The 72,089-nt window shown below is 41.1% G+C and overlaps 1 protein-coding gene and 2 long non-coding RNA genes across 4 annotated transcripts; 1 reads left to right on the top strand and 2 right to left on the bottom strand.

Annotated features, from left to right (window-relative positions):
* The first annotated feature begins 15,107 nt into the window (after positions 1-15,107).
* On the top strand, positions 15,108-36,400 carry LOC103691306 (uncharacterized). The gene is made up of 3 exons (XR_005499594.2): positions 15,108-15,332; positions 32,549-32,681; positions 36,269-36,400. It is a non-coding gene; the product is annotated as an uncharacterized LOC103691306 (long non-coding RNA).
* LOC102551544 (uncharacterized) lies at positions 35,806-41,745 on the bottom strand. The gene is made up of 2 exons (XR_590611.3): positions 38,893-41,745; positions 35,806-37,375 (listed from the first exon to the last, which is right to left on the bottom strand). It is a non-coding gene; the product is annotated as an uncharacterized LOC102551544 (long non-coding RNA).
* An 11,286-nt stretch (positions 41,746-53,031) lies between these two features.
* On the bottom strand, positions 53,032-68,915 carry Zfand5 (zinc finger AN1-type containing 5). 2 transcript variants are annotated; one of them, XM_039108958.2, is made up of 7 exons: positions 67,535-68,915; positions 66,760-67,241; positions 63,114-63,273; positions 62,619-62,730; positions 61,936-62,039; positions 59,742-59,867; positions 57,577-59,174 (listed from the first exon to the last, which is right to left on the bottom strand). In XM_039108958.2, the coding sequence occupies exons 3-7, from the start codon at positions 63,262-63,264 to the stop codon at positions 59,026-59,028; spliced, it is 642 nt and encodes a 213-aa protein (XP_038964886.1). In that variant the 5' UTR covers positions 63,265-63,273; positions 66,760-67,241; positions 67,535-68,915; the 3' UTR covers positions 57,577-59,025. The 2 variants fall into 2 exon arrangements, with proteins under 2 accessions (NP_001388327.1, XP_038964886.1); NM_001401398.2 differs by lacking the exon at positions 67,535-68,915 and having other exon boundaries at positions 53,032-59,174; positions 66,760-67,214.
* Between the last annotated feature and the right edge of the window lie 3,174 nt (positions 68,916-72,089).

The raw sequence follows: 72,089 nt of genomic DNA, 5'->3' as shown, positions 1-72,089 counted from the left end.
CTAAGCATATTGACCTTTGAATCTATTGGTTAGCAAGCATATAATGTGTATTCAAACTCTATCTGGGACAAGAAAGTCCCTGAGAACCGTGGGTGGAGAATGGAACTTGGCCTAGCTTTGACCTGAGGCAGGAAGTTGGTACTTGGCCTAATCTTGACCTGAGGCAGTGGGTGTAAGGCTGGTGAAAGCCCCTAGAGTCCTTCACCCCCTCCTTTTTCCTTGTACAAGCTCCAATCTTGGAGCTACACTCAGAGTCTCTGGTGATTAACTCATATTCTTTAGGTCCTGTCCTCAGGGTCTCATATTGTTGGTGCAGGACCACCAGCTGTACTTCACCTATTCTCTCTTTTATGAAGCCTATAAGCTTGTTCAATATGCAGGGTTCAACGGTCAACAATAGCAGAACAATTAGGGGTCTTAACAAGGTAGATATGACAGTGGTTAGCCAAGGGGACAAGTTAAACCAAGCTTCGAACCAGCCCTGACTGTTCTCTCTCTTCTGTTTGGCTAGACCTTCTCTCACCTTGGCCATCATACTACAACTTGTACAACCCAAGTCCACAAGACTTTTTCTTTATCCATCTCATTGGTTCTTTGCCTCTCGGAGTGAATCTGATTATTATTGTGTTATAGGTGGCGTTTGCACAGAAGGTATCCCAATATACTGCCTCGGTCTCCCTGATAGCGATTTTTATTTTTTTACTGTGATCAAGTTCCGAGAGGAGGACGGGTTCCAGTAGGTGTCTACTGTAGTCTCACATCCCCAGGAGGCACAAAAAAACTGGTCTGGACCCCACATCAGTGCACTTCTGCCTGGTTTCTTCCATTGAGGATAAACATAAGTGGGGATCTCCTGCAGGTGATACCTCTACGCAGGGAATGCACATCCTATCACCCCTTCCTCCCCCAGCCCAGAGCTCTCTTTTTCCCATATGGGCAGTTTACTACTGCCAGGATGCCCATCATGGGTGGGGATGTCCCATAAGTCAAGTCCTGCTGCCACCTAGCATAGGTCAAAAGTGAGGTTGGGTCACCAGGTGTTGAGGGGTTTGGAGGCTGTCGGGGAGGTGACCTCATCTCCAGTTCCAGTGGAAATCACAGTCCAGGTTTGACAGATTGGTACATGGGGGCATCAGGAGTCCCTGGGGACTGGGGCGTCTTGCAGGTTTCACATGAGACACATGCACCAGGGCTGCAATACTGTCCACCTTAAGGACTTTACGAGTGGTTAACAGTACCAGGAAGGGTCCCTTCCACCAGGGTTCCAGTGACTGTGCCTGATGACTCTGGATGTAAACCCAGTTACCAGTCTGGGAATGTTGAGGGGTCTCGGGCATTCCTGAAGCATATAAGGCAGACAGTTTGGGCCAAATCTCATGTTGGATTGACTGAAAGGCATGGAGCCTAAAGATGAGGAAGATGAGGTTCCTATCAATGAGCTAAGATACCTCCAGGGAGGGTCCAGTAGATACCAAGGGAGTTGGGCTGCCAAAAAGGATCTCAAAAGGGGTCAGGTTAAAATGGTAGGAGTATTCTGGGCTCAGAATAGGGCCAATAGGAGCACTACCCAGTCAGCACCAGTCTCCAAGGTCAATTTAATTAACATCTAGTTTAGGTTTCTGTTTATTCTCTCTACCTGCCCTGAGTTCTGAGGACAGTACGCACAATGGAGCTTCCAATTAGTCCCTAATATCTCTGGCAACAAGGTGACCTGATTGAACCCAACCAGTGGAGAATCTAGTCCATGTCAGCTGACTGGTGGTTCCATCCTCTGGGTCTTCCCATTCAAAGGGGAAGTACTCTTGACTTTGGGGTGCAAAGGTCAGGCCAAAGAAAGCATCTTTCAAGTTTAAAACCATGTAACAGGTTCTGGAAGGTGATGAAGAACTCAGAGTGCCGAGGTTAGGCACAGTAGGGTAGATGTCAGTCACTCTACCATGGTTTATTTCTCCTAAGTCATGGACTGGGCAATAATCATTAGTGTGGGGCTTCTTAAATGGCAAAAGTGGTGTGTTCCATGCCAAACAGTACTAAGCAACACCCAAAGCTGGAGGAGTTGGGAGATGTGTGGCTTAATTCCTTCTCACGGCTTCCCTGACATTGGGTACTGGCATGCCAAGGCAGGATCAGCCTGGGTCTTAAGTTCCACATACACAGCCTGCAGATACACATGACCCAGCCCAGCCATTTTAGCCCAAGGAAGAGGAAACCTTTCCAGCCACCAAGCAATATCCTCTGTCTTTTGGATATTGGTCTCAAACAATTTGTATTTGTCCTCCAGTCTAATAGTAAGGACCTGGACAGATTCTTTAGCAGTCCCCTTTTTGAGGGCCCTCAGGAAGTAAGTGGATTTGAACACCCATTTTGGAGAGCAAATCTCTCCTGAACAAGGGATAGGGCCGGTCAGAGATTGCCATGAACGAGTGGGATACCCTGCCCACGCCCTGGTCTACAATTCTTCGTGTAGTCCATGAATATTGTTTAGTCCCAGTGGCCTCTTGGACCCACTTTTTTTTTTTTTGCTAGAGACTCAGCTTGCAGGAGGACTAAGTGTTAGCCCCCAGTATTTATCAAGAATTGGATGGGTTTCCCTTCCACTTTCAAGGTTACCCTGGGCTTGGGGAGGGGGTCTGAACCCTGTCCTCCCTAGTCTCTATCTTCCCTCAGGGCTAACACCTTCATCATTTGGGGTGCTTTTCCCAAGGCCTGGGATTTTCTGCTCCTGGCTTCCATTGTTGGGAAAACTCTCTGGCCCAGTGGTACTTGGCCTGAGGTGGTAGGTGAAAGGCTGGCGAAAGCCCTTAGGATCCTTCATAGTGATAACTGAAGCAACATGGTTATCAATATCTAAATCATAAATGAGTAAAACGATAGACATATGATATGTGCAGGTACAGATTTATTAAATTGACATACTAAGAGTAAAAGTGCATAGCTCAAAGCAGTAAGGGAGGGCCTTCTGTCTCTATTCTTTTGGAAAAATAAATACCCTCTTTCACTGTAGAGTGCTAAAGACCCTTTTATGGACTTAGAGACATTAGAGCAGTGGTTCTCCACCATCCTAATGCTGTCACCCTTTAATAAAGTTCCTCATGCTGTGATGACCCCAAGCCATAAAATTATCTCATTGCTACTTCATAACTGTAATAATTCATAAATTTGCTGTTCTTATGAATCATAATATAAATGTTGGCTATGTATAATATCTGGTATATTACCCCTATGAGATTGAAGGGTCATTCAATCTTGAGTGGCATCATTGCTCAAGATTAACAATATATGGCACAGACAATTTCAAAGGGAGCTTTGAGATTAGAAAGCCTTGCATGCAAATGTTGAAAAAAAAAGTAGAATGTCAAAATGCACAGCTGGAGATTATAAACACAGCCCATAATATGGTGTTGTGCGCACTACAAAAGAGTGCTGGTGGAGATGTGACATGAAATAAATACAGGCAAGAGATCAGAAGGTTGGAAGAAAAATTCCACAATAAACAAAGGGCTTCATGGAAAAGACAATGAGCAGAACCTAAACATGATAAAAAAAAATGCTTAACTTTCTTATTAAATTTCTGTGTTTATAGTTAATGGGAATTTCCTTGTTTGTTAGCTTGGTAAATTGGTTCCTGAAGGACACTCTAGAAAGTGAGACATAGCTTATTTAAAGTCAAGTCTCTCAAAGGATGTGTTACGACCCTGATGTAGGGTCACATAACTCTATGTGTAGATCATGAAAATGTTTGGCAACAGCAAAAGGTCTCTAAAAATTAGTTCAAAATCCAACAGGCAGAGGAAGTGCTTGCCCACATAGGATTATGGGATCGACTACTACAGCCTCACATCTGCACATGCAAACTGGGCACTGTGTACTGCACATGCAGTTCTGTCAAGCTATTGCAGGATATTTGACCACATTGTGAACCACAAGATTGTGAACTGGATAAATCTGATTCATGTTGGGGTGTGAATTAACCCAGCACACACCTTTAATCCAATAGCTTTCTGTAAACAGGATGAAATAAAGTCAACGGTAGGTCAGGAGGCAGAGTAAGCAACCAGTTGACAGGGAGTGGACATAAGGAAGTGGAAGGAGAAACACTGAGTTGAAGGATATTTATGACGGCACGAAGGACAAGAGGGCTTTTGCTCTATGGGATGTCAATGGAGTAGGAAGCTCAGCTGGGTGCTTCACTCCAACACCTGGCTCCTGAGTCTTCATTGGTAAAACTGAACATATGGGGTTTTGTTTTTTAAGAACAACACCATGCAAAGCCAAAGATGCTTCTAGAAACAGCAGTTCATACTCGGCACTGTCATATGCTATGAATTACAGTGCTTTTTCTGCACACACCAAGAGTTCTATCCCATAGAAGTACAATAGGTTAATTACAGGAAACAAAACTAATATTTTCCTAGCATCATTACTCAGCAGGTAGTATTAAATGAGTATAACTTTGGTTTGTATTATGTTTGAATGCCTGGCTTAAAAAATTGTGGTTTTTTTTTTTTGAGTAGCTGACTTGAGTTACACACACACACACACACACACACACACACACACACACACACACACACTTATCAAATAAATTTAGACTTTGGCTTAGTACAAAATTCCCAATAATATCTGAGATTGTCCTAAACACATTCCTGCCATTTCCTCATATATAAAGTGGAATTCTCAGCTATAAAATCAAAATAGCCAACACTGTGGAAAAACATTAAAATGTTCTACATCCTGCAGAATTAAATATCCTGTTTAATTCTTTGTGTAATGATAAACAAGTAAACCATCTTGTCAGTGTAAAAATTTGAGTTTACCTTTAATAAGTACTGAAGATATGTGTATACCAAAGAATTGTCTGAAAATAAAAATCTTTATGATTTATTGGCAGCAAATCTTTGATTTGTATATCTAGCACATTTTTCTCAGATGAAAAGTAGTCTCCAATGGAAAAGTTTAAGGATCACTAACATTGAGGACCTCAAGAGTGAGCCTCTGGGTGTTTTGTTCAAGATATCTCTAATGTCTAGGCAAGGTGGCACTGGAGAAACTGAGGCAGAAGATTACAAGTTCCAGTTCAGGTTGGCTGTTCACTCATAAAGACACTATCTCAAAAAAAAGTTGAAGGGGTTGGGGATTTAGTTCAGTGGTAGAGCGCTTGCCTAGGAAGCGCAAGGCCCTGGGTTCAGTCCCCAGCTCCGAAAAAAAGAACCAAAAAAAAAAAAAAGTTGAAAGAGAATATTTCTAATATCTTCAAAGAAAAATACTGAAAGTATTTAAGAAGATGAGAATAAACTTGTCTCGGGTCTTCTGGGTACCATTTGGCAATGATGAAATGTCATCCAGAATTCTTTTAATACATAAGGGTAAATCCATGGCACCAAACAACTATGACTTCACTAAACAACCTAGATAAGCCACAGCCTCGAATCAGACAATAGTGATTTGGAATGACTGATAACTTTATCATACACTTTTCTTGCAATGAAACATAATTACAATAAGTTAATATTTATGAATCTCATAGAGGCTCTCAGATGAAGTGGAGTGATAAGCAACTAAATAAATATTACATAAATAAGTAATTACCCAAGCAATTAAGGCTTCTCAGAGTGTGGATTGTAAATTCAAAATCACTAATTGCTTCACAGGACTTAGAGCCCCAGATGACATAGGATGTGATGCTGTTTAAAATGAAATCTACTCCCCTCTGATCTGACTCTGAAAATAAGTAGAGGGGCAAGGCATAATGAGAATATGATGAAAATACATTGTAGGCATATATGAAATCTTCAAAGAACTTAAATATATTTTCCAAAGAATAGAATAGAAAGAAGAAAATAAGACCCCAATTTACCCCTCTTTAAAACAAAAATGTGTGTGTATGTGTGTGCACATGTGTGCGCGTGCGCGCGCGCGCACACACACACACACACACACACACACATACACACACCACTGGACACTGATATCATTACACAATAACAGATCAATGTAGTAATATAAAATCAGGGAAAATTAAATAAATTTTTCTATTATGAGTTCATAGGCAGCTAGTATATGAAAAGCCTCTAAAACAGATTTAAAATACCTGATGGCCACTTTAGGTAGAAAAAAACCCACAGGGAATTCCTTGGACCACAGTTGCCTAAGATTCAGGTGTTCTTTACTGCAACTATACAAAGGTAGTCATAAAATCTTGATTTTTAAAACAATTTTCTTAGTTACATATCTTAATTTATATAAATAGAAGGAAAACAAGGAGAAATGGTGAATGAGAAATCACATTACTAATGAAGTCTTTCCCTTTTTCCTTTACAATTATAAAATCTCAAGATTCCACACCTATTGGATCAGTGGCACCCATCCATCTATTATCTCAGGGGTAGGGGTGGGATTGTCACAGACTTGATGCTACTTGGTCTACATAGTGAGATTCTGTTTCAACACACACACACACACACACACACACACACACACACACACACACACACACTTTTCTGTTGCTATAATAAAACATTCTTACCAAAAACAATTTAAAAGAAGAAAAGTTTATTTTGATTTATGGTTCTCCAGGGCTAAAGTCTGTCACAGTGAGAACAGCATGGCATGGAGGCAGAACAAAGGGGCTGATCTCCTTTCATCATACATAGAAAGCAGAGCGCAAACAGGGAGTGGGGCTATAAACCTTCAAAGCCTACCCACCCCTTACGGTAACAAGTAACAATCATCTTCCAGTAAGGTTGCACCTTCCTAAAGTCTCCACACCCTCTCTAAGCAGCTGCACCAACTAGGAGTAAGCATCCAAATACATAAACCTATAAGGAACAATTTTTATTGAAGCCACCCCAGTAGGAGTCCTACTGGCCATGTAATGTAGAGTATTTATTAATGCCACAGGCTTTGCTGTTCATTAGAGAGCATTTATGTCTCCCTACCTTGACTTCATTAGAATGACTTATGGTAGAGTATCTTTATGCTGCTCCAGAATCGGGACTTTCTTTCTAATTCCTCACAGAGTAGTCGTACCAGAGCTGTTCCAACACAGATGAGTTTTGAACTTGAGCTCAGATCAAGCACTAAGAATTGTGACCATATTTCTATTGGCTTCTTCAACTCTTTTATTTTCTAAACTCTCACTTTGGGGATTAGAGAAAAATACAAACCTTAGATAAAGAAATTTCTCTGACCCCAAACTGCTTGGGGCCAACAGAGATGAAGGGTTAACTAGAGACCACCACACAAGTGCTTATCAAAGTCCCACGCTGAATCTATGCTTGGTTTGAAGTTCTTCTTCATGCACAACACTGTGGACCTTGAAGCGAGTCTTGTTACCTCACTCTCTTCACTGAGATCCACTGGAGGATGAGTGTACCGACAAGCTTTTCTTTGGCATGGGTGTTTACTGTATAAATGATTCAGCAGTTAAGAAGCAATGTGAAGCCAGCTTTAAATAAATCTGTGTTGGCTCTGTACAATGTTAAACCATCTGAGACTTGTGCTTGGGGTGGGGTGGCTGTGAGGCCTATCTAAACAAGCAAAGATGGACTCTTGACTGAAACATATCATTTTAGGGAATGGAAAGAAGAGACACCTACTCAGAAGAACTCAGAGAGATGATCCCAACATAAAGCAAGAAGCTCTAGATTTATAATTAGCTCTCATATCCAGGAGCCCAATGGACCTGGGCCATTTACCTAACCACTCTGAGCCTCTGTTAACATTTGGAGTGTGGTAATGACAGTTGTGGTGCCCACTGGGAAAATGACACAGGACATCTTGCATCTGTAATCAATCTTTACAGAAACCTCTACTGCCTTTTCCAATGGACAGAACAGTGATAATAAAAGGGAGAGGAGTTTATATATTTGCAAAAGTATTTACTCCACAGTAGACTGTGTAGTACACCCCATGTTCTCCAGCCTTCCTGCTAAGAATAGCACTAAGAATTAGAGTGTTCATCCAGATGCTTAAATGATAACAGATATTTAATTGGCATGCTCAGAGTTAGCAAGTGGTGTGTCCTTGTGTAAATGGTAGTGAGCCTGTATGTGTGTTTCAGGCACTTAACCTATTTGTTCTGCTCTAACAGCATATTTATAAAATAGCTACTTATTTTGTAAGACTCTGGAGGTTGGGAAGTTCAAGGTCAAGTGGTCGTCACATTCTGTGTCTGGTGAGGACCTGTGTGTGGATTTATATATGGGCTCTCTTGTTATGCTGTTCATGCTGTGGATACAGACAAGACAACTCTCTGAGGATTCTGAGGGCTTTTTTATTATTATTATTTTAAAGATTTATTATTTATTCAGGGTGTGTGTGTGTGTGCGTGTATGTGTGTGATCTTGGGTGGATAGTTGTCCAAGCAGGCAATCAGGCAATGAAAATGTGTAAGATACCCCTTGAGCTGGACCTTCATGGGTCCTCAGAACTGAGCCTAGGTCCTTTGGAAGAGGAACAATCCTTCTGAACTACTGGGCCATCTCTTCAGCCCCTGCTAGGACTCTTCTGTAAGGGCACTGACCCCATTCACGAGGGCTCCACTATTGTGTGCTCATCACCTCCCAGCACCTAATAGAGTAGTGTATTCTGAGGAGACACACATGCTCAGACCATAGCAGCATGGGCAGTGGTCCAAAGGATAAGGAATTACTTATAATATTAGCAGTCAACAGTTAGTGAAAGTTCACATGGAGTTTGAAATACGGTACAGCTTGCCCTGTGTTCTCAGTACCAGGCCAGGAAACAAGTAGCATTTTTAACCTGAGAGAAGACTGGAATTAGGAGGGGTAACACATCTTGTTTGTTGCTGCCCAAAAAGTGATTGACAGATGGGGCTCTTCAGGGTCCAACAGTCTGATTGCAAGGGTTCTGAGCCAGGATTTTGTGTGGTAAAGGTTAGAGGTGGACAGCAGCTGTAAAGGTCACAGCTGTAACGGCCTTCCTTAGAGCACCTCCCCCACCCTGTTTATACTAGACACTGTAGGTCCTTCCCAAAATAAGCCCCTCAGGATGAGACTAATTACTTGGGTGTGGAAAGTGTAAGCTTCTTCTAAGTTTTTCAGGGCAACCCCTGGAGAGAGAGGGGGTCGAGGGATTGGGGAGGGGAGATGGAGAGGGTGCTCACATAAATTCTTTCACTTTTGGGCAAACATGCAGTTATTCCAGTAATAGCCAGCGCAGGGGACAGTTTTTCAGGGAACCTAGAAAGCGATGCTTTTATAAGCTGTCTGCCTTGTTTTGTTTGTTTTTTTTTTTTTTTTTTTTTTTTTTGTTTTGTTCCCTCTCTCCTCTCACCTGTTTGCCCTGGGAGATGAAATAGTTTTGGTTTGCAAGCTGTCGCCAGGGAATGGAGCAAGACTTTGTGTAATAAACAAGAACACCTGCCAGGGCCCCCAGCGAGTAACCAGACTGCCAAGGAAACCTGGCCTGGTGACAAGGTCCATTCAACATGACAGGGGTCACTGAAGAGTCTGGCTACTTGCTGGGGCCTCTGGCAGAACACCTATCCCAGCTCCATGAGGGACAAATGTGCCCCTCCCTGTGCTGCGCCCTGCAGATCCTCTGACTATCCCCAGCCTGAGTGGTTCAGAACATACGAGAATAAGAATAGTGTGTGTGTGTGTGTGTGTGTGTGTGTGTGTGTGTGTGTGTGTGTGTGTGTTCTCACGTGTGACAATTCAATAGGAAGAAAAAATATCTAGAGCCTCCATCAAATTCCCAAGGATCCAGAACTCCGACAAGAGAACCCCATGCAGAAGCAACATGCCCTGGCCTTCAGAACAGCTGGCTCCTAGCTTTTACTTCTGGAGCAGCAGGGCTAAGGCTGTCGACCTTCCGTCCTCTTATGAAGCCGAGGTATTTATGAGACCACAATATGGGGTTGTAAGGTTTAGCTTTAACCCCCACCCCTTTTCTAATCTAAGCATAATCCTTCTTAAACCTTGTCTGGCCCTGGCTACTAGGAACCAGGCCAACGCCAAGTGAGACGCTGCTTATTCATCTCAGGTCTAAACCCACTGCTCCTGAGCCACAGAAATCAAAGAGAGCTGAAAAGGCCACCTACTGATGAATGGTAAACAACGGGTCGTCAGGACTCACTGGACCCAAGGTTGGACCACAATCCCTCTGTACAATTCCAGCTCAAAGAAGGTCAGGGCTCCTCGGGAGATGGCTAGAGACAGGCGCAGATGCTTCATGCAAGTTGCCGGGAATGTAGACACAGCTGCTCCTAATGGGCCACTTTCCCTGGCTGTCCTTTCAAACCACAATGGGGCCTTGGTGACAGTGCTCCGTTCCAGACAGCCCCTCAGCCAGCTTAGTTTGTTTGAATAGCACTTTCCAGATTATTCCGCGAGAAGCCTCAGATGTGCATGGATGAGGTGGAGCAGAACACATGGTCTGACCCCTATTTTTACAGAGCAGTTGTTATGGTCTGTTTTGTATCCGAGGGATTTATAAGAGACGTTATTTTGGGAAGAGGAGAGAAGAGGAGCAGAATTCTATTCTAAAACCTGCCCTTATATTTAGTGTATTCTGGCCCGAACGAGTTAAAATGGACGAAATCTTGTAGATTATAAGACCCAGCAAGTTGAGTTTTCTTTCTAGCTTTCTCTGCTGCCCCCTTTTGAACTAATGTTTTGTTTAACCCTTGATATGAGTATTTGACAACTCTGTCCTCACAGTGATCTTAACCACGAGGATAACAGGATGAACGCAGTGTCCCCTGTGCCATTGCTGTAGCTTACTTCACTGCCCTACGGGAGCTCATGGAGACCGAGTGGGTGGATGATCCCTCCTTGACTCTCCATAGCAGCAGCTGCCTCAGATTGGACTTTTATAACCTAGTTATTGTCCCAGTGCATAATTTGCCACTAATGTTCAATGATGGAGAGGCATGTGTTTAAAGAAGGTATGAATAATTAATGATTAATAAAAGAGTAAGTCCTGAATCTCAGAGCAAAACAATAGCAATTTATAAAAGAGCTCATCACCACTTTACAACCACTCAATTTCACTCGGTCTATTTTTGTGCATTGTTTTTAGGGTAGGTTTTTTTTTGGTATTTAAAATTAGTTATGATTATCTGGACATATTTAATTTTCATTCTATAACTTCACTTAACAATATGATCTGATGAGTCTTTTTCTATTATTCCAATCTTCTCCTTTGAATTTGTTTATTTTATGTGTGTGTGTGTGTGTGTGTGTGTGTGTGTGTGTGTGTGTTCACAGCTGCTATGGTACATATGTTGAGTCTATAGGACAACTTATGGCCATAAAACAACTTGAAGTCTCCTTCAAGGTCTCCTTTCATCATGTTGGTTCTGAGTATCAAACTCAAGTTGTTAAGTTTATTAGCAGACACATTTACCTCCGTACCATTTTGTTGGCCTTCTTTTTTCATTTTCCCATGATGGGGGCTGGGGGGATGGACCTCTTAAGCTGAAGGCTGTATAAGTCAGAGTCTTAGTGTTCAGTTCGGAGGAGCGTTTGTTGTGCCTCCTGGCAGAAGCACACCCCACTCTAGAATGAAGACTTCTAGGCCGGCAGAGCATAAAGTTATGGAAACAGGAAGGAAAATCTCTTAGAGTGTCACTAAAACTGATGGTGAGTGGTATCACTCCCATTTCTACCCTTTGATTCCTGGACCAGTGACTCCTGGCTACAGAAGAAACACTACCATATATTGTATGGTGATTCAATATCTGTGAAGCCTTCTGGGGAGTCCTGCACAGCCCTGATTACTATCGCCAAGTTTGAACTGTAGCTATCTATTTAAAAGGCCATTTTACAACTCTGCCAAACTAGCTACTTCACGATGGTGGAGAGTAGACCAGTGAATCCCATGAGCATGAACCTATTGCTACAGATCTTTGATTGGGAGGTGAGTTTTCTGTCTAGACATAGTGTTGTATGGAATATGGTGGCAGACATTCTGTAAGAACATGGAGGGTAGTTTTGGCAGAAGCACCTTATGTAAGAAAGGCACATCCACACACAGAACAAAAATCTATCCCAATAAGGATAAAGCATGGCCTTTTCTACAGTGAAGGAGTCCAGTTTAGTCCACCTGCCATCAGGTTGCAGACTGGCCATACCTGATAAAGGTGCCATAGAAGAGACTTAATCTTTGTCTCTGCTGCCATCATATTTAGTACTCAGCAGTAGCCATATCCTGGTTAGTGTGGAGAATGAAAGTCCATATTATTGAGCCAGTGATCTCGGCATTTATGGTACTTTATTCATGGGTCCACTGATCAGTGAAAAAAAAAAATGGCCAAGAATAGAAGTTGACTGCTGGGCTGGAGAGATGGCTCAGTGGTTAAGAGCACTGACTGCTCTTCCAAAGGTCATGAGTTCAATTCCCAGCAACCACATGGTAGCTCACAATTATCTGTAATTGGATCTGATGCCCTCTTCTGGTGTGTCAAGGACAGTGCAGTTATGTACATTAAAAAAAAAGTTGGGGTTGGGGATTTAGCTCAGTGGTAGAGCGCTTGCCTAGCAAGTACAAGGCCCTGGGTTCGGTCCCCCAGCTCCGAAAAAAAAAAAAAAAAAAAAAAAAAGATGCTTTAAAAAAAAAGTTGACTGCTGTATATAGAATGGGTCATAGCATCTACTTAGTTATTAAGTTTTCCTTTGCTGAGGTCACATTTTGATGACCATTTACAAATAAACAAATATCTTTATATCCCTTACCCACTTGGAGATTACTTATTCACATAATTCTTCCTCAAATATCTTTCTCACCAATATTCCAGTCATGCTTCAGAGAAGTCCCTGACCATCCAACCTAACCATTGACTACAGCCCATGAATAAGTATCTACATTAGTTATTTTCCTGTTACCGTGATTAAAAAAACAATAAAAGTGAAATTAAAGAAGGGAGGGTTTATTTTGGCTCACAGTTTGAGGATACAGTCTGTCATGGTGGGAAAGTCAAGTTGACAGGAGCTTGAAGTAGCTGGTCACATTGTAACTTCAGTCAGGAAGAAGGTAGGGATACATTGTTAGGCTCAGATTACCTTCTTCTTTTAATGAAGTTCAGGATTCAAACCCAGGGAACAGTACCACCCACCGTTAGGTATCTATTCCTACTGCAATTTAGTGAATCAAGATAATCACTGATGGGCATGACTGGGATAGCCCAACCTAGATACCTGAGTTGGTATACCCAGAAGCTTGTCTCCTAGGCAATTCTAGAGCCTCTTAAGCTGACAATCAGCTGACCATAACAGTATATAAGTTCTCATCTGACTATTTTCTGTCCAAGCAAAATGCAATCTTGCGTACTATCTGACATTCTTCCTATTAATGTGAATTTTATTTCATCAGATGAAGTAATGAGAAAAGAACCATACCTAAGCTTTACAAATATATGGCTTGGACTAAGCCCAGAGCAGTTCTATCTCTGTACTATCTATCCCTAGACCTAAGCCTGGAAGCTTCTAGTCTCTGTACAATCTAATCTTCTGCAAGTCCAGACCTTGAAATCTTCAGTTTCCAGCCTCTGTATGTTAACCTAGACCTAGAATGTTTTCAACCTTAGTTTCTTCTGAACTTTGGCTGGCTGGTTCAACTCAGCTGTTTTGTCCCAAACTGCTTTCCAAGCTGATTGATTCAAACTGGCTTCTCTCAGCTTCTCACTGAATTGCTCTACCTGGTTTCAAACTAGTTCTGGCAATTTGTTTTAATCTTCTGGCTCCTTCTTATTCTCTAACTACAACTGCCAAACTAACCTGCACTCACAAACTACAAGAACTCACAAACAAACTCAACATTGCATTGCCTGAACTCAACTCTCTTTGTATTGCTGTTAAGTAACCTCTCTATTCTGTCTGTTCTCATGAGTGTTGGGTGTATCCTATCTCTGACCCATTCTGTTAAATCTTTCACTTTGTCTGTCCCTTAATTAGACATCACTTTCAAACATGGTTGCTTCCTTCTACAAACTAATCTTACCTATAATGTTTGGGGTTAAAAGTATATGCTAAGAGCGTGTTTGTATTCCAGCCACAGGGATTAAAGGTCTGTGACATGTCTGCATTCCAGCCTGATCACACAGACCTAGGTCCTTGGATGTGATTCCCTTGCCAGAACAGTCATGTTGCTGGATTACAATTTCTCTACAATTCACTGAGCATAGTGAAAATTTGCCTTCACCACTGCTGAAGCTTCAACTTTGTTCCAAAAGGACATAGATTGCTGGAGCTGTCCACTTCTGTGTAGTGTCTGCACAGTGTGCAGAACCATTTATAAATTGGGTCTCAGTCTTCTCTTCCTGAATCAAGCAATCATACAGCATACCCCATGAGACCAAATCTATATTCTTAGGAACAGAAAGCAGTGTAGAGTATGCATAGGTGCATAGGTGTGGTGGTTTATATAGAAATGGCCCTCATGGGCTCAAATATTTAAATACTTGGTCATTAGGGAATGGCCCTACTTGGCAGGGATTAAGTGTGACCTGAATGAAATAAGTGAAACCTTGTTGGAGAAAGTATGCCAATGGAAGTGGGCTTTGGGTTTCAAATACTCAAGATAGGCCCAGTGTCTTCTCTCTGCCTACTGTCTATAGATCCATATATAGAACCCTTAGTTCCTGGCCAGCACAATGTGTGCCTGCCTGATGCCATGGTTCACACCATGATGACTGTGGACTAAGCCTCTGCACTGTAAGTGAGCCCCAGTTAAACGTTTTCTTTTATAAGAGTTGTTGTGGTGGGTGGGGAGCACCCTCTCAGAAGCAAAGGGCAACATTTGGAATATAAATAAGTAAAATAATTTCATAAAAAAAGAGTTACTGTGGTTGTGGTGTCTCATTGCAAAAGAATAGGATATTGACTAATCCAAAGGACTTAGGTAACTTCTTCACATAACTTACTCATGTTATTAGGACCTCTTTGGGCCCAATCATGTAGTATTTCTACTTGATAACACCTTCCTATATACATTGCCAATGCACCTGCCAATTCATGGTTTGATACGTCAGATAATAGCCAGCTCATAATGGGAACTTCAGGTGGGATGTTTATCTGATACCCATTGTCAAATGTTCAGTTTCTACTAAGACATGATAGCAGATCATGTATCTTACAGGGAAAACAGATGTCTGAAGATGATGGTTGACTCCAAAATTCCAATGGTCTCTACTATTACCTGCCCTGTGGCCTGCCAAAGTCTCCAAACAGCAACTCTATTTGCCACTAATACCTCAAGCACCATGGTGTCTACTGAATGATAGGAACCAAATGCACAGCAGCCGGGACCTGTTGAACAGCTTTCTTCCTTCTGTTTCTGACGCCACTCAAAACTAGCAGCTTTCTAAGGTACTTGGCATATGGGAAATAGTGCCACAAACTAGTGATTACATACTGCTTCCAAAATCCAAATTAGCCATTAGGCCTCCTTCTCCCTCCTCCTCCTCCTCCTCCTCCTCCTCTTCCTCCTCTTCCTCCTCCTCCTCCTCCTCCCTCCTCCTCCTCCTCCTCCTCCTCCTCCCTCCTCCTCCCCCTCCTCCCTCCTCCTCCCCCTCCTCCCTCCTCCTTCCTCCTTCCTTCTCCTCCTCTCTCCTCCTCCTTCCTCTTCCTCTTCTTCTTTTCTTCTTTCTTGGTGGAGAAAGGAATCAGGTACTTAGGACTATCACTTTAGAAGAAATGTTTCTGAGTGTCCTACTTTATTGGGATCCTAGAAAAGCAAGATGGCCCTTGAGATATAGATAGATAGATAGATAGATAGATAGATAGATAGATATCACATAAAGAATGAAAATATTCTTTCTCTTGGTGTATTTTTGACCAAGAGTGAGTAAAAATTGGAATTCTACACTTTCCTTTCTGTCTGTCCCATCTATGACTTTTCTCTCTATCTAACAAAGTGTTTTGCTCTATACTTGTTGAACAGCACAGAAAACATAGTACAGGAAAGGAATGAGGACTTTCTTTTCCTATTCAAATGTTTTTTTTTTACCAGAATTAACAAAGGAAGGATTTACTTTATGAAGTCTACTGTCCTAGTTAGGGTTTCTATTGCTATGATAAAACCACCATGACCAAGGCAACTTGGGTAGGAAAGGGTTTATTTAATTTTACTTAATCTTTGTAGTCTATCGTCAAGAGAAGTTAGGGCAAAAACTCAAAGTAGGCACCTAGAGGCAGGAGTTGATGCCTATTCCATGGAGAGATGCTGCTTACTGGCTTGCCTTTTTATAGTACTTAGGACCACAAGCCCAAAGGTGACACTATTCACAATGGGCTGGGTCCTCTCACATGAGTAGGAATTAATAAAATGCATTACAAATTTGCCCACAGGCCAATCTGATGAAGGCATTTTCTTAATTGATGTTCTCTCTTCCAAAATAACTCAGGCTTGAGGTGAGTAGACATAAAATTAGCCAGTGTACCTACTGACCCACAATAATACTCAAAACCATAAACAGATGTTATTAACCTATACTTGTTGCTTTCACCATTTATGGCAGATTTCTTTTCAATAAGGTTGATTTTCACCTATTGGCTGCTTTGAGCAAATATTAGTCTGTTGATAAAAGGATACATGCCTTCATGCACGTGCATATGAACATGCACTCATGAGTGTGCGCACACACACACACATACACACACACACACACACACACACACTCACACACATGCATATACAGATAATACATTATTTTGGGTCAGAGACATAAAAGAGTAAATGATTTAAGATCAAAGTTATGCTTATATTATAAAAGTTGATTACATGAGAAGTCCAAGTCTTAGTAAGGTTGGTTATGTTGATCTCTTAAAAGCAAGTTAAACAGGCTGAATACACAATAGTGAAACCAATTGAGTCTATAGTTTTAAATGGCTTCCAAGCACTTTATTAACTCAGTTACAAGATCAGGCAATATTTCTGAAGGCAAGAAATATTTTTTTCAGAAAAAGCCACTTTCATGGTTGTTGTTTTTTCCCATTCTATGATGTATGTATGTTCTACTAACAAGTTCAGAGTGGTTGCTCCCTTCAACTCCTTTGGTCCAAACAGCATAATATAATCAATACAACGGACCAGTGTGATACCTTGTGGAAGAGGTAGATGGTCAAGATCCCAGAGAACTAAGTTATGATGCAGGATTGTTGAAGCAATATAACCATGGCATAAAATAGTAAAAATGTACTATTGGTTTGCCAGATGATCTCCAATGGTCTTTTTTGGACAAGTACGAAAACTATGTCTTCAAAGTAAATATCTACATACCAGATACTAGGAAATATGTTAAACTGTCCAACTAAGGAAGCCACATCTAGTACAGTAGCTGCAATTGGGGCCACTTCTTGACTAAGTTTATGATAATCAACTTTTATTATCCATGATCTGTTCATCTTCCAAACAGGCCAAAAAGGAGAAAGGGTTAAAAGGAAATATGATAGAAACCAGCACCTATGCACCTTTCAAGATGGTGGTGGTAATTGCTGTAAGCCCTTTAGGGATGAGATATTGCTTACGATTCACTCCTTTCCCAGTAGAGACAGCCCTAATGGCTTCTATTTGGTCTTTCCATCCATATAGTCCTCATTCTTCAGTTCAAGAAACCAATGTAGGGATTCTGCCAATTTCTAAGTATATCTATATTAAGTGTAAATTCTGGGGAAATAACCATAGGATTAGTCTGGGACCACTCTGGGCCCACTATGAGCTAGACTTTAGATAAATTCCATTTCGACAGGTCTCTTGGAATAAATATCAATTCAAAGACAGTGTTTTGTAGGCCCCCAAAGGTAGAATTATTTTATACCAGTGCATAATTAACCTAACAAAAGGCCATAAATCTCTGGGCTGGGGATTTAGCTCAGTGGTAGAGCGCTTACCTAGGAAGCACAAGGCCCTGGGTTCGGTCCCCAGCTCCGAAAAAAAGAACCAAAAAAAAAAAAAGGCCATAAATCTCATAGCAAAAGATGGGAGAATGATTAATTGTATAACTTTTTTGTATTGCAGTAAGTTCCTTTTTCAACAGAACCTTCTTTCAAGAAGGTCTGGAACTACACACTGCCTCATCTGAAAACTGATTAATGGGTCATGAGTCTCTCTTGCTGACTTAAAGTAGCTTTTTAGTCATTTGCTCTGAAATTTTACTACTTATATAGATCAATCAAGAACAATCAAGAATTCTGTATGTTTCATTCCTGGGACTATCATGATTAAATAGCCAATGGTCTATATGAGTCAGACCATTATAAACATTGCTTTGTCCATGGTACCCAATATAGTAAGCACACTCACCTTGATGTTGGTTTCGCAGTTCTGCCACTTGATTCTTGTTACTCTCTTTTCCTACTAGACCCCCTGCATTTAACTTATCCAGTGGAGCAGTCACATCTCCAATTGTAGTGACTGGCACACAGACCAGGGCAATGACAGGGCTTTTTGAGTATGCTGGTGTTTCCCCTATAAATCCCCTTTTTCCTGATATTAGTCATTGTGGAGGATTAGGTTTACAGGGCCAGTTCATGACAACATTCTAATCTTCCTGCACTTTTGAATTCCTCCAAACATTAAACCAAGGCATCTCAGACATCTCTAGTTCATTAATAGACATCTTTTGTCCCCAACTTCAGGCAACCAATTAAATAAACTATGTATACCTTTTTATTTAAAAAGAAAACTGCACAAGCTTCAACATTAAAGTTGGAATTTCTTCTCAGTGCGTCCACCTTGATAAACTCAGACTTATTTATTTTTATAAGTCTCCCACTATTATCTCTGAATGAGATCTGTACAGAGAAGGGATTCCCTTTTGGACCCATACACCTCTCTTTTACAGAAAGATCCTTTATTAAGTGGGGAAGAAAAGATAATGGTTGCTTTCTGACTCAGGCAGAAGAACAGAATCAATGACCACATAGGCATGCTTTTTAAGAAAAGAAAAGGGGAAGAGCTATGTTAGAATGGGCTAGGATGAGGTGATATCTTTTGATTGGGCATGCTATTTATGTCAAAGGGGGCTTTGGATTGTTGGACTTTAATACTTTGATGCTGAACCTTGGTAGTCACCCTTCAGAGGAGGAAACAGCCAAAAAGGAGACTAGACCTTGGTGGCTAGCTTTAGGAGTTTGATCTAATAGTTTTTAGCAGGATAGAGGGAATGGAAAGAAAGGGTAAGGCTTGCCAGAGCCATGCTTGCTACCCTTCAGCAATATCACCCTCTTAAAATCCATCCCCAAACACCCAACCTGGACTTCTACTTTTATGGACTAGAAAAACTCATTAAATTCTGTAGTGGTTTGAATATGCTTGGCCCAGGGAGTGCTGTTATTAGGAGGTGTAGCCTTCTTGGAGGAAGTGTGTTACTCTTGGGATGGGCTTTGAGAGAGCTTCCTCCTGGCTGCCTGGAAGCAGTCTTCTACTGGATACAGTCGGACCAAGATATAGGCCTCTTAACTCCTCTATCACCATTGCTGCCTGTAAGCTGCCATGCTTCCCACCTTCATGATAATGGACTACTGAACCTGTAAGCCAGCCCCAATTAAATGTTGCCCTTTATAAGAGTTTCTTTGGTCCCTGGAACTTTGAGTTTGAGGGGTCTGGTTCGTTGATATTGTTTTTCCTATGGATTGAAAACCCTTTAAGTTCCTTCAGTTCTTTCTCTGACTGGGGACCACATGCTCCATCCAATGGTTGGCTGTGAGCATCTGCCTCTGTATGTGTCAGACTCTGGCTAAGCCTCTCAGGAGATAGCTATATCAGGCTCCCGTCAGCACAACGAGTATCCATGGAGGGACCTATGGCTCCAGCTGTAATGTAGCAGAGGATACCTTATTGGACATCAATGGGAGGAGAGGCCCTTGGTCCTGGGAAGGCTCAGTGCCCCAGTGTAGGGAAATGCCAGGGCCGGGAGGCAGGAGTGGGTGGGTGGGTGGGTGGGTGGGTGAGGGAGTACACTCATAGAAGCAGGGGGAAGGAGGATGGGATAGGGGGTTTCCAAAGTGGAAACCAGGAAAGGGGAAAACATTTGAAATGTTAATAAATAAAATATCCAATAAAAATTAAATTAAATTAAATAAAAAGAGAGTTGCTTTGGTCATGGTGTCTCTTCACAGCAATGGAAACCCTAACTAAGACAAATTAAAGTAAATTCTTTATGTGTTTAGTGTACTTCCTGCATACCTTATCTCTAGGAGCCTATTGATCCTCTCATCTGATCATAGATACAGTGGCAAAAATCATTGGGCAACGAGTGTCATCTTTTTCAGGGAAGAGCAATAGTAGTTCCACAGATACTATAGGATTAATTCTTCCAGGAAAGGGTAGAGAAGGCAATAGTGCTGAGGTTGGGGATGTGGATGTATCCTCTGCTAATGGTGGAGACCTTGTTTCCTATGTGTTTGTAGGGAGAGGATAAACCTATGAGAATTTAAGGGTTCAATAGCCCCAGTCACCTTTGATACATCTTCATCCCAAGCTACAGAATCCTGCTCCTTTAAAATCCATGCCCTCTCTTTTCTCCATCCCAACTTACAGAATCCCAATTCCTTTCAAATTCTTGCCCTCTCTATAACTACAGATAACTTTTGAAGCCAGGACTCTAACCTTCATTGTAAATCAACCAATTGTATGAGAAGGACTTGGGTTCAGCTTTTTTGGTAAGATTGGCCCTTCAGCTGTGTTGTAGAGCAATTTCCTCCAAAATTAAAACCTTTCGCTTTGGAGGGAAGCTCATTAAGACACAAGATCTTAAAAGGCAAGGTAAACACAACAGCATGTTCTAAGAGGTAAACTTGTTAAGACACCAGATATTTACCCAGGAAATAAACAACTCAGGGAGTTCAGGAAGTCCTTGAAACAGACCAGATTCACTAGGCTCTTTTATCATATATAAGCATATACAAGCAGGAAGGACTCAGACTAGTCAAACTGCTTGGAAAAAGTAGAGATTCTAAATTCCATGAAAGAAGCTCAGACCACTTGAGCTACCTGGAATGAGTGGACAGTCTCTAACCTGTTGGGCTGCCTGTAGGTTGTACAGAGCACTTTCAGGTTTCCAACTTTCATGAGCTTTCCACCATGCTGGGGTGTACTTGGGGTAATGGAGCTGTCTGAGTCATTTACATTTCTGTGAAACCCCTTATGTTATATAAATAACCCTGATAAAACTCATTGGTTCACCAAGTTGGTCATCAACGATATTACTACTTTATCCTCCTTGATTCCTGATCTGTTGTCAGTAAACGTTTAGTCATATCTCCCTTAGAGGCTGGTACAGGGAAGGTTTTTCTCTTCCAGGGCACAGGTAGAGATCCTGAGAATGTTTGTGTGCATCTGGAACTGGGAAATTTCATGTTTGAGTTTATTCTTTCCCTCGCTACTTTCTTTAGAGATGGTAGAAGCAATCAACCGACACCAGCGTATTCTGTTGTTTTCCATATATTCCGTGCTCCTTATAGAGGGTGAATCAAGAGTATTAACTTGGACCCCACATGCTCAGAGGAGAGGAGGAGAGGGGATATACAGGATGATGTCATACATACCTGAAGGCAGGTACACGACAGAACGAGGCCTGTGATTGGACAAGAAGGAAGGATGGGTAGGAAAAAAGTTTGAGGGAAGAGAAGGAAACTGGAATGGAAGAGACAAAGCCACCGAGATTCCACTCTGTACCTTTACACACGTTGTTATGCACGTTATTAAGGGATGGATATGTATAGGGCTTTGTATGTTTAGGTGAGCAATTATATCTTATCAATTGGATCAGAAGTTATTGTGTTGTGTGTTCTTTCTTGTGGCGAATTAAGTTTGAGAGTGTGTAGCAGCTGGGACACTAAGCTGCCACAGAATTGAGATGTAGATTTCTGGCATGGTGGCAACCTGCCTTGGGAACTGGATGAGTAAAGAGATTGTTGCCAGGCTCAAGAGAGGCCATCGGCAGTGTGATATGGGATAGAGCAAAGCGGGTGAGAGGCTTTGCTGACTGAGATTAAGATATCTACCAGATATCTTGGGACACTGCGGTGCCGGATCTAGCCATTTTTTATAATTTTACAGCAACCGGGATGGGGAGAGAAGCATTGTGGGAGGGGGTGACTGGGAGTGGGGCAGTGAGCAGGATGTAAAATGAATGCTGTTAATAATAATAATGATGATGATGATGATGATGATGATGATGTCAAATTGCCCATCCTCCAACATCTTTGCTCCGTTACAGGTAAATGGCCAATACCCAAACAAAAGATACACAAAAAGTAGAGATATCAGAATGTTGATGCTGAAGAAGAGAAGGTTGTAAGGAGCCAGAGAAAAGAAAGCACATGCCCTGGTCATTTGAAGAGCTCCTGACAATTCTTAGGCCTTCAGGAAGCCAAGAGTCTCACTAATTTCCAGGCCTGGGAGCTGTGACCGTATAGTTCTCTCTAGGATGGAGGAATGCTAGTATGCATTTCTACTAGAAGTAACAGCCAACTGCTGCTGTGGACTAAATAATCAGGACTTCCTAGGTTTACCCACAGCTATTACAGTTGTAGAACTATGGGTGTCAGTATGTGGTTACCACAAAGAGCCTAACACCAGAGGTACCACCTGTAGTCATTACTGCCTTGTGCTTCCTGGGGCAAGCACTGAGTCATACAAAAGCAACCTAAGACCAGTGCTTAAAGAGCTTCTCTTTGCTCTGTATAGATCCTGCAAAGGGACCTCACCTGGCTGTTGAGAAATTTGACTCTGATACCAACACCCTTAACTATAGTCATGAGTGAGCTATTTTGTCCCATATCACCATTTGAGACTAGAGAAAATAAACTTAGTCACTAGGTGAGACTTTCAGAGACAACAAGGAAAAAGCTGCAGCCAGCCCCAAGTGACGATAAGCTGGTCTCTAAAGTTGCCTTTTATTTAACAATAAAAGGTCTGTGAGACAAACATACAAGGTGACCTGGAGTGGAACTATATGCCCTCTAAACTTTCTGAGTCTCCTTGGCCCCACCCTATAAAGTGACCTAGAAATGAACTTTGCTTTTTACAATGCTAAATCTCCACTCAGAGACATTTCAAACTGCCTTTAAAAAAAAAACCAAACAGGCCAGTCAGGTGTGGCACACCTTTAATCCCAGCATCTGGAAGTGGGAGGCAGGCACATCTCTGATCTATAGAGCTAATTCCAGGACAGCCAGGGCTACAAGTCTTGAAAAATCAAAACCAAACTCAAACAAACAAACCAAACAAAAACAACAAAACAACAACAAGCAAAAAAAAAAAAAAAGCAACCAACAACAACAATTAAAAACCCCAAAGTCATAACAAAGAAGCAGGAGATGTGCGAAGGGGCACAAGATCAAGTTGCCCACATTCAAGAATGTGCCTGCACCTGCACATGATGATGAGTCTGTCATAGTAAGTGTGAGCTTCTTCAATAAGAAAGCCCCTTGTTTCCCTTGCTTGGGAAATACCTATTTGTAATAATTCTAGGGCTCTTATGTATTTGTTTGTTTGTTTATTTATTTATTTATTTATTTATAACATTTTACTTGATCTAGATCTCTCTCATTGTAGGCCCTAAACCTCTCTTGACTCTTTGATCTCCTGGTATGTCCGAACTCTCAATTGCATTTAGTTACAAAAGGGCACTCACTCAGCCAAGAGGGGAAATAGGTAGTAAAACTGGCAAAATGACAAACTAGAGGTGCAGTGGTTGCACCAGTAGGGCTAGGAAAGTATATAGAGGGCCAGTGAGATGGCTCAGTGGGTGAAGGTGTTTGCCAGCAAACCTAAGAGCCTGACTTCGTGAGACCCACATGATGAAGACAAGAACAAATGTGCAAGTTTCATATATATCTATATCTATGTAGATATAGATATATATGTGATATTTTAAACATGTTTTGCTGATTATTTGGGACTCTAAATATATGTATATGTCTATTTGGATGATGATATATATTACATATATATGTATTATATATACACACATATATAGTACAGTCATCAGACTGTATATATATCAGCTCTATGAAGATAGTATTGTCAGAGCCAAAGTGAAATGTATGATGAGAGCGGGGATGATTAACCTGGCACAGAGACAACATGCTTTTTGTCCACTCTTATTTAAAGGCTCTATCTACGTGGAGTCTTCATACCCAAGAGCTAGACTATAGTATGAGTGCCATATACAGCATTGATATATCACGATATAGTAATAACTAAGGCTGCCACAGTAATGTTGCATAGACTAGTGCCCCAAACAGAGGTTTGCTTACTTACTATTATAGATGTCTGGACATCTGGAATCATGGACTAGTTATTCTGGTAGTCCTTATCCCCGATTTGCAGGTAGCCACCTTTTGTCTGTGCCTTCACACAGTGGTTTTTCTGTATATAACTATGTCTTATGGTTTATAAGGGCAGCAGTCATACTGAATTAGGGCTTGATAAGCTTATTTTGACTTAGGTACCTTAATCAGGACCTCTGTCTATGAAGACAGTGATATTTTTCAGCATAAGATGTTTTGCTGATTATTTGGGAATTTTACATCATGGACTCTGATCACACTAGCTTCCCAGTCCTTCCAAGTCTGTCTCCTCCAACCTTATGACCTCTGCCTGTCAAAAATAGACAAAACAAAAAACAAACAAAAAAAAAAACAAAACAAAACAAAAAATGAAGGAGGAGGAGTAGGAGAAGAAGGTAAAAAAGAAAACAAAAAAGGAAGAAGAAAAGGAAGGAAGAAAGGAGAAGAAGAAGAAGGAAGAGGAGGTGGAGAAGGAGAAGAAGGAGGAGGAGGAAGAGGAAAAGGAGGAAGAGGAGGAGGAGGAAGAGGTGGAGGAGGAGGAGGAGGAGGAGGAGGAGGAAGTCCAATTTGTGCTGCCCATATACTCACTGGAGCATTGTTGAACTCTTGGTGGCCAGTCCCTTAAAGAAAACTGAGACTCCTGTCAGAAGGCATCAATTGTGGAGAGCTATACTTCAGCTATCACAATTTTTAAGAGTTCTCTTCAATGGCTTCTGTCTAGGCTGTTACTTTTGGGGAGATAGGGGGTAGGGGTAGGGGTTGTCACAGAAGCCTTCTATGTCACTTTTTCTCAACGGTGATTCTGCCAGAGACCATGTGGATGTCCATGGTCCATGCTGTCATCAGAAATCATGTGAAAGTCCATGAGCCATGCTCCTGCTGTCTGTAAAGGGCAAGGAAGCTATTTTTGCTATGAGATTGAGGACTCCCCTTGACATTCAAAGTGCTGGATTTGGGGAATTTAACATACAAATTGGGGGGAGCACAATTTAGCCCATATCACAGAAAAAGAAACACTCTCCAGAAGAATAAGACAGTGCTAGAGGAGAGAATTCTCTTTGTATGAGAAAGGACTGTCACAGTATTTTAGTATTACTGTCAGTAGGACGAAGCTTGTAAACAATACACCATGGCTGTCTGGTGGCAGGTGGATTTCTTGTTCCCAGCAGAACCGCCAATACCTGGCATGAGGTGTAAGGCTGAATGGTCTCTTTCTGACTTCTGTCTTTGAGCTTCACTGCAAGCAAAACACTTTTCTCTTTTCGCTCTAGCGTCCCTTTATTTCTGCAATCCATCTCCTAAGGCGGAATGAGAAGAGAGGATATAAATCATAAAGGAGAAGAGCATTTGATCATGTTCTCTCTGGACAGAAGGGTCACAGAAACCTCCATGTGCCCGTCCTTAGTTGCTGATGCAGATGACAATTATTCTCTCTTGAAGCAAAGTGGGAAAAGGATCCAGGACGCTCTTTGTGGGGATGGCACCAAGAAAGATGTTTCTAGACTCTAAGTCACAACTTAGCAAAATATTTCTGCATAAAGCTAGATAGTAAACATTTCAGAGCCCTATGACCAGAACACCTCTGTTGTAAACCTCTTCAGCTCTGACACTACAGCACAAAGCAGCCATGAATGAAAAAATATCGCTATATCCAATAAATTTCTATCCCCTACACAAGCAACAGGTCACCTTCAGGCTATAATTTGCCAACCTTTATAATAATCCAAGGGAGTTAAAAAAGCAGTTACTAGATTGAAGTGTGTGTGTGTGTGTGTGTGTGTGTGTGTGTGTGTGTGTGTGTGTGTGTGGTGAGCCTAGACTTACAATGAACTATAGTTTTTCATTGGCTTATTTAACAAATTACATATGCCTGAATATAAATCATAGTTTAGTTCCTTTGAAATACTTCCATCCACGTCCCACAGAGCGGCTGGGTGGGAGGTCAGATCATCTGTAGTTTAGAAGTCTCCCCTAGCGGTTTTTCCCTGTACTAATATTTGAGAACTCTGCTTCCAGCCTTTCTAATCTCAGCTCCCATCCATCAGGAAGCCATTTTCACCTTTGTGGAATAGTCTCCATGGTGACAACAGCTACCCCAAGCTCCCTTATTAACAGAAGGGAGTGCACAGCTCATTTCTAGTGACTGCCATTTAACCCAAGGAGCAGTTGAGCAGCAAATGGCTCCCTCTTAACCTAACCAATTGAAGCAGTAATTATGAAACCAACAGAAGTTTGCTTCTGATATGTGCAAGGACTAGCTGCTTATCTTATGACTCACATGTTGAAGAAAGGCTTAATTTTCAAACCTGAGCAATTCTTTGTTTTGGGTTCTCCAAAATGACCAAGTAACACAAGTTAAGGAACACTTACTGGTTATGACTCCATCAGAGCTTAAAGAGAGAGATTCAGAAAGGGAAAGCGCAGATGAGCAGAGGTAAAGCCAAGAGCATGGACTGTTACCAAGGGTCCAGTGGGCAAATTGGAGCAGCACAACCCCTTCCAATGGTTTCTGGCAGGCTTCTTCTACATTAGGAATCAGCAAGCTTTCTGTAAATAACTAAGCTTTCCAGCCATATTCAAAGAACTCGGCTATGCTGTATTGGTACGAACATAAACAGTCTTCAAACAGTGTATGTGGCTATGCATTCTTAACTCTCTGTGATGAACCCTAAAATCTGAATTTTATATGATTCATATTTTTGGTTGTGAGCCTAACCTTTAACAAGAAATCTCTCCAACCCTTACATGATCTTTAGAAGTCAAAGTTTTCTTTCAACATTTTTCCTTCAACCATTAAAAACTATACATAACAGTCTTAATGTTGGAATATATACTAGGACAAGTGAACTAGACACCCAGTCTAAAAACAACAACAATTTGACGTATGGACCATGTGCTCTCCCATATTTCTACATTTACTCCTGAAGCTCCTGCTATGGGTGTCTGGTACGACTTCAAGTTCCAAGTGGCTTCTTACCCTCTAAGCCCTTATCTACTTTTCTGATGCCCCTCATTGTTTCAGATTTGTGGCACCAAGTCTAACACACCGCTTTAATAAATGTCTCCTGAGCCAGAGTTTAGATACCAAGACAAAAATATAAACATAGTTAAAAGAGAAGGCATTTAAAATAAGTTATTATTATTATTGTTGTTGTTGTTATTATTATTATTATTATTATTATTATCGATATTCAATGAGATAGGCTTTTTCTGTGTAACAGCCCTGGCTGTCTTGGAACTCACTTGGTAGATAAGATGGCCTTTAATTCACAGAAATTCTCCTGCCTCTGCCTCCCAAGAGCTGGGATTAAAGGCATATACTGCATCTGCCCTGTAAGAAGGCATTTTTAATACCTGTCAAGTAGGTTGAACAGTAGCCTCTAAATTATGCCCATGGGGCCAGAGAGATGGCTTAGTGGGTAAAGGTGCTTTTCTGTCAATGTCAAACCTGATGACCTGAGTTCAGTCTTTGGAACCCACGTCCTGGAAAGAGAGGAGCAACTCCCACCAGTGGTCCTGTGACTGTCACATGTCTGTTGTGACAAATATACAGTAAGCAAATGGACAGAGAGACAAAGAGAATATATCCTTATTCTGATAGCCAGATCTTGTGATGTGGTCTTATTTGAAAGAACAAAACAAAAATATTCTTTCCAGGTGTAATTAAGGACTTTGAGATGACATCACTCAAGATTACCCAGATGCTCCCTAAATACAATGACAATGTCTTTCTACAGTATAGAAGAGGAGACATAGGAAAGGTTAAATGAAAAAAAAAGAGGCAGAGGTTGGAATGCTACAGCCACAATGAATGGGATGGATATTAGAAGCTCACAGGCAAGAAAGAATTCTCCCACAAAGCCTTCAGAGTATGACACTGCCAACATCTTGGCCTACAGAACTGAAGTTAAACTCCTATTGCTTCGAAACACTCAGTTTGTGCTAACTTGTATCAGCAATTCTGGGAAGCCCATGCCCTACCCAACATCCTTCTCCTCCAGTTGAGTTAGTATAGTGGCATCTAAATTTCAGTTAGCATTCATTTTGTACAGGGTTCATACTCTATCCACTAAGCCTTTGTAGCAGTCTTAGGAAATTCATGTGATGACTCCCTGGCTGACAACTGACAGAACTAGCACAGATCCCAAGCCTTCTAACCTGTCTCCTCTTAGTCTTCACATTCCTGCTAGGCTCCTACTCATCTGCCCCCTCATAGGTCACAAACCTGAGGAGATTTTGGCTTCTGAAATCTTTTTTTTCAGAGGGCTGAATTCCCTGAAAGGAATTGGTCCTATTACAGCTTCCCATTCTCAGTTAAACAAGGATAGGAGAGTCTGCTGCTTGGGTTTCAGCCATGGAATCTTGCTTTCAATCCTTCCCTTTTATTGTTGTTACTCAACACTTCCATCCTCCATCCCTCTTTGGTTTTACAAGAGGTGAAAAGCGCATTAGCCTTGAAGGGATGCAAGCTTCCTAAAAGTCCCCAGGCAGCACTGACCACCCATAGCCTTTACTTTCCAGGTAGGAAAACAGTGAGTTGAAACAATGTCAGGCAGCTCAGGAAGATGCTAGCCTTGGAAGTTCCAGCCCACTGCTGGGAATTCATGGAGAACAAAATATCCAGTGGACATTGAGACTCTCCCATAGAAGAAGTTTCTGTGGACCAAGTACTGGCTTCACAGTTGGTGTTCCCCTGGGGAAATTACAAGTGTGAGAGTACTTAGCTCAAGGTTTGAATATCCTGGGATTGGATTACTTGGGCAAATCCACCTCAGCCTCATTGAGACTTAGTTTCTGCTTTTGCAAAGTGAGACTAATAATACATGTGCTTTGTAGATAATGCAGTCTGGATACTTCCTATCCAACATGCTTCAGAGGAATGGCCTGTATGACTTCAGATTATTTTGGACTATGGAATTTCATAAACATAGGAAGATACCTTAGGTATGGAACACATTTAAATATCAAGTTCATTTCGTGTGTTCTTTGGTAAAACCATGCGTTCATGGTTCTATAGTAAAACACAAGGTTTTACCATAATTTGATCCATTCTGGTTTTTTGTAGTACTGAGAGCTAAAAGAAGAACTTCAAGCAAGTTAGGCAAGAGCTTTAACCACTGAACTACATCCCAAGCTCAGGAGTTTACACTACGTGTTCATCATTCCTGCATCCTGACTGTATTATTCACATGAGGTCTAGGGTATGATCTTTTTTTTTTTTAAACTTCTGTCATTGTACCAGAGGGTGAAGCATTTTGGATTCTGGATTTTAAGATTAGGAGTTCTCAAGATACATCGATATAAAGACACTGACCCAGGGAAGCAAGGCTTGCCAGAGCCTTAGCTCCTGAAACCTGCCTTAAAGCCCGGACTTACAACTTTAACACACCACCTCCCCTTCCATCAGCCTAGCCTCTCCTTCCTTGTTAATGGCAGCTTCCTTTTTTACTAGATGTGACTGACACTGTCATTTCATTTTGAGAAACTATACAGAGGCTCAAAGAAGAACACAAATAAAAATAAGAATGTCTGGGCCTGGAGAGGTGGCTCAATAATTAAGAGCAACTGCCACTCTTGCAGAGTGGCTCAGCTCAGTTCCCGGCACCCACAGGTGACTCACAACCATTTATTACTCCAGTTCCAGGAGATCCACCATCTTCTGGTCCTCTAGGGTACCAGGCACATACACGGTACACCTACGTCCACACAAGCAAAATATACACATACAAAAAAAATAATAATAAAGCCCAAAGCTCTCTCATGAGCAAACCCACCATTAAAACTAATTTACAAAATAGAAAATAGCTTCAGAGAAGAGGAATTTTACGTAAATGAAATTAAGATTATTTTTTCCCCTCTGTGTTCTGGCCCAGGCTGTTTGATAACCGCAGCCCAAGAAGATGTGGTCAGTGTCATTTCATCGCCCTCTTGTCTCCACTCCTACTGTCTTCCAGAAGCATTCATTATCTCAATAAATTCCAGAGGATATGAAGGCATTATTATTCTGCTGATTCTAGTGTGACCTCTTTGTTTCTGAAGTCAGTCCTTTGCTTCAAAGATGACACACTAGCAAGAATACAAATGCTCTCTACGATTCTATTCTCCAGGTCCCATGGCCCCCACATGCCAAGTCTGAGAAACCAGAATGTATGATATCATTAGGAGAAAGCAGCCTGATAGATGAATGTGTGGAAAGGTCACAGTGAAATCTATTAACATGGGCATATTAATATGCATTAATAATTATAGCTAAAAGAATTATCTACTGAAAAGAAAGAAAGTAGCAGTTATAGAATCACAGTTTTGGATAAAATAGTCAACATGTCCTTAGCACTGGTATTTTATTAAGTATTTAAAAGTATTTCCTATCCCTTGATACAGAATGTATGTATATAATTTTGTATATATGGCTATTGAATATAGTATTATGTATTCTATACTTCTGGTAACACTTCTCTTTTTCATTATTTGAAGCTGGGGGGACAGTTAATTAATTGTACAGCTATAATGATAAACTCAACATAGAACCATAAATCAAGCAGCTAGGCAGAGATTCCTCAGAAGTTCCAGGTCTATGTATTCTTTTTCAAAATATCTAAAAAGAAAATTGTATGTGTGGGTGTTTTGCCTCTGTGTATGTGTGAGAACTACATGAACCACTGATGCCAATAGATATCAGAAGAGGGCATTGCATCCCCTGGAAATGGATTTAAGGATGGTTGTGAGCCACCATAAGGATGCTCAGAACTCAATTCAGGTCATTTGAACGAGCAACAAGTACTCTTAACTGCTGTCTTAGTTAGTGTCTTATTGCTGTGAACAGACACCATGACCAATGTAAGTTTTATAAGGGACCACATTTCATTGGGGCTGGCTTACAGGTTCAGAGGTTCAGTCCATTATCATCAAGGCAGGAGCATGGCAGAACCCAGGCAGGCATGGTGCAGGAGGAGCTGAGAGTTCTACATCTTCACCTGAAGGAAGCCAGGAACAGACTGAGCATCCTCAGGCAGCTAGGTCTCCAAGTCCACCCCCACAGTGACACATTTCCTCCAACAAGGCCACTCCTTCTAATTGTGCCACTCCCTGGGCCAAGCATATGCAAACCATCACAACTGCCAAGCCAACATTCTAGTCCCAGGTTATGTTTTTAAGGTTAAGGTATAACTACAGACCTTAGCCTCTCCCACTAACATTTACTATCACTGGTACCCACATGGTTATCATCATCTACCTGTTTCTTCCTTGTCATTGTTAACCTTGGTGACTTGACTAGACTGAAAGTCATGTAGAAAATTGGTAAGACCTACTTTTGGCTGTGTCTGGGAGAATGTTTCTAGAAATGATTGGCCTGAGAGTCAGTGAACTGCGGGGAAGCCCCATCCTGAATATGGGAAACATTCAATAATTTGGGATCTCAGAGGGAACAAAAAGTGGCCAGAGTGGGAAATTCACAGGCACATACATGCTGATTCTTTTGGAACAGGAGGTTTCAGACATCAGAAAAGATTCTTCAGAGTTTGAATGCAAACTTGTACCGACAGCTTTTCAGAGACCTTTCAGATGGCTATGTCATTGGATGTATTTTTTCTGAAGGTACCAGCTTGTTGAACTAAACAGCTGCTGGTTTTCTTGGCTGTCTAGCTTGAAGAAAGCCATTGTGCGAGCCAATCCAACAAATCCCTGTATAATTACATTCTATTGGTTCTGTTCCTCAGGAGATTTCTCATAGCTTAGTCTGCTTAGTTCTGCTACACATCTGAAAGATGACCAGTGTTATAGATCATATATAATTTTCTCTGAAAATTCATCAACAAGATCTGAGGGATTTGAGGGGCAGTCTCAGTTCTTACATGTCAATATTTATCCTTTGATGCATCTCTTCATTTTTCCCAGAGGTAAAAAGGAAACAAAACCCTCATTCTCTATGATGGCTAATCTTGATTGTCAACTTGACTATATCTGGAATGAACTACAATCCAGAAATAGAGGGCACGCTTGTGAGAGATTTTCTGCTTGGTTTGAAGTTTGTCAATCCACTTTTAGTCTGGACCTTTAAGATAGGCAGGCACACTTTTGATCTGAATCTTACAGCAGGAAGACACCTTTGATCTAAATCTTAAGACTGGAAGACACAGATTTTAATTTCCATTTTGAGGCAGTCAGTCATACATTTAGTATGGGCCATATCTTCTGCTAGACATCTACATGAGGGTATTGAAGAAAGAAGCCTTTGCTCTCTGTCTGCTTGCCCTCATCTTGTTAATAAATCCATTCCTTCACAGGCACCGGAACCTACTCTTCTAGCACATATTGAAGACCGACTAAGGCATCCTGTCTTGTGGTACTGAGCAGATCCTAGATTCTTGGACTTCCTGCTCACAGCCAGCCATTGTTGAATTTTCTAGACTGCAGCCTGTAAGTCGTTCTAATACATACATATATATTCAAATGTATATAACATATACACACTGACTCAACAGGTTAAGAAAGGCTTGTATTAGGGATGAGGCAACACAAACCCACTTAGCAGCACATGGAGAGAAATACCCTCTACAGAGTAGAAGGGAGATTCGGGAGGCAGAAAATCCAGTAGTTTGTACTTATTTTCATTGAAAATACAATATATTTTGATTACAATTTGCCCTTTCCCAGCTCCCCCCAGATACTTCCCACCTCCCCACCCACAAAAATCCACACCCTTCCGATCTCCTTCATTAGAAAACAAACAAGCATCTAAAAATGATGATAAAATAATATTAGATAAAATAAAAAATAGCAAACCATAACAGGACAACACAAACGGAGGGAAAGGAGCCAAGAAAAGAGCACAAGAAATACATAGAGACACAGAAATGTGCACATGTACACACACAGAAAGCTCATAAGAACACAATACGGGAAACCATACTATATAAGCAAAAGACCTGTAAGGTTAAAAACAGCAAAAACAACAGAAAAGAAGGAAGGGAAGAAGGAAGAAAGCCTTAAGAAATACCATTAAATTTAATTTTAGTTGGCCATCAACTGCTGGGCATTAGTGGAGACTGCCCCAAAGTGTGGCTTGCAATCCCAGTGAGACTCCATTGGAGTGATTACAAGTAGTGATCAATTGGAAATTAATTCTATGTTAGGGATGATGACCCATGTCCACTTTTCCTTTGGCTTTAGGACCCCATCTGATACATGCCCATGCAGTCTCTGCGCATGCTCCCACGGTCTCTGTGAGTTCATGTGTGCTTCATTCCTGACGTGTCTACAAGGCCTTCTTTCCTTGGGGTCTTCCATCCTCTCCGCCTCTTTGGCGTGTGAGCCCAGAGGGAAGGGTTTTGGTGGAGACATCTCATTTACGACTGAATGTTCCAAAGTCGTTCTCTCTACACGTTGTCCCTGTGTTTGCTCCCATCTACTGCAGGAGGCAGTGTCTCTGATAACGGCTGAGCAAGACACTGATCTATGAGTACAGGAACATGTTACTAAGAGTTGTATTGCTCTGCGCCTTTGACAGAACACCAGTGTTTGGTTCTCCCCTAGACTCATGGCCTTTCTACTCTCAGGTTCTTCCACCTGAGCAGTGTTGAACATGGATTCTATCTCATGAAGGGGTCCTTAAATTCAGTCAGAGAGCTAGTGGTTTCTTCCATGATGTTTGTGCCACTAGAGTACCAGTGCCCATTGCAGGCAGCTCACCATTGTAGACTGAAGGGTTTGTAGCTGTGTTGGTGTTTCTCTTTCGAGGCTGGTAGCATGCAGCGTACCTTACAGTACCATGAACACTAGTCAGTGGGGGTGAAGGCTCTACATTGACACCAGCTCAACTTCTCCTTGCTGAATAACTTATGTAGGTGTTGTCTTCAATAATAGGGCACTGCCATTGATTTGTGGAGAGAACCCAGTAGCTTCCACAGAAGCCTGGGTTGTTTGGGGCCTCTTTAGCCAACTTGATTAGATGACCCATTCCTGGCACTGGAGAGTTCAGTAGGTGCCAAGAGATATCAAGTTGAGACTTTGTCTCTACCATTATTTGGTGATTTCATTTAGATTTCTTTTATATTATGTACATTTGTTAAGAAGCTTCTATTATATCTGGTTTCCATGTCACCCCTCAAATGACTTAGTTTTAGCTGTCTTTTTCTTCACCCCTTCCCCACCCCCCTGCTTTTTCCTCCTTCCCATTTGATATCCCCATTCCATTTCCCCATCCAGTCATAATTATCTACTCTGTTTTTTCTTTCTAGGGAGATCCTTCCCTCATCCCTAGACTATAACTAACCTCTATGGTTATATGGCTTATATCCTGTTTATTGAAGATTTAACAGCTAATATCCACATTTTAGTAAATATGTATGATTTTTGTCTTTTGTGGTTAGCTCACCCAAATATGATTTTTTTCTAGTTCTATATATTTACCTGTGAATTTCATAATTTATTTTTTAATGGCTGACCAATATTCCGTTGTGTAAATAGACCACATTTTCTTTATTCATCCATGTGTTGGCATCTGTTTTCAATTTCTGGCTATTATGAGGAGAGCAGGAATGAACATGGATAAGCAAGTGTCTGTGTAATAGGATGTAGAGTCCTTTGGGTATATGCCCAAGAAGGGTAGAGCTGGATTTGAGGTAGATCAATTCCTATCTTCCTGAGGAACTGCCACACCATTTTCCACAGTGGTTGCACAAGTTTACAGTCCCACCAGCAGTGAATGAGCGTTTCCCTTACTTCACATTCTCATCAACAAGAACTACCATTTGTGTTATTGGTCCAGTTATTCTGACTGGTATAAGAGGAAATATCAAAGTACTTTTGATTTGCATCTCCTAGATGACTAAGGATATTGCATATGTCTTTGTTTCATCTCTGGAAAATTCTGTTTAGATTTGTACCTCATTTTTAATTGAGTTTTAATTGTTTCCTTGGTACTTAGGGTTTTTTTTTTTACTTCCTTGTGTATTTTTGGATATTAGCTCTCTATTAGATGTGTGGTAGTAAAAATCTTTTCCTACTCTGTGGGCTGTCACTGTGTGTTAATGGTGGTATCCTTTACCTTATAGAAACTTTTCAGTTTCATGATGCTCCATTTATTGATTGCTGATTTTAGTGATTCTCCTGCCTCAGCTTCCTGAGTTGTGGAATTACAGGCATGTGTGTCCACCATACCAGTCTTATCACTAGTAATATCATTAGTAACATTCTGAATTCAGCTCATTGATAATTTGTCTTATAGCCTGTCATTTATTGATTAGAGTTGGAATTTCTTTGTTTTCACCGATGCAATTTCTTTATTGCAGTACCTAGTATAAGGCTCTCCCACTCATTAAATCATACCCCACTTTGGCTGAACTTGTTAGAAAAATAAAATGTATACTTCATCCACACATAAACCTATGATTTCTTAGCCAACATAAAATTTAAAAGGCATGTTTAAAGTCACATTTATAGTCTCCATTTATCAACCTCAAAAAAGATTAATTTCAGCATTGTATTTCATTTAGTCATGGGCCTTCTTTAAAAATAGCAATGGATGACACTAGAAGACAGCTTTTCATGGGTTTGTTTATTGGATTATCTTTAATAGCCTCATTTTCTTATTTATTGCTGGGGTTCAAGCACAGTGCAATCATCATTAATTAACATGCACAGGCACTGATGGTGTCACAAATAAATCTGAGTGCAGAGGACAGATTGTCATAGTGAGGTTCGCCTAAAAGTAAAGGCATGTAAGCCCTCTAGCTTGAAAAATAGAAAAAGAGCCTTTCCCCCCTTTCCATCTGGTTACAAACATGCCTTATTCAGCCAGATTTTCCAAGTGGAAAGTCTTTTCCAGGCTCCTCAGAGGGTTACCTTTATGACAAAATGAAAGATTATCCTCCACCATCTGTCACTGAAACTCGGTCTCCATCCTATAGCCAAGGCTCTGAGCAAACAGAAAGCAACAGAATGGGTACATTTAAATGTGCCGGGGAGCTGTTTCAAGAGCAAATGTGTTTCTTATCTGTCTTCAGAGGAATTTCAAGATTGGCTGGTTAACAGGACTCTCGCTGGCAGCTGAAGGGAAGACATCACAGGCTGGAGATGTTTGGGAAAGGAACACACTATCATGGAGTTTGTCCTATGACTCGACGGGAAGGGAACAGAGGAGTAGCAGGTTCTGAAATGGAAGCTGATTAATCTGAAAGCCCCAAAAGACACTGCTGGGGAGAAAGAAAAGTGGAATCAGGAACTTGAGGAACAGCATTTAGCATCTACCCAGGGAAGGCAAGCTGACCCCTTTAGACAAGGAGAAAGTAGGTCAGCTTCCTGTTACTATACGTAAGATAATCAACCTCAAAGGAGAGAAGTTGATTTTAGTTTCTTTTCTTCTAGGTATAACAAGCTTACCCCATTGCCATCTTAGAGTTGAGTTACCATGGCTTGGTAGCTCTGGCAAGTAATCGAGTGGACCAGTCCAGAGGTAGCTATGTCTATGATTATGACAATGGAGCTGTGGACATTTCCTTATAGAATGGCAGACAGGAAGTCAAAGGACCCTCATCCGGAAACCCAGCCATTATTCCTTCCTGCAAATGAGGTTGGGAGGTGCTAGAATATATGGAGAATGGAGGGTTGAGAGGGGAGTCCATGACACAGCCATGAGGGTGACATCTATTTTGTAGACACCTAACTTACCCATACTCTATAGGTAAATATAAATAAATTCCTAGGTTTTCAAAGTTGGACTTCAGTGGGACTGCAGTTCTGTCATTGGTGCAGTATCTGGGGTGAATAGATGTTTGTTTCAATTTCCCGGTGAAAAGACACAATTGGAAGTGTCAGTCCATTGTTAATTAGCTCGTGGTTGTGGGGCTAATGGTGAGGTAGCATGTCCTGGTGGTGTGCATCCTTCACAGTGGCCAAGATGTGATAAAGAAGAGAAATCCAGGGTCACCATATCCCAGCGTATGCCAATTTTGTTCTACTTACCCAAAGGTCCCCTAATGGCTTTACATGTCCAGGATCAAGTCTCAAGCACATGGGCCTTTTGGGGAATTTAAAACATGAAGTGCCACAGTAGACAAGGTGGTGATATTGAGAATGACAGTTGTAAAAGGCTCTTCACTCGGGGGAATCAGCTGTAAGGAGAAAGACCATCTGTGTGATGACCTGTGGCTTTAATGGACAAACAGACTCAAAGCCTAACATAAAATACGATTGCTCTAACTCCAATATCATCACTTAGCGGACGTTCACTTGAGGAGTATGTTTTTAGCCTTAACAGGTCACAGGATTTCAGCCTAGACTGGGAGCTGTGTAGATTTCTATATCTATTTTTAAAATCATAGACAACTTGAGGAGAGTGATGAGCTATGTGTGTTCAACTTCCCTGATGTGTGTTCAACTTTCTCTTCCTCCCCATCTGCCAGAGAGTTTGTGTGCTCTTTCTAGAAACAAGGGTGCAGCCATGCTTAAAACAGATACATGGATTTTCAAACCAGAACTCAGCCGTGCTGAAATTTGAGGTGAAATGAAACACGTGTTAGTGGATGGTGCAGGAAAATCTAAACAAAGTCACCTACGACCAGGAAGACAGCCCATGGTGACATCACAGAGGACAGACAATAAGTGCCCCAATGCCACAAGAGGAGATGCCCATTAGACGGCTTAGTGAGCACAGCCCTTGAGTTGGATTATGTCAAACTGAAGAGAGTTCTGGAACCATAGAGCCACAGAACCACAGCACTGTCTAAATCACGGCCGTCACTTCCTATGTGAGGAATATTCAGACTCAAGAAGCAGAAAAACCAGGTCTGAGTCACAGAACTGCTTTCAGGTAGACCGCAGAGCAGCCTACAGTTTCTTCCAGGGAACTAATTAAAAATGCATTTTGAAGATGTTATTTTTATTAGGAAATAGCAATACATGTTTATGAGATACAATGTAATACCTTGATATATGTTTATTATAGAATGCATTAATCGAACTGCCACAGAAGTATTTATTTTCTAGACATCACAAAGAATAAAAATAAGGATTCTCTCTTCTCAAAAAAGCATATTAAATAATTTATAAGAAAGAGAGCTAAAATGTCTAAAGATCAGATACAAATTTTAGATTTCTAGCCAAAGTGTATCTTGGTTACTGACTGAAATGTTTCTTTCTAATAAGAATCTTCCAGAATTTCTAGATGATTCCACACATGGTGCATAAGCCTTCAAAAGGATAACTCTCTCCCTCAAAACAGGCCAAAAGAATTACTTATTTCTAATTAGAAATCTCTACTTCCAGTTAATTCCTGAAATTTTCTAATTCCTGCACACCTCTAACACAGTATTACTAGAAGTAAAATTTAAATATCTCATCGATCCATTTAAATAGAAAAAAAGAAATCTGAACTACATACTATTTTAAAAAGAAATTAAGTTGACTTCATAGCAAAAATGAATATTATTATATTAAAAATAAAGGTTCTGAGAGAGTAGGGTCCTGGATAAGAATGAGCTGTAATCAGCACCGGGTTGTTCAGCATTTTTTTCCATTTCTATTTGATTTTTATTTTTGCTAAGAAGTTTGATAATTGTTGCCCCAGCTAGTGTCTGACCTTTACCCTGGCAACCCCATTACTACACTTGGCAAATGCGACTTTTCTCACCTTGGGGTTTGGAAAGCACACAGAGCTTTGCTGCAGGTCTCCAGCCTGGAAAGGGATGTAAAGAGCACAGTCAGTGGACACAGGGGTGCACTCAGGTAGGAAGAAGAACCAGGGCTGATAATCGTTAAGTGCATATTTCAAAGTCATTGAGAAAGGAGAATGTCCCTAACATAAAGAAATACATCTGAGGTAAGAGCTGTGCTAATTAACCTGATAATTAAATTCGCATTAGGTCATATATATATATATATATATATATATATATATATATATATATTATACTTTATGTCAGCTAAAAAATATATTGTGCCCAGTAAGGACACAGTTTGACTCATAGTAATATAAATACATACATACATACATACATACATGTATACACACATACATACATGCATGCATATATCATACATGTATTTTTAAAACATGAAAATTTTTTCTTTTCAGAAATTCATTGAAGCATTTTTCAGAGGTAAAGGTATATAAAACAAGCATTTTCCTAGTGTATCTGACCTGTCTGGCTTGAATTTATGGCTGTATTGATCTGGATACACTAATCTCTTCATTCTGTGTCATTTTCAAAATTCATATCAAACGAAGGGTCTTCCTGAAAGCCGGACTCCTCTGTGGTCTGCGCAGTCTGCTGCTTGTGCCAGCAATGCTTCTCCTTCGTGTTTCTCTTGTTTTGCTTAGAGTGCCCACAACTGCACAGTCCACAAATGTCCCCCTACAGTTGTCCTACTGGATCTGCTGTTTGTTAAATAATGAGTCATAACCAATCCCACTTCATTCTGAACTGGAGTAGACATGTGCCTATTGCTCTTGAAACCATACTTGGGCATCAGAACTTTTCCTTTTGGAAAAAAAACTATTGCATGAAGTGTTGAAGTCCTCTAGGTTTTTTATCTCCTATGTATTGATAACATTCTATGAATAAAATAACCAATAGCTAAGCAGATATTATATATTAATTTTATTAGGTTGTTTCACAAATTTGGAGCACATAGTTGCTTTCCCCCTCTAAAGTAATAAAGTAGAGCCTTTAGCAGAGACATGGCTCAAAGCTGCTCCTGTAAGGCTTGAGTTCTGTTACATCATCCACATGGCAGGTCACAACTGCCTCTAACATCCCAGTTCCCAGGGATCTAGCACCTTCTTCTGGTCTCCCTAGGTTTCTGCATATTTTCGGTGCACATAAACTCATGCAGCGCGCGCACACACACACACACACACACACACACACACACACACACACATCCATATAAATAAAATAAATAAATATTTTTAAAAAAGCAGAGAGTAACATGAAAGGTGTTCGTAGCATATTTCTGTAAAATAACCTCAGATCATTTTTTTTTTCCTTTCGGAGCTGAGGACCGAACCCAGGGCCTTGCGCTTGCTAGGCAAGCGCTCTACCACTGAGCTAAATCCCCAACCCCTCAGATCATTTTTTTTCTCATACTTCCCTACACAATTCTGTTATACCAGGTGGGCTCCAGAGATTAAACTCAGATAGGCATTCGTGGTGGCAAGTATCTTTACCAGTTGTGCTTTCTTGCTGGTCCTGTATCTTTTGATTATGTATGTATGTTGCTGTAAAATTATAAAAAAAAAAATGCTGTCTTTTACCCTGCATTAGATCCAACACCATAGTGCCCTAAGATATCTGGTAGATATCTTCATCTCAGTCAGCAAAGCGTCTCACCTGCTTTGCTCTATCCCATATCACACTGCGGATGGCTTCTTTCTGAGCCTGGTAACAGTCTCTCTACCTGTCTACTTCCCAAGGTAGGTTGCCACCATGCCAGACATACACATCCCAATTTCGTGGCGGGCTAAAGTGTCTAGCCACCACACTCTCTTAAACTTAAGTCACCACATGAAAGAACACACAACGAAATAACCTCTGATCCAATTGATAATATATAATTCGCTCATCTAGACATACAAAGCCCTGTACACATCCATCCCTTAAGAATATTTATAACAACCTATAAATGTGCAGAGAGGAATCTTAACATCCGCCTCCATGTTCTCTCCACTGGTTATCCCCTCTCTCCAGTCTCCTCCCTTCCCTAAAACTTTTCTCCTGCCCATCCTTCCTTCTCGTCCAATGACAGGCCTCGTTCTATTTTGTACCTGCCTTCGCCTGCATAATGACATCATCCTACATATGTATAGTCAATTAAACAGGTACTTGCTGATCTAAAATGGCTTTGAATAGGAATGTGCAGTTGAGCCAGGGAGATCCAGAAGTAGGATGCTGAGACTGTCTGACCTCCTTGCTCTAGATTCCCTCTCAGCTTCTAAAACAGTGAATCTCTATTCCCAATGTCTCTCCTTAGCCCCTTTCCTGTAGGTGTGTGTGTGCTGGTGTTGAGGTGGTGACTAAAAGCTTTATGTCGCTTTCCTTTAAGGGTGGTAAATGAGAGGACACCAGGGAACGCGTGGGTAAAATGAGTGGTTACTCCTTGGGGTCTATTTTTCATACTTACTTTAATGAGTGTACTTAAATGTTTTTACCTCCCCTCTCGCTTACCATCCACCCGAGGTAGTGGAAAAGAAAGGTTAACAGGGCATAGGAGGACCTGCGTAGAAATAGTTCTTTGGACCCGCGGATCCCGGCCCGCAGCAGCTATCTGCTCCCAGACCCGGTGAGAGAGAGACCCAACCGCCTGGTCAGGTGGGCACTCCTGAGGCTGCAGAGCGGAAGAGACCACCAACACTGCTCACCCCTGCCCACATCCCTGGCCCAAGAGGAAACTGTATAAGGCCTCTGGGCTCCCGTGGGGGAGGGCCCAGGAGCGGCAGGACTTCTGCGCCTGAGACACCGCCGGAACCTGAAAGAAACAGACCGGATAAACAGTTCTCTGCACCCAAATCCCGTGGGAGGGAGAGCTAAACCTTCAGAGAGGCAGACAAGCCTGGGAAACCAGAAGAGACTGCTCCCTGCACACACATCTCGGACGCCAGAGGAAAAAGCCAAAGACCATCTGGAACCCTGGTGCACTGAAGCTCCCGGAAGGGGCGGCACAGGTCTTCCTGGTAGCTGCCGCTGCAGAGAGCCCCTGGGCAGCACCCCACGAGCGAACCTGAGCCTCGGGACCACAGGTAAGACCAAATTTTCTGCTGCAAGAAAGCTGCCTGGTGAACTCAAGACACAGGCCCACAGGAACAGCTGAAGACCTGTAGAGAGGAAAAACTACACGCCGGAAAGCAGAACACACTGTCCCCATAACTGACTGAAAGAGAGGAAAACAGGTCTACAGCACTCCTGACACACAGGCTTATAGGTCAGTCTAGCCACTGTCAGAAATAGCAGAACAAAGTAACACTAGAGATAATCTGATGGCGAGAGGCAAGCGCAGGAACCCAAGCAACAGAAACCAAGACTGCATGCCATCATCGGAGCCCAATTCTCCCGCCAAAACAAACATGGAATATCCAAACACACCAGAAAAGCAAGATCTAGTTTCAAAATCATATTTGATCATGATGCTGGAGGACTTCAAGAAAGACATGAACACACTTAGGGAAACACAGGAAATCATTAATAAACAAGTAGAGGCCTACAGAGAGGAATGGCAAAAATCCCTGAAAGAATTCCAGGAAAACACAATCAAACAGATGAAGGAATTAAAAATGGAAATAGAAGCAATCAAGAAAGAACACATGGAAACAACCCTGGATATAGAAAACCAAAAGAAGAGACAAGGAGCTGTAGATACAAGCTTCACCAACAGAATACAAGAGATGGAAGAGAGAATCTCAGGAGCAGAAGATTCCATAGAAATCATTGACTCAACTGTCAAAGATAATGTAAAGCGGAAAAAACTACTGGTCCAAAACATACAGGAAATCCAGGACTCAATGAGAAGATCAAACCTAAGGATAATAGGTATAGAAGAGAGTGAAGACTCCCAGCTCAAAGGACCAGTAAATATCTTCAACAAAATCATAGAAGAAAACTTCCCTAACCTAAAAAAAGAGATACCCATAGGCATACAAGAAGCCTACAGAACTCCAAATAGATTGGACCAGAAAAGAAACACCTCCCGTCACATAATTGTCAAAACACCAAACGCACAAAATAAAGAAAGAATATTAAAAGCAGTAAGGGAAAAAGGTCAAGTAACATATAAAGGGAGACCTATCAGAATCACACCAGACTTCTCGCCAGAAACTATGAAGGCCAGAAGATCCTGGACTGATGTCATACAGACCCTAAGAGAACACAAATGCCAGCCCAGGTTACTGTATCCAGCAAAACTCTCAATTAACATTGATGGAGAAACCAAGATATTCCATGACAAAACCAAATTTACACAATATCTTTCTACAAATCCAGCACTACAAAGGATAATAAATGGTAAAGCCCAACATAAGGAGGCAAGCTATACCCTAGAAGAAGCAAGAAACTAATCGTCTTGGCAACAAAACAAAGAGAATGAAAGCACACAAACATAACCTCACATCCAAATATGAATATAAAGGGAAACAATAATCACTATTCCTTAATATCTCTCAATATCAATGGCCTCAACTCCCCAATAAAAAGACATAGATTAACAAACTGGATACGCAACGAGGACCCTGCATTCTGCTGCCTACAGGAAACACACCTCAGAGACAAAGACAGACACTACCTCAGAGTGAAAGGCTGGAAAACAACTTTCCAAGCAAATGGTCAGAAGAAGCAAGCTGGAGTAGCCATTCTAATATCAAATAAAATCAATTTCCAACTAAAAGTCATCAAAAAAGATAAGGAAGGACACTTCATATTCATCAAAGGAAAAATCCACCAAGATGAACTCTCAATCCTAAATATCTATGCCCCAAATACAAGGGCACCTACATACGTAAAAGAAACCTTACTAAAGCTCAAAACACACATTGCACCTCACACAATAATAGTGGGAGATTTCAACACCCCACTCTCATCAATGGACAGATCATGGAAACAGAAATTAAACAGTGATGTCAACAGACTAAGAGAAGTCATGAGCCAAATGGACTTAACGGATATTTATAGAACATTCTATCCTAAAGCAAAAGGATATACCTTCTTCTCAGCTCCTCATGGTACTTTCTCCAAAATTGACCATATAATTGGTCAAAAAACGGGCCTCAACAGGTACAGAAAGATAGAAATAATCCCATGCGTGCTATCGGACCACCACGGCCTAAAACTGGTCTTCAATAACAATAAGGGAAGAATGCCCACATATACGTGGAAATTGAACAATGCTCTACTCAATGATAACCGGGTCAAGGAAGAAATAAAGAAAGAAATTAAAAACTTTTTAGAATTTAATGAAAATGAAGATACAACATACTCAAACTTATGGGACACAATGAAAGCTGTGCTAAGAGGAAAATTCATAGCGCTGAGTGCCTGCAGAAAGAAACAGGAAAGAGCATATGTCAGCAGCTTGACAGCACACCTAAAAGCTCTAGAACAAAAAGAAGCAAATACACCCAGGAGGAGTAGAAGGCAGGAAATAATCAAACTCAGAGCTGAAATCAACCAAGTAGAAACAAAAAGGACCATAGAAAGAATCAACAGGACCAAAAGTTGGTTCTTTGAGAAAATCAACAAGATAGATAAACCCTTAGCCAGACTAACGAGAGGACACAGAGAGTGCGTCCAAATTAACAAAATCAGAAATGAAAAGGGAGACATAACTACAGATTCAGAGGAAATTCAAAAAATCATCAGATCTTACTATAAAAACCTATATTCAACAAAATTTGAAAATCTTCAGGAAATGGACAATTTCCTAGACAGATACCAGGTATCAAAGTTAAATCAGGAACAGATAAACCAGTTAAACAACCCCATAACTCCTAAGGAAATAGAAGCAGTCATTAAAGGTCTCCCAACCAAAAAGAGCCCAGGTCCAGATGGGTTTAGTGCAGAATTCTATCAAACCTTCATAGAAGACCTCATACCAATATTATCCAAACTATTCCACAAAATTGAAACAGATGGAGCCCTACCGAATTCCTTCTACGAATCTACAATTACTCTTATACCTAAACCACACAAAGACACAACAAAGAAAGAGAACTTCAGACCAATTTCCCTTATGAATATCGACGCAAAAATACTCAATAAAATTCTGGCAAACCGAATTCAAGAGCACATCAAAACAATCATCCACCATGATCAAGTAGGCTTCATCCCAGGCATGCAGGGATGGTTTAATATACGGAAAACCATCAACGTGATCCATTATATAAACAAACTGAAAGAACAGAACCACATGATCATTTCATTAGATGCTGAGAAAGCATTTGACAAAATTCAACACCCCTTCATGATAAAAGTCCTGGAAAGAATAGGAATCCAAGGCCCATACCTAAACATAGTAAAAGCCATATACAGCAAACCAGTTGCTAACATTAAACTAAATGGAGAGAAACTTGAAGCAATCCCACTAAAATCAGGGACTAGACAAGGCTGCCCACTCTCTCCCTACTTATTCAATATAGTTCTTGAAGTTCTAGCCAGAGCAATCAGACAACAAAAGGAGATCAAAGGGATACAGATCGGAAAAGAAGAGGTCAAAATATCACTATTTGCAGATGATATGATAGTATATTTAAGTGATCCCAAAAGTTCCACCAGAGAACTACTAAAGCTGATAAACAACTTCAGCAAAGTGGCTGGGTATAAAATTAACTCAAATAAATCAGTTGCCTTCCTCTATACAAAAGAGAAACAAGCCGAGAAAGAAATTAGGGAAACGACACCCTTCATAATAGACCCAAATAATATAAAGTACCTCGGTGTGACTTTAACCAAGCAAGTAAAAGATCTGTACAATAAGAACTTCAAGACACTGAAGAAAGAAATTGAAGAAGACCTCAGAAGATGGAAAGATCTCCCATGCTCATGGATTGGCAGGATTAATATAGTAAAAATGGCCATTTTACCAAAAGCAATCTACAGATTCAATGCAATCCCCATCAAAATACCAATCCAATTCTTCAAAGAGTTAGACAGAACAATTTGCAAATTCATCTGGAATAACAAAAAACCCAGGATAGCTAAAGCTATCCTCAACAATAAAAGGACTTCAGGGGGAATCACTATCCCTGAACTCAAGCAGTATTACAGAGCAATAGTGATAAAAACTGCATGGTATTGGTACAGAGACAGACAGATAGACCAATGGAATAGAATTGAAGACCCAGAAATGAACCCACACACCTATGGTCACTTGATTTTTGACAAAGGAGCCAAAACCATCCAATGGAAAAAAGATAGCATTTTCAGCAAATGGTGCTGGTTCAACTGGAGGGCAACATGTAGAAGAATGCAGATCGATCCATGCTTATCACCCTGTACAAAGCTTAAGTCGAAGTGGATCAAGGACCTCCACATCAAACCAGACACACTCAAACTAATAGAAGAAAAACTAGGGAAGCATCTGGAACACATGGGCACTGGAAAAAATTTCCTGAACAAAACACCAATGGCTTATGCTCTAAGATCAAGAATTGACAAATGGGATCTCATAAAACTGCAAAGCTTCTGTAAGGCAAAGGACACTGTGGTTAGGACAAAACGGCAACCAACAGATTGGGAAAAGATCTTTACCAATCCTACAACAGATAGAGGCCTTATATCCAAAATATACAAAGAACTCAAGAAGTTAGACCGCAGGGAAACAAATAACCCTATTAAAAAATGGGGTTCAGAGCTAAACAAAGAATTCACAGCTGAGGAATGCCGAATGGCTGAGAAACACCTAAAGAAATGTTCAACATCTTTAGTCATAAGGGAAATGCAAATCAAAACAACCCTGAGATTTCACCTCACACCAGTGCGATTGGCTAAGATCAAAAACTCAGGTGACAGCAGATGCTGGCGAGGTTGTGGAGAAAGAGGAACACTCCTCCATTGTTGGTGGGATTGCAGACTGGTAAAACCATTCTGGAAATCAGTCTGGAGGTTCCTCAGAAAATTGGACATTGAACTGCCTGAGGATCCAGCTATACCTCTCTTGGGCATATACCCAAAAGATGCCTCAACATATAAAAGAGACACGTGCTCCACTATGTTCATCGCAGCCTTATTTATAATAGCCAGAAAATGGAAAGAACCCAGATGCCCTTCAACAGAGGAATGGATACAGAAAATGTGGTACATCTACACAATGGAATATTACTCAGCTATCAAAAACAACGAGTTTATGAAATTCGTAGGCAAATGGTTGGAACTGGAAAATATCATCCTGAGTGAACTAACCCAATCACAGAAAGACATACATGGTATGCACTCATTGATAAGTGGCTATTAGCCCAAATGCTTGAATTACCCTAGATCCCTAGAACAAACGAAACTCAAGACGGATGATCAAAATGTGAATGCTTCACTCCTTCTTTAAATGAGGAAAAAGAATACCCTTGGCAGGGAAGGGAGAGGCAAAGATTAAAACAGAGACTGAAGGAACACCCATTCAGAGCCTGTCCCACATTTGGCCCATACATATACAGCCACCCAATTGGACTAGATGGATGAAGCAAAGAAGTGCAGACCGACAGGAGCCGGATGTAGATCGCTCCTGAGAGACACAGCCAGAATACAGCAAATACAGAGGCGAATGCCAGCAGCAAACCACTGAACTGAGAATAGGTCCCCTATTGAAGGAATCAGAGAAAGAACTGGAAGAGCTTGAAGGGGCTCGAGACCCCAAAAGTACAACAATGCCAAGCAACCAGAGCTTCCAGGGACTAAGCCACTACCTAAAGACTATACATGGACTGACCTTGGACTCTGACCCCATAGGTAGCAATGAATATCCTAGTAAGAGCACCAGTGGAAGGGGAAGCCCTGGGTCCTGCTAAGACTGAACCCCCAGTGAACTAGTCTATGGGGGGAGGGCGGCAATGGTGGGAGGGTTGGGAGGGGAACACCCATAAGGAAGGGGAGGGGGGAGGGGGATGTTTGCCCGGAAACCGGGAAAGGGAATAACACTCGAAATGTATATAAGAAATACTCAAGTTAATAAAAAAAAAAAAAAAAAAAGAAAAAAAAAAAAAAAAAAAGAAATAGTTCTTTGGAGTGAATCCAATCTGGGTTGTCAGGATCTCAGCAGTCCAGTTCAGATGAATCGGCAAGTGGCAGCAAGTGGATCTACTCACAAACACCACTCAAAACTCAGCGATGGCAGTTCTATCCAGAAGAAACCACAAGGCTCTGCGAATTGGTCTGAGTTCACAGTTTGGGAACCCAAATAATATAACACAGGCGTTAAACCAAATCCACAACAGAAGCTGCCTGTGAAAAGGACATGTGATGTTTTGCTAGAGCTGATGCTTGCGAGAACATGTGATGTTTGGAAAGTGTGTACATACGACCCATCAGAGAGTTGGCAAGGCTGTGGGGCATTGGTTCCCCACGTCACTCTTTGCTGATCGTCATTTGTTGTGCTTAGTAGAGAGAAACGAACCAAAGATGCGGCTTGTGGTGTTCTGGCAGCTTCTTGCCACTTCTGTGCAGGACTTTAGGATTCATGGGCAAGGGGACCTGAGAAGAAGAAGGGGAAGCAGAAAGATCAGGCCTGAGAAGTTCAGGACAGAGAAAAAGTCAACATATAAGAGTCAGGGATTGTGGTTCAAGAGGGCTGCAGGCTGGGGCGGCCAAGGTGATATAGGTTTTAATAAGTAATAATTCAGGAATATCAGAGGGGAGAGTGTAGCAGCTACATGGAAGTTTGGCAGTGGCCCCACTATTGAGCTGCTTAAGGCATATTAAATATAAGGCTGTGTGTGTGTGTGTGTGTGTGTGTGTGTGTCTTTCATTCGAGAATCCACAACATTGGGGAAGTAGCAAGGAACTCACACTGCCACTGTAGGGGGCAAGTAGGGCAAATTAATCTACTACAGCTTCCAGAAAAAGACCACATGTCTGTTTCAGCAAAAACAACCTCTTATAGGAAAGTTTACAGAAAAACATCACATGACACAACTCAGTCTCCAAAGAAACCAGAAATTCCCACTTCAATGGAGCTGGGAGTTTGTTGGATTTCACTGTACTTCAGGAAATGACAGATCTAAGTTCTCAACCTTCCTAATGCTGTGCCCCTAACAGTTCTCCATGTTGTGGTAACCTCCCAACCATAGCATTATTTCATTGCTACTTCATGTCTGTAATTTTGATACATTATGAATTATAATGTAAATATCTAATATTTAGGTTATCTGATATGTGGCCCCTGGGGGTCGTGATCCACAGATCTAAGTGGTTGCTTTTCAGAGCCCCCAGATCAAAGTCTGAGTTATATATTGAGAAAGACTTACACTTGAGATCAAAATGACTTTGGTCCTAGGTCAACATTTTGTGAAGTGCTTTAGTTTATATGTATTCCTGAGACCATGTATACCCACTGTCAACTTCTATCATAGTAACAAAATACCTCAAAAAATAAGTTTAAAGGAGGAGAGATTCATTTTGGCTGACAGTCTGTGGTCACTTGGCACCATCGTTCCTGGGCCTGTGGCAAAGCAGAGTAACGTGGTAGAGACAGCATGATCGAGCAAAGCTTCTGACCTCATGTGATAAAAAGAGAGACATCAGGGGACCAGAAAAAAGTTGTATACCCTTTGATGATGCCCAAGATCTGCTTCTTTTAACCTGAACCTACTTCCTGTGATTTCGGCCACCTCCTAATCCCTCCACTATCAGTTTCTTAATTCATGATGAGGTCAGAATCTTCATGATCCAAGCATCTCTTGGTGCATTTCTTAACACTGCTGCCACTGAGGACCACAAACCTCTGAGTGAGCCTCTGGAGTGCCCAAGTTGACCTCTCTTTTTATTGTGTAAGTCTCATTTATTGAAGGCATTAAACGTATTTCAAATCATATGACAAAATCATATAGAACAGTGAAAAAATTCAATTATATATATTTTTTCTGATACACTAGGAATGAATTAAAACCCAAGAGTAGTCACACATGCATATGTGATTATTTTTAACTCTCCAGTTGATTTCAGTGATCAGTGAATTTCAGTTTGAGAATGAGTTCATTAAAATATTTAAGCCACCTTCCCATTCTTCAACATGACTTAAACAGTCCTCATCAAGTTTGTGTTTGGATCAAAGGATTAGAAAGGATTAGAAGGATTAGAAAAGCTTCAAAGACTGAGTCTAAGATATCTCTCCTGCAATAGCGGTTTGGGATGCAAGTTCAAGTAGAGATTATCCATCCAAAGAGGGGTGATGATGATAACGTACCTCTGTTCCAATTAGATTAGGACTGTACCTCTTGACTACCTCAGCCATGGCAACAGCAGTGTACGGTGAGTTTATTTTGTCCATCATACAATTTCAGCTAGAAATACAATAAAACCTTTAAAGGTTAAGACAAATGTGTAAGGTGATACTTGAAACTCACATTCTTGGCTTAGAAATACTTGCCAAGCAAAGTGAGACCATGACTTGTGTTTGAGAGGAGTAATAGGAAACAGACATCAGGAAAATGGGTAGGCAAAATGATCATGAGAAGGGCAAGGGGGAGGAGGAGGAAGAAGAAGAGAGGGAGGAGGAGAGGAAGGAGGAGGAGGAGGAAGAAAAGGAGGAGGAGGAAGAGGAGGGGAAGGAGAATGAGGAGGAGAAGGAGAGGAAGGAGGAGGAGGAGGAAGAAGAGGAGGAGAAGGAGGAGGAGGGGAAGGAGGAGGAGGGGGAGGAGGAAGAGGGAGAGGAGGAGGAGAGGAAGGAGGAGGAGGGGGAGGAGGAAGAGGGAGAGGAGGAGGAGAGGAAGGACGAGGAGGGGGAGGAGGAGGAGGGGGAGGAGGAGGAAGAGGAGGAAGCAATGCTTTTTTTGAGACAGGATCTCACTATGTAGCCCTTGGAACTTGCCATACAGATCATGAAGGTTCAAACTTCCTGCCTCTACCTCCTGAGTGCTGGATTTCAGGTATGTGTCACTGTCATAGTAATTGTTCTTCTGCTGTGAAGAAACAGCCAAGACCAAGGCAAGTTATAAAGAAAAGCATTCAATTGGGGGCTACAGCCCATGCTGGAGCAGTAGCTTTGTGTCTGTATCTTATCTGCAAGATGGAGTTAGAAAGAGCCTGGGATAGCTACAGTTTACTCCCATTGACACCCCACCCCCATAACAAGTTCACACCTCCTCCAATAAGGCAACCCTTCTTAATTTTTCCCAAACAGTTCCACTATCTGGGGACCAAACATGCAAACATGAGCCTATGGGGGCCATTCTCGGTCAAGCCACCACAGCCACTGAGTAGAGGAAAGTGCTATTACCTTTTTCTGGGGAGACACAAATGAAAGTCCAACCACTCTGAGAGGCATCACGAGCAAACTGAAACATAATTTCACCAAAGTTCAACTTGGTAAGAACAATGAGTTTACTGTGCTTCCTTACAGAGCACAGGCGTGGGGTTATTTACAGTTTGTGGGTAATCCTGCAAACACATGCATCACTACAAAGTCCCACCTCAGCATGGATGCCAGCTCGGAGTCCTGTTGTCAGTATTGTACTTCTATATGTAAGCTAACAAACACATCCTAAGATCACTTGCAAGATGAGAAGTAATAAATCCAGGAGACGGTCTTCTGACCCATTATCACAGATCCAGCTCCCACTGCATTATTCTACTCTAGTTTCCATGGTTCCGGGACATACTCCAATAGCATTTTGTTATAGTCAGAGGAAACATCTCCCAACAACAGAAAGACACTGACTTTTTGATGTTGTTTGTGAGACAGGGTCTGATTAATAGTCTTTGGCTAGACTGGAACTCACTATGTAGACAAGGCTGCCCTCAACCTCACAGAGACCCATTTGTCTCTATCTCCTTCCAGATAGAGTGCTGAGATTAAAGACGTGTGTCACCAGGTCTGGCTATTTTTGTTTCTCATCAGTGAATGTTCTCTGTCAATCTACACATCCATTCTTGTTACCTCTGACACAAAGAGAAAAGGTGCTAGGCTTCTTTTCTTTTTTAAGATTAATTTATTTATTATATACACTGTAGTTATCTTCAGACACAACTGAAGAGGACACCAGATCCCATTACAGATGGTTGTGAGCCACCATGTGGTTGCTGGGAATTGAACTCATGACCTTTGGAAGAGCAGCCAGTGCTCTTAACCATTGAGCCTTCTCTCCAGCTTGGTACTAGGCTTCTAATGTCTCTGAAAAGGAGGTGAACTTGGTATCCTTGGCTTGTGTGACATCTAATTCCCTCTTAAAGTACTCAAGTTTCATCCCCCAAAGGCCATTCTTTAGGACAGTCTTCAAGACACAGATTTCTTTTGATCAAAACATATACCAAATATAGGATGCAATTTCAGCAACAAGAAACAGATACCAAATGTAGGTTGTAATTTCACTGACTTACAGACTCCAGCTTGAGAGCAGCAAGCTGAGCAGGAAGCCTAGTGGTGGAACTCCATTTTCACTCCGCTTCATTCTAGTTCAGTAGAAGATTGTTACACTTCACCCATCATACCCGTGAAGAGGCCGTTTGCAGAGGTTCTTAGCTGTGTTTAAAGTAATGTGAAAAGTCAGGTATGGTGACTGCATGCCTTAATACCAGCACTGGCAAGGTTGAGGCTGGTGGACAGTGAGTTTGAAGTCAGCCTCGGCTATACAATAAGACCCTGTATATTTTTGGTTTGGGGGTTTTATTTGGGAGGTGGGGGGGTGGGGTGGGGGCTAAAGGGATGGTGAAGAGATGGCTCAGTTCTTCCAAGGGACCCAAGTTTGGCTCCCAGCACCCATGAGATGACTCATAAGACCTGGCTCTGGTTCATGGGATCCAAAAACCCTCTTCTGGCCTCTGAGTACACTTGAATTTTAGAAAGAGAAGGTGAAAACGTTAACTACATTTGATAGTGTGCTTGCTACTCAAACATTATCCACATCATCATTTAATCTATATAATGGACGAAGGCACTAAGGTACAAAAGAGGAAGTGACTTTCCCTAGTCACAGACTTATCTTCAGGTAAAAACTCACTGTGCAGCTCTGCCTGGCCTGGGACTCATATAGACCAAGATGGCCTCAAACAGACAAGAGGTCTGCCTACTTTGGTCTCCCGCATGCTGGGATACTAATATTGCGTTGGATATACTGGGTTAAGTAAAAGACACAAAAACTAATTTCACCCTTTTTATTTTGTTAGGATGTGGTTGTCAAGAAGTTTAAAATTACATATATACTTCCATTAGATTTCTATTGCAGCTCCTGTATAAGGAATTTAAAACATTGTACAAACCTTCTCACTTAACAGCATTTTGAGTAAATTTAAAAATGTTCCTTTTTTGGTTATTAGCCCTATAATAACCATAAATATATAATATATAATAAATATAAAGTGTCCCTTCTGATATACTTTAATAGAGATCTTTTTAAAAATATCGTCCCTAATCCAGAAGATGGCCAGAAAAACTCTGGCCATGTAATGTAGGCTACCTCAGACTTATCCACCAGAGCCTTTGTTTCCTGTCGGATAGTGGGAACTCAGCCTAACCAACTTGCTCCCACTGCTCTTAGTAACTGTAGCTCAAGGCTGTTTTATCTCCAGGCCAAGTGGGAATGGCCATGCATTACCATCCCTTCCAAGAAGGTAAGGCATTTAAGAGCATCAAGTGCTGGGTGCTCTAGTCTGAACTTGACCTGTTCCCTAGCTAGGGTAAGCGAATTCCCACCATTTCTAACTTTCGCTTCAACACACTGCATTTTGCTAAGCCTAATCCAGACCTGGTAGAAGTTAAATAAAATTGAATAAATTGTGTTGAAAGAATCACATTTAAAAAACAAAACAAAACAAAACAAAGAAAAAAAACATGGCTTTGAAATAGTAAAAATTTAAATGACTACTATTCTGGTTAAAACCACAGAAAATCTTTTAGGAAATATTTGAACAAAATGTGAGGGGAAGATAGAGCCTGATGAGGGGGTTAAATAAAGGTAACGTTACTGTTAATATTGTTTTATACCCTGGTTCTAGCACTCCAGGAATGTAATAGCATAACCCTCTTTTATAATTTTTGTCTAGTATTTACTTGTATAATCTTCTTAGTATTGAATCCCAGTCCTGATGTTTTACACAGCAGAAACACCAGTTGTACTGTGCACTGCCTGCTAGTTACAGCTCATTAAGTAATAATGAATACACTACTCTTTAATTCACCACAAAGCCTTAATCTCATTTAAAGACTCAAAGATATCACCCCAATGCTTAAAAGCCAGGCCAACAACGCAATGTGTACATTGAACGTGTTTCAAATAGGTATCATCTGACACCTTTTTTCTCATCTGATATAATCTAGGAGTGTTAAAACTGTTGTAACCCTAGATATTCAACACAATCTAATCTGTATGTCGACTGAATGTTAAATAGAACTAAAAATGGCACTCTAAAAAAACATGCATTTTAGTTTATCTCTGTATGAGTGACACAAACAGCTAACAACTGATGAATCTGCAGAATAACCACCCTTTAATACGTTTTTACTGCAGAATAGCTTTACAGTAATAATTACCCCAAAGCCATTTAGCATACTATGTAGTTGTATTAGATAGATGCCTAAGTCCAAGGTGAGAAATACTATTCTGGTGAGTACTTTTCTCATAGGTGTGGACACAGAATTATAAAAACAAAACCTAGGGCTTTCATAAGAGTTGAAAGATGTGACACAACAGGAAGTCTCAAGCACTATCATCACCTGCATGTTTGAATCGATCTGTAGCGATGGAGGGACAAGAAAACACAAGTGTGCAATAAAGGCCAGTGAACTTAAGTTTGCCATGGGCATTACACACAGGCTACTTGAGAAATTTAAATATGAGTGTTTGAGCCAGTGCTGACAGAAACACGTAGTCACTCACATGGAGACTGCTTATGTGAAGTCTTTTAATAGTTCCTACACTTGGCTCAACTTTGAAAATTTCACCATCCCAGATACAAATAACCTCAAATCCTAAAGGGGCTAGGTTATACAACCCAGGCTGGTCTCAACTTGCTGAAATCCTGACTCTGGAGTGCTGGGATTAGAAGCTCAAAATCCTATATGCCTAGCTACAATCTGGAAATTCTGTGACAAATGAAAACAAAAATCAGGAGAAATATTCAAGAGTATCAATTTACTTAAAGTAACCTATAATTTACTTCAGCTTGGTATTAACAAGTATCTCACGTGGCTCACACCTTTAATCCCAGCACTCACAACTTCAATCTCAAAATTAAAAGCCTTGTTTACATGGAAAGTTACAGCCATGGCTATAACTTCTGTGAAGAATACATCTCTACTAACAAAAAAAAAGAATCACTTAGTTGTTGTGATCAAAATGGATTTACATTTATTCTACAGAAACTCATTTTTACTTGTACAGAAATGTAGTCTGGAGGAATATAAAACAGGACTCTGCAAGTTTTAGTTTTTATATTGTGTGGGAGTGCTTGCATACAAGTCAATGGTTAAGTCTCTCTAGGCCCTCAGGATCAAACCCAGGTTAGATAGGCTTGGTAGCAACATGTGCAGTGCCCACGAAGCTAGACTTCCTTAGGAAGTGTTAGTACTTCCTAAGGAAGAGCACCAACAAGCACACTCAGTTGCCAAGTTACCTTTCCAGCCCTCAGGTACACAATGTTATCCATGCTAACCAACCCTCTCCAGAGCTACAACCTGATACTACAGATGGCATTAACACTAAATGAATAAGCAGGTATTTACAGAAAATCAAGAACTAAAATGCACACATTTCATGTTGTGGGTACGGAACAAGCTGAAACTTCATACATTCATATAGCCATTTTGAAACCCTAAGAGCATTCATAAAGACAAAACCAGACATAGTTTTGGCATTTTGCTATCTTAATAGACATTTTCCAGTTTAGGTTAATAGGAACTTTAATGTAGACATCTTTCAAGAAAACCTAACTCAGAACAACACCTCAAATCACTTTATGTGCAAGTTGGAGATCTTAAGTGAGGCATGACAGCTCAGATCTGTAACTCAGCACTTTGGAGTGCTGACGCAGGAGTCGTCGAAGATTAGCCTGGCTACTTACAGTTGGCAGTCTCAAAAATCAACCCATCTGCCATACATGGTAGCACATCCTTGCATTGCAGTCCCAAGACTGACAAGATTACCACCAGTTCAAGACCAGCCTGGGTTACAAAGCAAGAAAGACCGTTTCAAAATCAAAAACAAAACTATAGATCGTAGCCTCTAAGGTTTGCAACCAAACTCATTGTTTCCTTCAAGTTCTAAAGTTCATCCTGAGAAATTAAATAGTAAGTATTGTGGCAGGAACCCTTAAGTGCTTTCTGGACATTCCTGAATTAGGTATTTATTATCATCCTAACAAATGAGGCAGGGCAGTGTGGTAAGGAGTGACTTGTCCAATGACAACCTATACCTCATCCTTAGCACTACAAAACAAAATCATCCTTCTCCTAACCACTCACTGGGTTAGAAGTCCAAGCTTAACAGATGAGGCCCATTAGATTACACGCAAAGATTTGCCTAGTTACGTAACATAACTTAACTTCAATGTGCACAGCACTTATCAGTCTGGAATGAGTCACACATCGAGTCCAAGCATCTATGAAGAACTCAACTCTTCCTTGGTTCCTTCCTGAAATCATTCTCCCTGGTTGATGTTCCTGACAGATTATCTAAACCAAAATCTTCAAAGTTCCTATGTATATGAGTATTTGAATAGTCAAGAGCTCATTCCTATAATCTCAGCACCCTGGAAGTTAGCTAAGGCAGGATTACAAGTAACAGGCTAACTTGGGCTACACTGTGAACTAGGGTTAAGACCCCCACATAAGTCTCTGTCCCAAAATATGATTATGCTATCACTATTGTAATATCTTGCTACTGAAGCTTTCACAAACTGAGAGAGCAGGGACTCCCACACAGCCTTCAGAAGAGCACTTCCTTTAACATGCATGAGACTTGGTTTAGTCCAACAAACAAAAAAAAATGGCAAAGTACTGAAGCATTTGTTGACACTTGTGAAGAGTAGTCATTTTAAAAACAAGTTCTCCTTTTAAATGCCTTGTTTTCAACTCAAGGGATGCAATACCCAAAACTGAGGGGTACTACTACTGTTCAAACCATGGACTTCTGTAAAACATTTATACTTCATCTACAAGTAGTAATCCTCAAGGGTGGATAGGCAGGAGTTGCACTATTTCTAGTCATCTCTGATAAGCAATGGTTTTATTCTTGACTTCATTTAGTCTGGAGCATTTAAATGTTATTTCTTATCTAAGTGTAAGACTTGCATTGAATTAATTTTCTCCTCTCTAGATCCAAACCCATACGGAATAAAGCAATTGTTTTTTGTTTAAGCACCTACATCTCCATTCAGGGTTGTTTAACCAGGAAAAAAAAAAGGGGAGAGGGATGAACAATTATTTAAATTTCATTCCTTTCTCAAATTTTAGGACTGCTTCATATTAATGGTGCCCATCTCACTCTTCGAAATTTGCCTATCATAATGCCACACCTGAGAAAGATTCATGACCAGCTCATGGTATTCACGTGACTGAATTCAAGAATGACCATGCCAAAATAACTTTGTAGTACAAAGCTATATGAAATTAACTAATAAATTTGAATATGAAAACTTTCCTATTTTCTCTGTTTAGGTGTCCAAGGCTTAAAAACCCAATGAACAAGAAGTTTCCCTCTGTACACTGCTTTTATTATTTACATAATACAATATAGCATCAATGCTGAATAGCATGATTATGTGCAATACATAAATATGAACTATCTGTACACATCTGCAAATCTAACTTAGAACTAAAGTACATAAAATTGAAGCAAAACTGAATGTTTTAATAAAGAAAAACTAGGACTGAACACTGCAATAAATCAGAAGTAGTGCCTTGTGTACATACTTAACTATTTACAGATGAAAACAGGCATTACCACAACACTAATCTAACTATACTCATTTATATATAAAAAACACAAGTTTCATACATCACAAAAAACCTTCCATTATAACACAGAAGTGATATTACCAGACAAGCATCAGTGAAGTATACTGCCTTTTCTAGTTGTTATTGTACAATGCTGTAGATAATGCAGCCCATGCAATACACCCAAGAACACTAGAGTCCTACACCCAAATACAATATGATAAAGCAGCCCTCTGCAAGTGGTGCTGGATACCACTAAAGAAGTCTACTGCAGCCATGTTGGTTATGATTTTCCATGCAGAAGGGTACAGTTACATTAAGAACTGAAGTCTTTAAAAAGCTTTAAACATTCTTTCTTGAACCAAAACATTCAACAAAAGATGCACATGAAAAACTAACTGCTCAGATACCTTTGCAACTTAAAATTCAGATGCATGTTATTTAACAGAGCTGCTATATGTGAAAACCAAACGTAGAGTTTTAATTTCTTCTTGTAAACAAATCCTAGTGCAGTTCTGTGCTACAATTTTAGTAATGAGAATGCAGATATCTTCTGGTGCAGGCCAGCACAATAAGCTTCAAAGATTATCTCAGGCACCCTGCTGTTGACTTGATGGTTTTACTCAGAACCAGTTGTGATGTTACCTTTCGCAGAATGTCCTAATTGACAGCTTTTAGAAGACCAATTTAACCAGGCTCACACATGGCACCAAATACTGGTTTTGTAGCTTTCTTCCTGCTTCCAAAAGCATGTCGAAATTAAGGTGAAGTTTGACTATGGTAGTAGACTGCCAGTCCTTTTCTGGTGTACCATTTTTTTAAAGTACAGGCACATAACACTAGCCAAAGATTATACCTTGATTACATTCCCAAAAGGCAGATATGCTGCAAACATGCAGAGATTTCATTCAGTTTGGCACATGGAACTAAATTTTGTTCCTAGTATATGTGTATTTCAATTTGCTGTGCATATTTTTGTCCAATTTTACTGAGGGGAGGGCATATACATTTGTTGGGCTGTATCTATCCAATTCTGCCTGTAACAAACACCCAAACATCCTAAAATATCAATTATATGACAGACAAGTATAAAGCAAAACTCTGGAGAACATCAAAGGAAAATGGCCATGCATCTGCTCTTTAATGTTTTCCTACGATATATTAAAATAAAAACAAAGTTTCAGTCTCTTCACATGTAGTAATTTTATATTCTCTGGATTTTTTCAGCCACAACAACTGGATTTTCTTTTCTGATTTTTGCTGCAGCTTCTGCTTTGTAATCATAAGGACAGTTGTGCTTGTCAGAGTAACGGTGAAGTCCACAAAACAAATTTCCACATCGGCAGTCAAACCCTGCACAGACAAAAGGAATCACTTGGCAATTTGTAGTAATTGGGGGTGGTGGTGCTGGGAAGGGGAAAGCAGTCAAGTCACTGTATAGAAAAGAAACTGATTTTCAATGCTTTATGAAAAACAGTTCCTGACAGTAGGATAAGATAGAATTCATGTAGGTTCTAGAATTAGGACCACTTGAATTCAAAATGCAGCCTTACCCCACCATACAGGAACATCGAGCCAAAAACTTCATGACCAACTATAAAATTCTGGGTAAATACCTAAAGCATCTAATTCCTGGTTCCAAGTAGGTGTTCACTACTGTTAACTCAGCTATCTATTCTCTAAGTATCAAAGGAAGGAATCAAAAGGAAAAGTCCAAATAAGAAAAATAATTCAGAAGGCCCAAGGTTAATGATAATTACACAACTAGGCCAACACTTAAGTGGATGGAAATTACGTCCATCTTCTTAACCCATTAGCCCACCCTTTCTGAAAAATCTTAGAATATTTATTTTTTTGATGTATAAAATCAATAGTTCTTTTTAGAGTGACTCTTTTAAGATATGAATTATGTGTTAATACCTGTAAGGCCAACTTTCTTTCTACACATAAAACATCTGTTCTTCTTTGGTTTGGGCAACTCAGGAGCTTTTTCTTCACTTTGAGAAGAACTGGGCTGAGAAACTGATGGACTGGGCTGAGTGACAACTGAAAGACAAGGTTATAAATTAGAAATCTGTCTGGAAATCACCAGCTGATATTTAAAGCTTAAAGAGTAATATTTAAGAGAATCAGCTAAGATACAGAACGTATGTTTAGGCAACCTCTCTTAAATGTGGATATTTCCTGGCAATTACTATACTAGTATACATTTCTAGTAAACAACCAGTTTAAGAAATCCCAAATCAGGGGTTGGGGATTTGGCTCAGTGGTAGAGCGCTTGACTAGGAAGCGCAAGGTCCTGGGTTCGGTCCCCAGCCCCGGAAAAAAAAAAAAAAAAAAAGAAAAAAAAAAGAAATCCCAAATCACATAAGCAGCCAGCTGTTTTCTAAAAATTTAAAGAAAAATGTCTAACATACTGGATATGTTTGTGAAGTATTAATTTTAAACTAGTAAAGAATTTTCAGGGAGATAGGATTTGTTGTTCTGACACAAGGTCTTATATTGTAGCCCAGGCTGTCCTTGAACTGGAGGCCATCATTCTATCTAATCCTTAAGTGTGCTGGGATTACAGGTAACCACCAAACTGACCTCAGAACAGGTTTTTAAAGACCTCTTACTTTTTTACTAACCAAGAGACATAAAAAGCCACTGCCCTGCAACTTAAAAACAAAACTTTTGTTAATTCTAATAGGATTTGTCCTCACAATGAAAAACTGTAGTCTGCTGTATTAAAGCCCCACCCTTAGTAGCTCTAAACGAACTAGACCAAAACAAACTTTTCCTTGTATTAAGCTTAACTGTATTTGCTTATAAACTCAACTGTGACTGCTTATTTTAAACCTAACTGTAAATCCTTAGGATTAGTCCAAATACTAAGAACAGAAAATTTAGGCATATACTATGCTAAAACCACTGCCTAAATTAAACAACATGCCAATAATTAATTCCAATGCTTGTAGTATGATCAAGTTTCAAGAAGCAGATTGCTTTAATGTCAACTCAACACATTAGCAATATACATGTGGGATGAAGAGCCTAGTGGGAAGCCAATAAAAATATTCCACCTATTTTTTCTTAAGCTACTATGACAACCTTAAAATAATTTTTCCTAAAGCATGAGAGTACTTGAGAAAGCTGTACATTAGCCATTTTTCTGCCCACACTTAAAACAGTAAGTTCAGACATACAAGGGAAGAGGATAGAAAAAGAGGAAAAACAAATAGAAAAATCACAGATTTAATAAATTTATTATATAAATTTAGATTATTAGCTGATCTATTTCCAAATATTAGTGTGTATAAACCGAACATTTTGGTCCGTTTTTTCAAAGTAGAACTCATTTTAAATACAGATTCACCTGCCATTTCATGACCAAATCTGACTTTATGAAATCGATATAGTACAAAGAAAAAACAACCCCCCCCCCCAAAAAAAACACCCTGGCACATCCATAAGTCTCCAAGCCAGACTAAAATCCCCCAACATTTCCCCCACAAGGGTTTTCCACTTCACTGTCTCTTCTCTACCAAAAACAAACAAACAAACAAAAACAAAAAACAAAACAAAAAAAAAAAAACAAGACAAAACTGGTTTGAGTAAGTCTTGTGAACAAAGAACAATTGAGTCTTCTTGTAACATTGGGGATAGGGACCGTCTGGATATGCTCTAAAAATAGCTCCAAAGCTACTGCCCACTGGAAATGAAAACAATAAACCCCTCCTTTAAAGCCTCACAACACAGGTAGTGAGGGCCCCCACACTCTTACAACTCTCAGCACTCAGCACGCTCCTTCGCTTTACTCTTTACAATACCGACAGGGCTGAGACTGAAGTTACTATAAAACTCCCTATGGCCTTGAAATTTAAAGTCAGTAAGTTCTTTCCACAGAGTTTCCAGAATACTTGATTTGTTTTTAAGAGTGAGGGTAATGAAGGGATGAGCAGAAGAGGGTGAAAATAATTTATATTTTTGATGCTATTTATTTACTTGGCGTATACTTTATAGCTAGCTCTCCCTGTGGTCCTTCAATGGAGAGAATCCCATCACCAACTCAATTCTTTCTCAATAGTGCAGAAATTCAGAACTGAACTAGTATTAAACTTAAAAAGCATACCTGGCTCTGACACCTCTGTTTTCGGGGAGGTTATTTTGTCCTCTCTTGAAATGCTCATTTCTGTCATTTGTTGAGTTACAGGCAAGGCAGCCACAGGCACATTTCTATTTGAGTTCAAGCAAACAATTATTTTTAAAGATGTTAAGGGTACTATTTTTTGAGATAAATTGTCAATTCAATTTTAAATTATGTGTTATTTCCAACATGATCAAATGGCACCAGATTAACTTAAATTTGGAAAAGATATTGGTTGCTCAACATAAATGAGTAAGAATAAAGAAAGTAATTTGATAAATGGCTCATCAACTCATGGCTGCATTATTTGTATAGTATCACATTGTATATATAGAGTGTTTTAACTGTGCCTAGAATTTAAGGACAAAAGGAGCAGCTGTGTTGAAACACACCTTGTGAGGCACTGCAGTCTTACTCTTTACAATCCCTAATCCTCAATTTAGAAAACAAGAACACATTTTTAACAGTGGCCTTGAAGGGTTTATGGAGTATGTAGTGATATACACCTTTATTCAACGATCCAAGAGCCAGATGTTAATAGACGATGGAATCCTTCAGTGCTCAATGTAGGCAAAGCCAAGGCCACCTGATACAAGCACCTTGATTATATGTATAGCAAAGACATCTTGATTTTTCCATTAGGGAAACTCAGAAATGTTCACTCTTACCTTGATTTTTCAGATGTGCTGCCAGCAGCACCTTCACAGTTGTTTAAAGTAGCATCTGCTCTTTGTACAGACGCAGAGTCTGAGGTAGGACTGTTGGAACCACTAGCTGTCCCTATGTAAAAAGAGAACCCGGTAAGACACAAATCAGCACTACAAAAACCCACTTAATAAAGACTTAGTAAGTATCAATACTTGCATTTAATTTAGCGATCTAAGCACCTTCACTGCACTGCAATCCTATACTTGACATTCAGACAAAAAAAGAGTCATATCCCAAAAAACACATGTATAAAACAAAACTTCCAAAAAGAAAACTAAGAATGTTATAAGAAGTCTGCAGAATAGCCATTTGTTCTTGAGGTAGCAATGCACTTGGGCTGTTGTCTTATGTTAAGTTCTTGTCAGTCAGGCATTCTCTCCTTGATTTTTCGACATTCTTGATTCTTAGATTTTCTCTCCACCAGTTCAAGTGTTTTTTTCTTGGAAACAACTTACCCATTGGGCTCATTCTGCCACTATTCTGCTGTCTCTGAAGATGTTCTTTGTAGCAAACAGAACACATTCCATTTGTCCTAGGATTCCCATAAAAGCCACATCCAGTACTACACAGCATGGGCCCTGGGGTCTGGTTAGTCTCCTGAGCCATATTTTTGTGCTATAAAACAAAAAAACAATTTCAGAAATTAGCATGTCACAAAAATAAATTTAAATACAATTACTATATCTTTGCTATTCCTAAACACCAAATCTGCTACTAACAAAAACCAAAATTGTGTTAATTAAGCAGATATCTTACTGACTTTAAAACAGCGAGTTAAAGAATTGTTCCAGCATTGAAAAACTACTACTAATACAAATACACAAAAGTGTATGATTGTATCTGTTACTATTTTAACCGTAGTTAAATGTAGTAAAGAATGTCACCTTGCCAGTTATCCAGGTTGTCTGAATCATTTTTACTTTCTGCTCTTATATTACAGGTCAACCATTCAAATATGATGGTTACTTCGATGGGCTAAACATAAAACAGGGAGAAAAAAAAATCCCACCCCCACAAGAATCCAGCTAATCACTTTTTGGTATTTTTTTAGTTCAAGGTGTGGCTGAATCCTTGTTTTAGCCCTACAGTTTTTAAGCAAAGACTACTTTATGGTGTAAATATTTGCCTTTATGTATGTATGTGAACATATATCCCTGGTGCTCAACTCCCTGCAACTGGAGAGAGCTCCAGTTAACAGCTTTGGGAGCTACCATGTGAGTGCTGGGAACTGAACCTGGGTCCTCTTACAATATCAGGCACTCCTTTTTTAACAGCTGAGCCAGCTTTATGGCCCATCCACAGCTTTTAAGAAACCACACCCTGAACCTGTCTTAAAGAAGGACTTGGGCCCCATCAAGTAACACTTCCACTGAGACAGCCACCTGTAACCTCAGTATCCGGAAATGTGAAATTGTCACCCCCAAAGTTTTTAGTTGTCTATTAACTTTAAAAAACTTAACACAGCAACTATACCTTGATTTTTCCAAGTTGTTTACATTAGCATAAAAATGAGCTAAATTTACTAAGCGTCACACTGTATAAGAGACAAATACAAATTAGGAAAAATTATCTTTGAAAAGAATTTTGTAAAAATTTAATGGTATTTGGTTAAAAAGAAACTATGGTCACTCATTTTTTTCTCCAACTACCACACAGTACAATACACCTATTAACTCTTTACCAAAATCAAAAAATGAAGGAAGAGAAGTAAATAACCAACGTGAGTGACCAGGACAGAATCCTTTTGAGTACCGGGTCTTGAACAGTTGAAGAACAGCAATCTTCCCTTTTTTTTAAAAAAAAGCACAAGAGCATCTTATTTTGAGCAAATCAAGAGTACATAGTGATTAAAAGCCACAGTTTAGAACAATAGTAGTAATTTAGTTGACACTGTCTCTTTAAATAGTGAGTGGAATTTAGCTGACTCATTTTAGAGCAGGGCAGTGTAAATATTTCAAGATTACTTGTGCAGTAAACACTTTTAGCTGAGGTTTTAAAATGTTGAGTGTAACATAAGCACAGGAAAACGACTGAAATAATAAATTTATATATCTTCATTTTCGCCATGCAATGTATTGACCTTTACCCTATGCAAAAAGTTGGGCCCTTTTCAGCCTGCTTAAAGAACTATGCTAATCTCATTTACCACACAAACTTCCAGAGACACTTGACATCCTTTTAAAGTCTAATGAGGGAAATTCTAAGGTCAACAGATCAGATCTACTCTTAGTTAATAAGAAAGCACTTTTCTTATGTTAATGAAGAATATCCCACCCAAAGCCTTCCTAAGAAAACACAACTCAAACCTTAACAGGTTCACAGAAAGACCAAGAATCAAGACTTTTTTTTATCGACTTCTTCCTTCTAGTAAGTCAGATTTTAAATGCCATCACATGTGCACAGCTTGCTTTAATATTTCTCTGAAGCTTAGATCACATGGGAGGGCGCTTCAGCCTGTCACAAGGCTGCAATGTGACAAGCTGAGCTGGATGGAGGCTCTCTCATAAAGCCTAGTCAACAGGGGCCTCTGAAATCAGCTTCTATTTATATCTCAGAGCCTGCCAACTCCTACACAACCCCAAGAACTAACCATGCAGCATTCATATATGTCACATAACAAAACAAAATGCAATTAAGGCCTCCAGGTTTTCCTAATGCAGGATCAGAGAACAGTCTCACCTTCAATCCACAATACCCAAGCGGAATAAATCATAAAGTAAAATGTGGTTATTAAAAGTGGAAGGAGGGAGAGTGTAGGCACAGTGGAGAAAGCACAGGGTCTCACAAACACTCCTTACATTTCATGACAACTATAGGGTGTTTGTTAAGTTTAGATATACTGTATTTCCCTTATATTCGGGGGTGGGGGGACGGGGACAAGTTGTTAGAAACTTAGTATCCATCCATAAACCCTTTAGGCACAGCTAGAATGTTTGTTTTCTTTACGTAAAGTTCACGGTTTTTCTTAGCTCATAGCTTAAAACAAACATTACTAGACTAAAAAAGACAACTTCCCAACTCAAAATCTGAAATGAATGAGTTTTTCTTTTAAAGTATTTCATAGCTGTTTCAGATGCACATGACGGTTAAAAATGTGGTTAAAAATCACTTCCTAACCTCGAGGTCAGACCCGAATTCTAAGCTCTAATGTGCCCCACTAAGCCTGACCTTGGGCAAGTCCTTAGTCTCCAGGTCTCTGTCACCTCTGCCGAATAGTTTTTTTTTTTTTTTCTTTAAAAGCTCCTTTCCATACTTAATAGCAGTCCCAGGTAACAAAAAAAAAAAAAAAAAAAAAACAAAAAAAATTGGGACAACTAAAAGAAATCCCTCATTTGGGACGGGGCACTTTAAAAACAAACTTAAAAGGTAAAAGTGAAAAGATTTTCAGCAGTTGAGGGATGAAAATCTCAACTTCAAAAAAATAAAAATGAGAAGATAAAATTCATTTTCATCTTACTATTCCCTTGATTACTAAACATCTATTTTAAGAATGGAGGCTTTGACCTATATATTATTTTCTTCTAATTATCTCAGGTAATATTCTTAGGCAGCTTCAATCGACAGATAACTTCTACCTTCTTTCAAAATACAACTACACCGAGTGCATGGAAAGCAAGCAAAATGTCAAGTTCACAAATGTTCACGTAGGAAACAAAGGGAGAGGCGCTCGACTTGCTTCCACGGAAAGGATTTTGAGGGAGAAGCTTAACCGCCTTGGAAAAGCTAAATATCCCTCCGGGAGAAGAGCCGTAAGTCCCGGTTCCAGCGATTTCGACCGAGTTCGGGATCCAGAGGTCCCCCATCCCCCTCGCAGCGCAGGCCGCGCTCCGGGAAGCCGGGTAGGGCCTGCTCCAAAAACCACTGAGTCATGCACTCGGCAGTCCCTCGCCGGAACAACTCGGCTGTGCAGGGAGCCGGGCGCGGCAGCAGCCGCCTCAGCCATTGTCTGGTCGGCCAGCCGGCCGGCCGGCCGACTCGCGCCTTGCGCCGCAGCACGCCGGGCATTGTCCCGGCCGGCCGGCTGGCCGAGTCGGGCCGGTCTTTGTGCTCGCTGATCGGGCGTGCTCCCGCCCCCGCGCCGTCCCGGCTCGCGCCACTTACCCTGCGGGGCCCGGATGCACTAGCGAGCTGGCGCGCGACGCCGGGCGGTGGGCCGGGCTGAGGCCTCCGGGAAGGGCTGGCTAGCGGCCGCCGCGGGCCCGGGTGGATCGGACCGCAGATGGAGCTGCGCCGGCGCCGCGGGGGCCTCCTTTGTTCGTGCAGAAGCACCGAGGCGGCCGAGCCCCGCCGCAGCTCGGGTGGGAGGGCGGCGGGGGAGGAGAAGAACCGCAGGCCGCGGGCTACCGTCGCTCCAGGTGCTCGACCGCCGGCGCCTCACGCCTCCACAGCAACGTCCCGGCCGAGCGAGGAGGCGCGCGAAGGGGCCTGAGCGCCGACAGGGCCCGAGGACGGCGCTCTTCGGGCTTCCGCGTTCGCCAGGGAAGCTGCGCGACTTCGGGCGGCGAGCGGACGACTGACGACGAGATGCACACAGCTCCACGATCCGGACGACTGACGCTCTAGCTCTGACCAGCGTTCGGGATCTGAGGGAAAGGGCGGCGGAGGCGGGGCCTGTGCGTCAGCGAAAACCCGGTCGGCACGCCTGCAGCGCGATGACGTCGCGGGGCAAGGCCCCGCCCCTGGCCTGCAGGCACCAGCTGGGGGCGGGGCCGCGCTTGGGGGCGGGGCGAGCCCGGAGGCTGCGGTCACCGTAGCCTAGTCACCCTCCGGCCCGCCGGGGCCTGGGTGGAGCTGCTGCGGCGGGTCCAAGGAGGCAGCGCTTCTATTTTTAACCCTATTGTCCGCCCTCAGCCTCCCCCGCCAACCCAGTTCTCACGCTTCGTCCCCAGCTCCGCTGGGGTCCCCTCCCCGCGGGACGGGAAGGTGCGGCCCGGAGGAGGCTGGCAGGGTTCCGGGTGTCGCCGCAGCTCCGCCTGCCGCCGCCCAAGGTCGCGCTGCGCTGCTGGCTCTGAGCTAGGACCGCCCACCAGCCCTAGCTCCAGCCCCGCGCCGCCGTTCTGAACTGTTAGGCCAACCTATAGAAACCCTTGGAAATTTACTATTCCAGTGAAGCTGGAGAACCGGGACAATCCTGATGTGATGGAGCCTGGGGACAAACAAGCCGGACCCCAGGCAAGGGCAAGGTGCTGGGTACCTGCCCAGAGCACGAACAGAAGAAGCTCCCTGCTGGCCTCCCCGCGGGTTCTGGGCACAAAATGTCTCTGCCGACCTTAATACATAAGGGCTACCTTAGCGGCAATTATGCACTTAGGTTCCTTCACTTCCGGTATTTATTTAAGAACCCTAGGCCCTTCTCCTAGGTACCTTAGAGTTGACCTTGACTGGGCCACAGGAACCTTATGTCTAGATTTTGTATTTGTGATATTGTGGGGGTAGTGTGGGGGAGGGGTGCTGCCCTGATGCTCCAAATCTAACAGCTTTCTGCACAGCAAGTGGGTTACCTGGTACATAATGTATTTTTAAAACCTATTTCGGGATTACATTGCTATGACCAAGTAATGTATTTGAAACTTAGTTCGAGTCATTGGTCCTAGGATCTTTGGGATTTATTTCTGTAAACTAGTAAATAATAAAAATAACTGCTACAATTTACCAACCATTTTCAGTGTCATCTATTTTTCATTTAGGGTCCCCTTATTTTCCACAGCAGTTTACTGAGAAAAATGTCCTGTCCATTTGTCGGGGTGAGGTAGTCGTGATGAAGGATGCTCTTGCCTGGAGCACTAGAGGCTAATGGAAACCATACTTATGAGGATAAAAATAACTTTAGAGAATTAAAAAAAGAACATAACTTATTGTCTGTCTCTCCTTATTCTTCCATTTGAAAACTGAGTTTTATATTTTATCTTGTTCAACGTAAACAACAAAGTCATTTTAAAGTCAGGCTGTTGATGCTAACATACACATCTGCCAAAAGCCTGATCAGTAATGGATCAGGTTAGACTTCATTCCTGCAAAAGCAAGAGTCTTCTATTTGATTTACATTGAGACATTTTGGATTAAGGATTGCTTTAATGCTAAAAAACCAAAACTTGTTAATATTGTAACTTAAAATTGACAAGTAATATCAAACTGAGTAATTTAAAATCAGTATATTGTCTACATGTATTTTTGCATTTGTGGTGTTCACATGGTAATATTGACACATAAATGAAGAGTCAGATAAAATTGTGTGCAGTGTAACTTGAGTTTTAAGAAAGAAAGAGAAATCTCAGCTCCAGCAGTCTCCACTAGGAGTTCAACCACCTGTTCTGATAAGCCAATTAAAGAGAGAGGTTTGTCTGTTTTTAAGACAATCTCGTTGAGTGGTCCTGACTCAATCAGAACTTGCTCTTTAGACCATGCTGGCCTTGAACTCAGAGACCTGCCTGCTTCTACTTCATAAGGGTACAAGCGGAGTATGTTAAGAAATGGAACATCACAGAGATTAAGAGAAAGAGACTGGGAGGCTAAATAGGGCCAATAACCCCAAGTCAATATTTAGGGGAAAACAAACAAAAAACAAATGCTCTAAGTCTAACGGTGGCACGCGCACCTTTGATCCCAGCACTAAGGAGGCAGAGGCAGCGGCAGAGGCAGATGGATCTCTTGAGTTCAAGGCCAGCCTGGTCTACAGAACAAGTTCCGGGCTAGCCAAAGCTGCCTAGAAAAGAAAGCAAAAAACATAAGTAATTAGTAAGTAGGCCTCGTCTAGACATAGTTCCCTCGATCATTTTCTCAGTTTTTGATCTATAGGATGGCCTGAAGTCTGTATTATTAAATAAAGGAGTTCCTAAGAAATTTAATTCTTGTGCCGGGATAAAGCCTCACAGCCAGTGTAGTTGCCTTCATTCTAAGGATGGTTTAGCCTGGTGATTTTTGTTGGGGTTTAGTGACCTCTGTGCTTTAGTGAAATTAGGTACTGAAGGAGAAAAAAGAAGCATACTTTGTCTTAGAAACTCAAAAAGTCCACCTCTTTTAAAAACAAAAGTAGTTTTAGGTTCTTAATATAATAGGCCTTGAATCTCTAACAAGTTAATTTCAATTTGTTGTTTAAAAAGATGCTGTGGTGGACTACAGTTTTAATCCAAGCACTCAGGAGGCAGAAACAGGGAAATCTCCAAGGTGGCAACAGCCGGATGGGGAGTTCCAAACCATCCAGGGCTACACTCCGATTGCTACCACGTCTTAACAAAACAAAGGATCTCAAAACAAAACCCCGTTCCGCCTGTGTTTCAGTTACAGCTTCCTGTGTTCTCATTAAAAGTGGATTTTAGAAGGGTGTGGTGGAACACACCTTTAATTCCAGCACTTTATCAAGAGGAGGCCAACCTTGTCTACAAAGTAGTCTCAGGTCAGCCAGGGTGACATAGTGAGTCCCTGTTTTAAAAAGAATTCAAATCAAGATAGTTACGTGGCCTCAAAGATAGAGGGAACTTTAAGGAAGAGGTCCAGGAAGGAATACAAGAGCCAAAGGACAGGGAGGAACGCTGTGGAATGTGGTCTCCCAGCTGGTACATTCAGGAAATCACAGCAGCTGCAGGGACCTGCACAAGATCAAGACAATTGCAGTTCTAGCCTGGATGGGGTGGAGCAGCTATGGGGGAGGGGAGTAATTGTTTGTTAGAGACTATGGCCCCTTGAAGGTTACCCCTTTTCCCATCGATGACCTCACACCCACCGCACATGTGAGCAATACTTAACTGCACTCGGTGAGTTATTTTTAAAAAAGAAAATCCCACAGAAGTTGAAGCGAATACATTGGGGGGGGGGTTGATTCAGATCAAAATAGATTTTATACATACATGAAGTTCTAAAAGATTAGATGAAAATTTATCAAGGTTTTAAGTGTCATACAATAACTAAAATTTTCAGTCATTATTTGATCTTCAGTAAGGGTGTAACTGGGGCTGGGGATTTAGCTCAGTGGTTAGAGTGCTTACCTAGTAAGGGTGTAACTGACCTTCTGGGTGTTCGATAACTGTACTTGGAGGCCCAAGCCAATAAGGATATAGGAGCTAAAAGGAAAACCAGCAATCTGGTCCTTACCTTCAGGTCAGCTAGATCCCAAGGGATTGTGGGACACCTCTGAATGGGTTCCACAGCTCCAGTGGGTCACCTCTGCTCTCTATCAGAGAGGCGAGGTAAGCACAGGTTGGACTCCGGTGTACATTCCACACAGAAAAGGGTCAACACAGAAGGAAATGTCCACGATGCTTGCAAGGGAAGTCATGGTCAGCATGACCTTAGCCCATCCCAACAGTTGGCACTACTGATAGAGGGGACTGCAGGCACCAAAGATTCCTAATCCTCTAAGAATCACCCCTAAAATGCTTCACTGACCTCTCCGAGATCATAGACAGATGCTGCTACTGTGGAGGGTATCAACATGCCTCTCTACAGCTTCCCTCGAATTCTAAGCACAGAAGACCAGCTCTTAAATCCCAAGTGCCTTTAGGCAGGGTGGAGCAACAGGATCCTGTCACTCAGACCCAAGGTGACTGATTTATGACCATTTCATCTCTAAACTCCCAGCATGCAGCAGCTCCAATCAAGTTATAGCCAGGCCTGATCTCTAATCAGAGACCCCACTTACGCTTTGAAAGTATACAAAAGGAATTTCTTCTCCCATTGGATAACTGTTGTTACTACAGGATTTCTTTGCATCTACAAACTATTTCAGACTCTATCAAAACTAAGAAGAGTCTTACTATTTAAAACCTACACAGTAAAAAAAAAAAAATCTTTTGACTTCCTATTTGTCTTCTTAGACATAATTGGTAATAAGACAAAATGGAATGCGAACAGCTAAACTAGACTTTAAAAGGCAGCATTCAGAGCTTGCAAGATAGCTCAATAATAAAGGAGCCTTCTACCAAGCCAGGCGATCTAAGTTCAGTCCCATGAACCAACATGGTGGAAGGAGAGAACCCAATACATAAAAGTGGTGATTTGACTTCTTTATGTGAACTTTGACATATCTACCGCCCCCAACACATCCTAAGTTTAATGTTAAAAAAAAGGGGGGGAAATTGGGGGAGATGGGACAAACGATATTACTGACACACCACCCCAGCTGTAATTCAAAAGTGAGTTCTATTTCTTTTATGCTCTGGTTTATTTTATTGTTCTCCTTTTAGGAAGAGCTGATACACTCTACACTCAGAGATTATAACTTCATGCTAATTTCCTTAAATTTAATCCACTCCACATTCTTTTATATTGTACATAATATTATGTAACCATCAGTATGTATACTCTGTAGGGCCTCGTTCCTATGCTCAAACGTTATCATAAAACAGCTGCACAGTGAGACCTGAAAGCTCTTAACTACTCTGTGTGAGGGTCTGAACACAGTGAGTGAAATCAGTTTTCTCCTTTGTTCTGGAGAT

The sequence above is a fragment of the Rattus norvegicus genome, chromosome 1 (assembly GCF_036323735.1).
Source record: "Rattus norvegicus strain BN/NHsdMcwi chromosome 1, GRCr8, whole genome shotgun sequence".
Lineage (NCBI taxonomy): Eukaryota > Metazoa > Chordata > Mammalia > Rodentia > Muridae > Rattus > Rattus norvegicus.
Note: the sequence above shows the minus strand (reverse complement) of the source record. Positions and strands in the feature narration are given on the sequence as shown.

Coding starts and splice junctions, on each gene's coding strand:
- Zfand5 (XM_039108958.2), bottom strand. CDS start 63,264: ATGGCTCAGGAGACTAACCAGACCCCAGGGCCCATGCTGTGTAGTACT. Junction 62,731..63,113: donor TGGCAGAATGAGCCCAATGG/GTAAGTTGTTTC, acceptor CTTTTTACATAG/GGACAGCTAGTGGTTCCAAC. Junction 59,868..61,935: donor AACAGAGGTGTCAGAGCCAG/GTATGCTTTTTA, acceptor CTTGTCTTTCAG/TTGTCACTCAGCCCAGTCCA.